At 35.7% G+C, this 72,089-nt stretch overlaps 1 protein-coding gene across 1 annotated transcript; it reads right to left on the bottom strand.

Moving 5' to 3' along the window:
- Positions 1-9,120: 9,120 nt before the first annotated feature.
- LOC139854381 (uncharacterized) lies at positions 9,121-48,921 on the bottom strand. Its single transcript, XM_071843688.1, has 2 exons — positions 48,787-48,921; positions 9,121-11,292 (listed from the first exon to the last, which is right to left on the bottom strand). Exons 1-2 carry the CDS (start codon positions 48,919-48,921, stop codon positions 9,121-9,123), a joined length of 2,307 nt encoding a protein of 768 aa, XP_071699789.1.
- Between the last annotated feature and the right edge of the window lie 23,168 nt (positions 48,922-72,089).

Raw genomic sequence — 72,089 nt, forward strand, 5'->3', positions numbered from 1 at the left:
ACTCCATCATAATAGAGTTTTAAACGATGACCATTCACCTTAGACGTGTTCCCATTCCTGATTAACTCAACATAACCTGTCGGGAACGCATTCTTCACCTCATAAGGTCCAGTCCAACGGGACTTCAACTTTTTGGGGGAAAATTTAAAACGCGAATTGAAAACAAGAATCTTATCCCTCGGAGCAAACTCCTTCTTATCTTTTAAATGGGCATCACGCCAGCATTTCATTTTTTATGAGACCGAACTCTCATATGCATCTAACCTCAACTCATCCAACTCATTTAGTTGCAACATCCGACTTTCACCCGCTTTCTCTAAGTTTATATTACAATTCTTCAACGCCCTATATGCTCGATGTTCCACCTTTACCTGAAGATGGCACACTTTTCCATAAACCAATCGAAACGGTGTGGTCCTTATAGTCGTTTTAAACGTGGTTCGAAAGGCCCACAACGCGCCATCTAATTTGCGTTGCCATATCTTCGGGTTGTCATTCACCGTTTTTTCAAGGATACGCTTTAAAGCACGATTAGTGTTCTCCACTTGCCCGCTCATTTGCGGGTGATAAGTTGTGGAGAATCTATGAGTAATACCATACTTCTTTAACACCTTTTCGAGAAAGTTGTTAGCAAAATGGGTGCCACGATCGGAAATGAGCGCCTTTGGAATTCCAAAGCGCGAGAAGAGATTCTTTAAGAAATTTACCATGACCCGAGCATCGTTCGTGTGTAGAGCTTTAGCCTCTGCCCATTTAGACACATAATCGACTGCTACTAAGATAGATTTGGACTTGTGGGAACTTAGGAAGGGACCCATAAAATCAATTCCCCACACATCGAAACTTCACACACTTGGATGCCGGTTTGTGGCATCTCATCACGTTTGGTAATTGTGCCCATTCTTTCTCATGCATCACAAGTGCGGACAAACGTATGAGCATCCTTAATAATAGAGGGCCAATAAAAGCCCGAGTCAAAGACTTTCATAACGGTATGACTTTGTCCAAAGTGACCACTGGTGGGACCATGATGACAATGCTCAAGAATTTGTTGAGCTTCTTTCCCGTAAACACACCGGCGAATCAGTTGATCCGTACAAACTCAAAAAAGATAAGGGTGATCCTAAAAGTAATATTTCAAATCCGCAAAGAATTTCTTTTTTTTGCTGATAAGAAAACTCCTTCTGAAGAACACACGAGGCTAGATAATTTGTAAAATCCGCAAACCAAGGAGGTTGTGGGTCATTGTCGACCCACATCAAAAACTCATCAGGGAACGTATCTTTCACATCCTACTCATTGACCTTTTCTAAATTAGGATTCTCAAGTCGAGAAAGATGGTCAGCAGCGAGGTTCTCGGCCCCCTTTTTATCGCGAATCTCAATGTTGAATTCTTGTAGGAGAAGAACCCAACGAATGAGACATTTCTTGGTGTGTTGCTTAGCAAAGAGGTACTTAAGGGGCGAGTGGTCGGTATAGACAATGGGGTTAGACAACACCAAATAAGGTCGGAATTTATCAAACACAAAGACAACCGCGAAGAGCTTTTTCTCAGTTGTGGTATAATTAATCTGAGCTCCCGTTAGCATCCTGCTTGCATAGTAAATTGGACGGAAATGATTATCATGGTGTTGTCCTAAGACGTCTCCCAATGCATAATCACTAGCGTCACACATTAGATCGAAAGGAAAACTGAAATCAGGCGATACAATTATAGGAGCTTGTGTGAGCTTGGTTTTCAGGATGGAGAAGGTGTTCTTACAATCGTCATTAAAATCAAATGGAACATCCTTCTCAAAAAGTCGGGTCATGGGGCGAGTGATTTTAGAAAGTCGTTTATAAATCGCCGATAAAACCCCGCATGACCAAGAAAACTACGAATGGCCTTAACACTCGTCGGTTCAGGTAGTTTAGATATGACCTTGATTTTAGCTTGGTCTACCTCAATCCTCGAATGAGATATTTTATGGCCTAGAACGATGCCTTCCTTCACCATGAAATGGCATTTCTCCCAATTCAAGACTAAATTGGCTTTCTCGCATCGAATTAGCATACGTTCAAGATTGGAAAGACATGAATCAAAGGAGTCTCTAAAGACGAAGAAGTTGTCCATAAAGACTTCCATGCACTCCTCGATCATGTCACTACTACAGAACGGGATATTTGGACGTGTGTAAAAGGCCATGTAGACGTGTTGAATGACACGTCTAAATGGCACAGCTCTAATTGATATTGCCAATTACACCGGTTCCTTACACCAGTCTAATAAACTTCTATAGACTGTCGAATCTCAACAAATAGACGTGTTCAACAGAGGTTAGATGGTAGGTAGTTAGATGTGTTCCGTTATCTCAATTAGACGTGGTCCGTTATGTCAGTTAGACGTGTTCCATTACTTCAAATAGACGTGGTCAAAAGCCATTTGGACGTGTTCCGTTAGTGTAATTAGTCGTGTTGTTAGTAAGAACTAGACGTGTTCTTGATGAATTTTAAAACCCAATTAGTCGTGTCCCGTATTAACTTGTGCCCGCCATTTTTTTCCCAAATTTTTTAAATATCAGAATATAATATTAAATTTTTAAATTTTTAAATAGCCGCTAATATCAACTACCATTCAAAATTTCATGCCAAATACAACAGACTATCAATTAGACGTGTTAGCAAATAGACATGTTAGCAATTAGACATGTTTGCAAGTTACCAATTAGACGTGTTAGCTAGGTAAGTTTCTGCTGGCAATTAAAATGTGCTGTAAAAGTGGTTTAACTGAAAAAATTATTACATGATTATAAATAAATGTATAAACATTCTACAGATAGACAAATTAAAATTGTTACACCACACTCAACTATACAATTGACATAATGTATTTGATTTGTACCTATATCTAACAAAATGTAATACAAAATACATCTATCGTCAATATAATTTAAACATAGAAAAAACGAAGGTCTTTGCACCAAATATATATCACGCCCAACTAGCATTCTGCCCATTTTGTAAGCATCCAAGTATGTCATTCTGCTATAAGCCTACATAAACATCCAAATATGACATTAATTAATGCAAACTTGATATGCAAAATGATTCTTGATCAGTGCAAATAGTAATACAAACAGTTAATTTAACTTATAATTATACAACCATTATAACATACCTTGTTGAGATCAAAAAGGACTCCACAAATGCCATCTTTCAAAAATATCGTCTAGATCGATGGTAGATAGGCAACGTTCATCCCACGAAAGCTGTAGATTTCAAATAGATTCCCAATATATACTTTATTATATAATTTATATTAACATATATAATAAAGTATAAGTTTTATTTAAAAATATACAAACAGAAATAATTTAGTAATTTTTCACAATACCAACAACTTACTTCGTCAATACGAAATTCTCTCTTTATACCACCACTTGCGATCGAATACATCCAACTGAGGACATAGTAATCGCACTCCCAACTGCCTAGTTGTTGATTGCACTGCATGACAATTGCAAATGCGTTTAACATGCAAAACGTATACAATAACATTAACATAAACATATGAACCTCAACATTAACATAAGACTATAGATGTTTGTACAAACCTTGACTACTTCCCATTTCAAAGGACCCCTAGACCTATTGAAAATTAGATAAAAATACAAATAATTAACAGTTAATGCAGAATACTGTTATTTAAAATATTATTTAAATAAACAATTAATTAAAATAAACAAAGCCGTCTTACTAATTTATACAATCTACGAGTAGATAATTATTTATCGTCTTCTGTTGTTTCCTATTCAGTGAATCAAGTATAATTCCATTGTTCTCTTTTAGCGATACAAAAAACAACACCCAGTGGCCTCTAGAAAAACAAAAACAACGTTCATTTAGAAGAAAAAATATATATAAGCATTGTTATATATATTAGTAATGATATAATTTGAAGATTTACATACTTCTGAACATATGGTGTGAAGAAATAATCATAAGTGGATTTGAAGGCATTCTTCAAGTAGTCTATCAATTTGCCTTGGGTCGAATAAGGGTTAATTAACCCATATGGTTTGGTAAAGGCTATTCTCATAAAGTTGTGTAGACCCCTAACAAATATGAAGTAAAAGGCCAAATGATGTTACCGTTCAACTTAAACTATGGTCAAACATGTGCATAAGTAAAATATGATACATATGAAAACATGTTACTATCAATGTAACATATATGAATATGAAAAAATGTGCAAAAGATAACATAAATGTACTTACATCATGAAGGAAAATATAATGCTGCAATCCAACTAACCCTTTTTCCAAAATGTCATGATGTCATCAACATCAATCGTAGTTACCAAATTACCTGTTACGCCTGCAAACACACCAGGATGGGTATTAAGTGTACATCCGGATGTAGGATCTTCTATAGTCATCCATCTAGTATACACTTCTTGTACAATTGGTCTGTCGGGTATGGCATTCTCCAATATGATCAGCTGGGTAAGCACATCTTGTTTTTTCTTTTTTTGTAAATATGTTATTGGTTGGTTAGTTGCAACAACCTGAACACCACATCATCAAAATTTTTTTATATATTAATATAATTTTGTAAGTTAAATTATATATGGTGAGTACTTCGTTGAACATATACCTGCTTACTAATAGGAGCAGCAATTATATCCATCTGCTTATTACTTGGAGCAACATTTTTATCATTTTTTTTTGCAATTCACCAGTGTTTGATTTTGTTTCACACTCCTGTTAACAAATATAATATTTACATTAAAAAATAGTTACTAATCACACTAATTTTGTAGTTACTGTTGTATAGTGATTTATCATTTTAGGAAATTCTAAAAATAAGCAATTATGTAGGTACCTTTTTATTTAACAGACGCATTCTCAAGACAGGCCATGGTATGAAAGCCCCTACAGCTTCCTTCAATGTATTAATCTCAAAATCTTTATCTGGTATTGGAAGCAACACATATTCATAGCAAGGCAAGACATGTTTTACTGACACCTTCATGTATCCTGGTAACATACGTTGTCCATGTATTAGGGTATGGTCGGTTCCTACAAAATCCCCCTAGCTCACGGTACAGGTTCTGTACTTTTGGGATTCAGCAACATGATTTTTGTATGCGTCTATAGTGAACATGAATAAGGAAAAATTACAATTACAGTTAAAAGTATAAAGTTATGTATCAGATAGAAGAATAATGAGAAAAATTTTTTTTACAATAATTGAGAGTAAAAACAATAACCTTTATTTGTTGCAATTCAATCACTGATTGTGGTGTCAACCCTGGTATTTTCCCATTACTTTCTTGCACAGTACGATCGAAGGGAGCCATTTTCATAACAGGCCATTGAACATGTAGTCCTACGACATCCTTTAAGATCTCCTTCTTCGAATCTTTTGAAACGCCTTTTAGCGGTATTGGAATTCTCGTGGACATGTAACCCTTAATGATTTTTGTTATTTTAACCTTCATGTAAAAAGGTAACACTTTTTCCCCATCTAATTCTGTATCTTTGTTGGTTGGGTATATCGTACCCAACGCACATACAATATGGTTTATACGATCCGGGTCAAATAAGTAGACTACCACCGGCTCCTAAAAACAACAACAAAACAAGAAATGTATTTATTAGTTTATAATCCAATTTTAAGTGAATGAAAAACTGCCAATTACCTGTGTGGTTTGCAAATTTAACAGCGATTTGTATTTCGCCCGGATCCTCGATTCACGAGACCCTTGATTTTGCATGGCTAGTCCCTCCACATTATGTTGTTTCATCACCCTTTGCTGTTCAACCACTCTTCGCTATTCAACCTGTATCCTTTGTTCCTCCTCTATACGCCTTTCCTCCTCCCTACTCTTTTGTACCTCTATCCGCCTGTCCTCCTCTCTACGCCTTTCCTACGCCCCCGTTTTTCCTCCTCTATCTGCCTTTCATCCTCTCTACGCATTTCCTCAACTCTCATTTGTTCTTCTAGATCTTGATTGTTATCAACTACCTCATCATGCAACATCACTTGTTCATCTACTACTTATGCGTCCATTAGTGGCATCTGTATCTCTGAGTCAGCATGTGAACTGGAATTTTCTTTTGTTTTACGCTCTTCTATACGCTCGTCTATACGCTCGTCTACTATTGCCTTTATATTTTCCACTGTAAATACTTATTCTACCTTTTGTATTTTTCGTTGTAGGCCCGTGCTATAGCCTAGCATGCTACTAAGACCCCTAGTTCTACCTCCATGTTCTTTCCCTACATGTTCTAACAACGCATCCCCACCCGCTTTATCCGTCCTAACCTGAAACAAATAAACAAAACAAGTTTATGTCATACAAGTATTTTAAATACTTAATTATAAGAATATAAATTAATACAAATTAAATTCTAATACAATTTTATCTATACGCGACGAATTTGTCGCGGGAGATTTCGTCTTTACTTCTTTATCTGGCCTCATCCTGCCCAAAACATAATTCCTCGCAGCGGGATTACTGATATCATGGTATATCGTACGCTTGTTAGGATCATTTTTTCCAGCTCCCATTTTTTTCATTGCCACGATATCCAGACCGACCAACACGGGCATAATCATCTTTATTTTGTTTCAACACGTTTTTCCTCCCTTTTTCTCGAAGTTCCTTAACATGTTACATATGATTACAGAACATATCAGGTAAAATAGCACAATCTAAATACAAAACCATTAGACGTTCAATGAATAAAACTAACCCTTTTTGCTTTTGTGTTTTCTCGTTCACAAAACGTTCTCCATTTATCCGGGGTAATGAAAAAATAATCTTCAACTTCTTCATAAGGAAGCAGATTTTCATCCATATACTTGCGTAACTTGTACCTAAATCTCTTAAATGCCCCGGTGCAATGATGAAGTGTTTTTATCTTTGCAAACTCATCTCGGATGAAATGTGTTTCCTGTTGAATTAAACTTAGTTGATACAGAAATAAATAACGAATACATACGCTAAAATTACTAATTAGTTACCTTGATTTCTAACCATAATGCATCTTTCTCCTTTTTAGGTATTAGTTTCCAATCATCTACAAGATAATCAATCCTTCGCCTAGTTATAACACCTATATTAGTGGAAAAAATCTTTTGATTTTCTCCAATGGCTTCCCCGAAATTGTTAAACTCTATCTTAATCGGAACAACTGGTGTTTTTAGTTTGTTAACACCTCTCTTTGTCTTGTTATTCCTTTGTGGTTATTGGACAACAACACCCATATCAATTGCAATGTTATTGTTTTGATTCTGTACACCATACACATTAGTAAATACAAATGTAACATAACTAACATTTTCAATTCTATACAGACACAAAACTCATAATTCATAATTCTGTACAAAACCATAATTCTGTACAGACACAATATTCATAAATCATCATTTCATACAGACACAGTATTCATAATTCATAATTCATAATATAATCACAATACTATAAGCAATTAATACACGTACCATGATAAATGATTGAAGTAGATATTGTCGATTTTATGCAGTTGGTTCGAATTGAAGCAGGAAATAGGTTAATGAAGAATTCGCATGGTTTAATTAAGAATTCAAATATGTTGAAGCATCCGAGTATTGTAGTAAATAATTTAGGGGTTTTCGATCGAAGCTTGGGATATTAGGGTTGAAGTCGTGTTGTTCTATGGCGGTTACGAGAAGAAAGTTGACCTGAGCTGGTTTTTGTGTAATCATGTATTAGATTTGGATTATTTGAATAGATTATAATAATTTGGCGGTCGATGATGAATTATTTAGCGGGCAACAATTACCAATCGTAATTTCAATGTTAATTGGTTTAATTACATGATTAAGAAACAATACTAATATTATTAAAAATAATAATAATAATAGATTTCATTGAAATAATAATAAAAGCTTACTCTATAAAAATAATATCAATAAGTATTAAATATTAACGCAATAAACATTGTGTGTATAAAAAATTTAAAAAATATAAATTCAATAATTAAAAAATACCTACAACTTCATAATAAAAATATCAATAATAAAATTTTATGTATCTTGGACCTCGTCTCCCTCACGGTGGTCTTCTCTGAAATAAATTGTATCATTTTCATTAACTTCATTCATAGGTGCAACACCGACTGAAAAGGGAGATAACTCGTCAAATTGGTCGTATTCTTCCTCATCGACAACATCTTCAACACCAACAATCTGTCATTTTCTGAATTGTACCACGTGCCACCTGCTTTCCTTCGGGTCTTCAATATAAAATACTTGGGTAACTAGTGTTGCTAAAACAAATGGTTCTGTCGGATAACCATTATTGGATAGATTTACTGTCGTAAAACCATCTTCATCAATTTTAACTCCTTTTTGATTATCAGCCTACTTACACCTAAACAAGGGTGCAAAGACCGAACCGCCGTATTCTAATTCCCATATTTCTTCAATGACACCGTAATATGAGTTTTTAGCGATCCTTAATCTTTCTTCACGATTGACAATGGTTACTTCAGTCTAAGAGGCTATGATCGTCACTCCGCTATTTTGTGTCCTACCCTTATCATCTTGTGTTTTGGTGTGAAATGTATACCCATTAATCTCATAGCCTTGATATCTTATCACTTGTCTGGGACCGAATGCTAAAACCTGTACTGTTTTATCAACATGTGGAAGTGTGCTCCTAACTTTATCTTTCAACCATTCTGAAAATTTGTCTTTGTGTTCTTTAGCCAACCATTTTGCATTCCATTGACGGTTCTCCCGTTTCAAGCACGACTCGTGCTCCTGTATGTACGGATCAATAGCTGTAGTGTGTTGTAACACAGTAAAATGTGCGTCATGTATATCGCCAACATTTTTTGGATACCCCAAATCACGCCCAATTGTCCCTTGGCCAGATAGTCTACCTTCATGTCGACTTAATGGAATCCCGACATTTTTGATCCCATCCATATAGTCTGTGTAGAAGTCGATGACCTCTTCGGAAGCATATCCTTCGACGATACTACCTTCTGGTCGATTGTGGTTCCTTACATACCCTTTTAAGATACTCATATATCTTTCGAATGGATACATGTAACGTAAGAAAACTGGACCAGATTCCCTGATTTCTCAGACAATGTGAGAAACCAAGTGAACCATGACATCAAAGAAAGAAGGTGGAAAATACATCTCAAGTTTACAAAGAGTGAGTATAATATCTCTTTGATATTCATTCAATACCTCAGGATCAATCACCTTCGAATGAATCATGTTAAAAAATAAGCATAGTTTTGTTATTGTGTGTCGTATGCGGTCAGGTAAAATTCCACGAATTGCAATAGGAATCATCTGAGTCATTAGTACGTGGCAGTCATGTGACTTCATACCGGATAACTTCAAATCTTTCATCAAAACTAATTTCCTAATATTAGACGAATAACCTGATGGAACCTTAACATCATATAAACATTCGCAAAATTTAGTTTTCTCGTCCTTTGACATGGTGTAACAAGCTGGGGGAAGAAACTTGGTGATCCTTCCTGGTATTGGTTTAGGTGTTAACTCAGGTCTGATATTCATTAGTTCCATGTCCTTTCGAACCTTAATTCCGTCTTTTGTTTTTCCAGGAATGTTCAACAGTAACCCCATCAAACTTTCACAAACATTTTTCTCGATATGCATAACATCTACACAATGTCGGACGCACAAATGCTTCCAATATGGTAATTCCCAAAATATGGATTTTTTTTTCCACATCCCTTTCGGCGGACCATTATCGATTTTTTCCAACACAACTTTTAGCTTCTTAACCATTTTGAAAATAGTTTTTCCATCTGATCGTGGCGGTAGAATGATTTTCTCTACAGTACCATCAAATAAGTCTTTTTTGGAGCGATAAGCGTGATTCACAGCGAGCTCTCTTCTATGTCCCATAAATGCTGGTTTCCTACAATTTTTCAACCATATTGAGTGAGTATTTTTCTCACAAATAGGACATGCCTTTTCCCCTTTCGTAGTATATCCAGACAAATTACCATACGCTGAAAAATTGTTAATGGTGCAAAAAAGCATTGCCCGTAGATGGAAGTACTCTTTCTTGTATGAATCATAGACTTGTACACCGGTATCCCATAGTAACTTTAAGTCATCAATCAACGGCGTCAAATAAACATCAATGTCATTTCCAAGTTGTTTTGGGCCTTGAGTTAAAAGGGATAGCATTATGTGTTTTCGTTTCATACATAGCCAAGATGGAAGGTTGTAAATGCATAACAAAACAGGCCACGTGCTATGACCGCTACTCAAATCTCCGAAAGGATTCATTCCATCTGAACTAAGTCGCAACCTAATATTTCGTATCTCATTCCCAAAGTCTTCAAATTCGTTATCAATAGTTCTCCATTGAACTGAATCGGCCACATGACTTATTTTTTCATCCTTTTTACGCTCTTCCGCATGCCAACATAATAATTTTGCAGTTTTGGCATTCGCAAATAACCTCTTCAATCTTGGTATGATAGGGAAATACCACAATACTCTTGCAGGAGGTCCATTTTCATCACTGTCTTCATCAGTTGGTTTTCCACATTTATACCTAGATATACTACATACCTTACACTCATGAAGGTTTTCATTTTCATTCCTGTATAACATACAATCATTTGGACATGCATGTATTCTTTGTATTTCCAATCCCATCGGGCACATCAATTTCTTGGCATAGTATGTTGAAACCGTCAACTCATTATCTTCGGGGAGCATTTTATGCAACAATTCTAACAAGCTAGTGAAACTTGTGTCACTCCAACCATTGTTTGCTTTTAGATTTAATAGTTTTATCACGGCAGAAAGTTTTGAAAATTTCATACAACCGTTGTATAACGGTTTTTCAGAGTCAACTCTAAGTTGTTCAAATTTCTCATGATACTTTTCGTCAACATTATCCTCAATATCCTCAAACATGGCCTCAAAATTATCGTTATCACTAATGTATGAATCTTCGTCGTTTAATTGATTGGAATCTGAAGAGCCTGGGTTATGTTCGGTTAATGATTCACCGTGATAAGACCAACACGTGTACCCTCTCATAAATCCGTTTATTATAAGATGATTTCTGATATCGGTAGAATCCTTGAAGGACTTCCCATTCATACATTTTTTACAAGGACAAATGATTACATTGCTTCCTTTATTTAATTGATCAGTCTCCGCAATAGTTATAAATTCATCAAGCCGTTTCAGATAGTCGGTGCTAGTCCGTCCTATGTCGTACATCCATTTAGTCCGATCAATCCGATCCATCTGTATAAAAATCAGAAAATTAAAGGATTAATACAAATTAATCAACAACTATGATGTATTTAATTATTATTATAATTTATAAGTATAAGTATATATATATATATATATATATATATATATATATATATATATATATATATATATATATATATATATATATATATATAATAACATAAGTAAAATATAATATCATAATTTATAAGTATTTAATTATTATCATCTGTATTTAATTAATAACATAATTCATCTGTATCAACATCGACATTACTCATCAACATTCTGTACTTGAACCCCAATTCCGAACTTCCAAATCCCAATTACTCATCGATCACCATCGACATTCTTTGAACCCTAATAAATATAACAAGACCCCGTAATTGTTCAATCTGCAACAAAACCCAATCCATTCAATTTGTATAACCTAATTTCTAAATCGTACAACAAGTAAGATGTCTGGTGAGTTCCCCAATCGAATTGTTTGATTTAATTTTTATATGCATGTTCGATTCTAATTCAATTTTGATTTCAATCTTCAGTGTTTTAATTACGTTATCTTCTATTTTAATTTGCAAGAATTCGTTACACTAAAAGAACAGCAAATAAATTGTACAAACGAACTGCTAATATGAATTCTGTAAGTACATTACTTTAATTTTGAATGATGTTCTTGTTCATGTTACTTCTTGTTGTGTTTGTTTTCTGAATTCTTTAAGTATACTAGTTATTGACATAAAAATGATATATAAGTAGATTTAATAAAAGCTTTATGCCCAGCATGTTGTTCTTGTTATGTTACTAGAATTAATAAAACTAGTTTACTTACTGTGGTTCAGGTTATGAATTTTTGTTGGGTTCAATTTTTAACTGTTGTTCAAACTTTGATTTTTCATCGGTCAAGAAAACAAATGTGGTAGGGTTCAAGTGTTCAACCATTATGGACAGTATGTTTTGTGAATTATGTATAGATTCTATAGAGATAAACTAGTTATGTATAGAAAATGATCTGAAAAGTGACAAGTGACAAGCAAAACACATATCAAACTAAAGCACAAACATGATAACTTTAAGATTTAATTATTGTGTTGTTGACTAATGTATTTTTTATGTGCACAGTATAGTGACCCGAACTTTTCCATGTTTATATATATTAAATGAAATTGTTATTTACATGATTAGGTGTTTCCAACATGTTAAGCAATCAAACTTGTTAAGACTTGATTAATTGAAATAGGTTTCATATAGACAATTGACCACCCAAGTTGACCGGTGATTCACGAACGTTAAAACTTGTAAAAACTATATGATGACATATATATGATTATATATATAGTTAACATGATATTATGATAAGTAAGTATCTCATTAGGTATTTTAACAATGAGTTATATACATAAAATTGAGTTTATTGAATTAAGGAACTCGAAACGATATATATAACGATTATCGTTATAAAAACGACTTACTAAATACATATGAATCATATTAAGATATTGATACACTATGTTTAATCATGATAAATGATAAGTAAACATGTCATTAAGTGTATTAACAATGAACTACATATGTAAAAACAAGACTACTAACTTAATGATTTCGAAACGAGACATATATGTAACGATTATCGTTGTAACAACATTTAACTGTATATATATCATACTAAGATATATTAATATATCATAATATCATGATAATGTAATAATTTAACATCTCTTTAGATATAATAAACAATTGGTTAACAACATTTAACAAGATCGTTAACCTAAAGGTTTCAAAACAACATTTATATGTAACTACTAATGATGACTTAACGACTCAGTTAAATTGTATATACATGTAGTGTTTTAATATGTATTCATACACTTTTTAAAGACTTCAAGTACTTATCAAAATACTTCTACTTAACAAAAATGCTTACAATTACATCCTCGTTCAGTTTCATCAACAATTCTTCTCGTATGCACCCGTATTCGTACTCGTACAATACACAGGTTTTAGATGTATGTACGATTGGTATATACACTCTAACGATCAGCTCTTAGCAGCCCATGTGAGTCACCTAACACATGTGGGAACCATCATTTGGCAACTAGCATGAAATATCTCATAAAATTACAAAAATATTAGTAATCATTCATGCCTTATTTACATGTAAACAAAATTACACATACTTTATATCTAATCCATATACCAACGACCAAAAACACCTACAACACTTTCATTCTTCAATTTTCTTCATCTAATTGATCTCTCTCAAGTTCTATCTTCAAGTTCTAAGTGTTCTTCATAAACTCTGTAAGTTCTAGTTTCATAAAATCAAGACTACTTCCAAGTTTGCTAGCTTACTTCCAATCTTGTAAAGTGATCATCCAACCTTAAGAAATCTTTCTTATTTACAGTAAGATATATTTCTAATACAAGGTAATACTCATATTCAAACTTTGATTCAATTTCTATAACTATAACAATCTTATTTCGAGTGGAAATCTTACTTGAACTTGTTTTCGTGTCATGATTCTGCTTCAAGAACTTTCAAGCCATTCAAGGATCCTTTGAAGCTAGATCTATTTTTATCATTTCCAGTAGGTTTATCCACAAAACCTGAGGTAGTAATGATGTTCATAACATCATTCGATTCATATATATAAAACTACCTTATTCGAAGGTTTAAACTGGAAATCACTAGAACTTAGTTTAGTTAATTCTAAACTTGTTCGCAAACAAAAGTTAATCCTTCTAACTTAACTTTTAAAATCAACTAAACACATGTTCTATATATATATGATATGCTAACTTAATGATTTAAAACCGGAAAACACGAAAAACACTGTAAAACCGGACATGCGCCGTCGTAGTAACACCGCGGGCTGTTTTGGGTTTGATAATTAAAAACTATGATAAACTTTGATTTAAAAGTTGTTCTTCTGGGAAAATGATTTTTTTCTTATGAATATGAAACTATATCCAAAAATCATGGTTAAACTCAAAGTGGAAGTATGTTTTTTAAAATGGTCATCAAGACGTCGTTCTTTCGACTGAAATGACTACCTCTTACAAAAACGACTTATAACTTATATTTCTGACTATAAACCTATAATTTTTCTGTTTAGATTCATAAAATAGAGTTCAATATGAAACCATAGAAATTTGATTCACTAAAAACGGATTTAAAACGAAGAAGTTATGGGTAAAACAAGATTGGATATTTTTTGATTGTTGTAGCTACGGGAAATATTGTAACAACTCTATAAAAATTTATATTAATCATATCATAGCTAACTTATATTGTATTATATATGTATTCTAATATATTATGTAATCTTGGCATACCATAGACACGTATGCAAATGTTTTGACATATCATATCGACCCATCTATATATATTATTTGGAACAACCATAGACACTCTATATGCAGTAATATTGGAGTTAGCTATACAGGGTTGAGGTTGATTCCAAAAATATATATACTTTGAGTTGTGATATAGCCTGAGACGTGTATACACTGGGTCGTGGATTGATTCAAGATAATATATCGATTTATTTCTGTACATCTAATTGTGGACAACTAGTTGTAAGTTACTAACGAGGACAGCTGACTTAATAAACTTAAAATAATTATAACGTAATAAAAAATATGTTGTAAATATATTTTGAACATACTTTGATATATATGTACATATTTGTTATAGGTTCGTGAATCGACCAGTGGCCAAGTCTTACTTCCAGACGAACTAAAAATCTGTGAAAGTGAGTTATAGTCCCACTTTTAAAATCTAATATTTTGGGATGAGAATACATGCAGTTTTATAAATGTTTTACGAAATAGACACAAGTAATTGAAACTACATTATATGGGTGAATGATCGAAGCCGAATATGCCCCTTTTGCTTGGTAACCTAAGAATTAGTAAACCGATCTACTAATTAACGCGAATTCTAAAGATAGATCTATTGGGCCTAACGAACCCCATCCAAAGTACCGGATGCTTTAGTACTTCGAATTTGTTTTATCATTTCTGAAGGATTCCCCGGAATGATAGGGGATATTCTTATATGCATCTTGTTAATGTCGGTTACCAGGTGTTCACCATATGAATGATTTTTATCTCTATGTAGGGGATGTATATTGAAATATGAAATCTTGTGGTCTATTATTATGATTTGATAATATATAGGTTAAACCTATAACTCACCAACATTTTTGTTGACGTTTTAAGCATGTTTATTCTCAGGTGATTATTAAGAGCTTCCGCTGTTGCATACTAAAATAAGGACAAGATTTGGAGTCCATGCTTGTATGATATTATGTAAAAAAACTGCATTCAAGAAACTTATTTTTGATGTAATATATTCTTATTGTAAACCATTATGTAATGGTCATGTGTAAACGCTATATTTTAGATTATCATTATTTGATAATCTACGTAATTCTTTTTAAACCTTTATATAAATAAAGGTTATGGTTGTTTTAAAAATGAATGCAGTCTTTAAAAAACGTCTCATATAGAGGTTAAAACCTCTCGACGAAATCAATTAATATGGAATGTTTATAATCAATATGAACGGGACATTTCAGTTGGTATCAGAGTGTTGGTCTTAGAGAACCAGAAAATTGTATTAGTGTGTCTTACCGAGTTTGTTAGGATGCATTAGTGAGTCTGGACTTCGACCGTATTTTCTTCAAAAACGATTGCTTAACATTTTTTTTGCTGGAAACTATATATTATTACCATGTAAATATTATGTGATATATTAATCTCTTAACATGTTTGATATTGTGTGGTAGATGTCTACCTCTAGTACAAATCCCATTGATTCACCTAATAATAATGAACAGTCGAATATATTTTGGGAAGATTCACAAATTCCCGAAGAGGAACCGAAAGAGGAGGAACCGGAAGAAGAGGAACAAGAAGAGGAGGAATCAGAAGAGAAGGAACCAGAAGAAGAAGAGGTTCCGGAGGAAGAAAAATTGATACCTATGGTAAATCGATTAAATAAAAGAAAATCCTCAACCAACGGACCAAAGTTAATAATGGTCAATGGTGTTTCCGTCGAGGAAGCAAAATATTGGGAAGATTACCAATTTTTCAATGAATCGGATCCCGATGAGGATTCCGATGATGTTATAGAAATTTCCTCGACCCAATTTAATAAAGCGAAATAAAATAATAAGGGAAAAGGTATAAAAATAGAGAAACCCGATTCCAACCCCGATGAACTTTATATGTATCGACAACATCCGTATTTCCTAAAATGTAACAACGACCCGGGAACCTCTAAACCACCAGGTTTTTCTAAACCATTATGGAAAACGACGGCTCGTATTAGAGAAAAATTAGGAAAACGAACCAAGTCCGAAGAAGAAGAAACCAGTGATTCATATTAGAGGGTTGTAATCATGTTGTGTATTATATGTATTGTAGTGTGTTTGTACTTTTATGTTCTATATAAAAATTGCTTGTATTGTTTGTTAATTATCTTTTACGAATCTAATCCTTGTCTATTTTACAGTATAAAAATAGAATGGACGTTAAGGGTAGACAACCGAATATTTTAGAAGACCTACCAGAGGATATGATTGAGGAAATCTTGTCTAGAGTCGGTCAGAATTCATCAGCACATTTAGTATGGCGAAATTAACTTGTCAAACATTTGAAAGACTTTTCAGAAATGCCTTAGTTTATAAAAGGCTTTCCTTTGATAGGTGGGGTATATCACATTGGGGAGACCGTAAGTTACGCCGTGTTTTCTTTAAAGCGTTAAATGCGGGGAACCCAAATGCAATTTTATGTTACGGGTTAAGAACCTATTTTGACTCAACATATCCCAACATAGGATTTCCTGAATTAGAAAGAGCTTCTAACATGCAACATAAAGAAGCATGTTATGCTTACGGGTTAGTGATGTTCGCTTCTTACCAAAGTGAGAAAAAGAACATCGGATTGCAACTTTTAAATAAAACCTTCCCACAAGTGACGGATTCAGTAGTTGGGGTGAGAAACAAGGTTTTTAGATTATTACGGGGCTGTTGGACATTACGAAACCCTCGTTCTTTTAACGACATTACAACATGCTGCCTAGCCAATGGTCATAACGGTTATTTTCCACAAGACCAAGGATGGGAAGTCGTCTTAGTAAAACCAGAATGCATGACTTGTTTCTGGACTTATGAATTACGTGTCTTTATTTCCTTTGCTGAACAACTTGCGTATTAACTAGATTTATCTTCAAAACTGTCATGTATCATAGTGTACTATATTTCATGTTATATGTAATATAGCGATGTTGTAAGTTTGAAGAATATTTGTATGTGATATATTATTATAATCAGTTTTTCATATAGAATTGTAGTAGTTGAATTGTATATTAGCTATTAAGTATGAACTTAACGGGTAGGTAGCACCCGAATTTAAACTTATAAAATGCTAATATGAAGAAAAAGCTTTTATAAATGAGTTCATATTATGCTACGAAATACTATTGACTACTCTTAATATTCTGTATGATTAACTCGATTCAGTTGGATATTTTGAAGTGTAACACCCCGTTTTCCCCGTACATGACTTATAGGTGTAAAGTGTGCGTACGACTACTTTACAGATGGTTCAAGGCGTACTCGCATGTTGAAGTTAGTACGCGAGAAAATAAATCAGGGAAAGCAGAGTGTCGCGGCGCGACAAATGGAGCCATGGCGCGGCGTTTCGAAAGAATCCAAATCAAAAGCTTGATATAAAATGATCCTAGACCTAGTTATAGGTCGCGGCGAGACGAATTAGGCCGCGGCGCGGCATACAGTGCGAACTGGCACCGGATTCTTGTAATTTTAAATGAAGTTCAAGGGCATTTTGGCCTTTTCACGTTTGAGCCAGATTTGAGGCTTTAACCTCATCCACTCACTCATTTTCTTTATTTTCTTTTTCCTTTTCTTTCCTATTTTCCTCTCAAAAATTAAAATCCTCAAGTTATTCAAGTGGGATTTTGGAAAGGAAGAAGCGGGTTTTGATCTTCGGCGTAGTTGACAAGTTTATTCTCCTCGTTCTTGGCTACACGCGGATACTAGTGGTAAGCTCTAACTCAGAATTCCATTTTCGTGTTCATCATTCAAATTTGGGGCTTTTGATTGTATAATTCATAGATGGAACCCATTTAGTTGTTAATTGGAGATTAACACCAAGATTCGGGTTTATAAGTGTTAAAGGCGGGTTTTAGGTTGGTTAATGATTTAACTATGTTTAAGACTTGTAAATGGTGTATAATCACTAGTATTAGTGATTATTGATGTTTTGGAGACTTTTAGGGTTCTTGTGGTTGACTAATTTTGACTAGAGTCGAAATTAGGGTTTGTTGATGATTATAACCCGAATGTCGATTCGATGAAGTTTATAAACTTAAAATGGATTAAGTTGAAGTATGAAACCGGGTTAAATACGTTTTGGTATCAAAACTTGTAAATGGGGATATTTTGACCTTATGGGTCAAAATTAGGGTTTATGTGCGATTTTGAGAACGATAAGTGTTTAACACTTGTGTTCGGGTTTAATTGGCATATTAGGACCATTATCACTTGTGTTAGTGATTATTGGTTAGTTTGGGCGCTGTTTGTACTTGGAGGTGCATTTGGGTCGAAATTGCACTAAGTGTCGAATTGGGTTGATTTGTAGATACAATCTAAGTGTGTTGTTGAATTTGTGATAATGGATTTGGTACTTTCCATTGACGAGTTGCGGATTACTTGGAAGCATTCTTCAAGGCGACAAGGTGAGTGTTAATATCCTATGTGCATATGTATGTGTAGGATGGGTGCGGGTCGGGTGAAGTGATTCTCGGCTATAGAGCTCACTTCACATATAGGTGGATTCGATGGACTTTTGTATGAGTCCAATTGGCACGTTTGTGCATTTTGGTTGACCACCTTTGGCGAGGTACACGCTTGTGTGTACGTTATCACATGTGGTTATGATTTGGATGTTATAACCCCAATGGCGAAGGGTTGATATTGTTGTAAAGTGGATGACCCCGATGTGGTGGATTTTATAATCCCGTGACCGTGGGTTTTGATGTTGAGAAGTGAATCGCGTGTAGTTCGGATTCACGATGACTCGTGTAGTTCGGTCATCTTATTGAGGTAGTAATCTCGCGTGGTTTCGGATTACTAAGGCTCGTGTAGTTCGGCAAACCTCGATGTTGTCTTTGAAGATGGTAATCTCGTGTGGTTTTGGATTACTAAGGCTCGTGTAGTTCGGCCAATCTTCATGGTGGAGTTTTGGTATTCGGTAATGGGTTAAGGGGTTAACCTTGTTCGTTTATATATTGTTCTATGTATATTAATGTATTGTTATGTTGTAGCTAACCCTCCGGGTGTAGTTTATTGGCATTGTTCTCATCGTCGTTGGTGAACTTATATTTGTTGATATCTTTAGCTTGTTGCTTAGAGATCATACGGTATGCTTAGTATAGTTGCCTTATACATGGATGCTTCTGTATGCGGTATTTGATATTTGTGTGGCGTGTCCATTTTATACATATATATGTATATAGTATATTATCATTCACTAAGCTTTAGCTTACCCTCTCGTTGTTGCTATTTTTATAGGTTCGCATGCTTGGCGGCTCGGGTAAGCTTGGGAATTAAAGATCTTGGCTAGGTTTCTTAGAAGATCTTGCTTTTGTATTTCGACTAGGATTTGGGTAGCGTAGTCCCAAATCACCATGCTCGGTTTTGGTTGGAAACTAAACTAGTCGGGTCGTGTATGTCCGTTTGGATAATTAATCAATGTATTAAATGTTATAAGGTTTATTAAACCTTCTATTGTTTTAAAGATGTTTATGGAAACACAATTGGGACCTAAAGTGTTATTTTAAAGTGTTTTAAAAGGAAAAAATTTTATGGGCCGGTTTTAATACGGGTTGGGTCGTTACAAGTGGTATCAGAGCATGGTCTAAGGTATTTAGGCGACTTGAGATAGGTGCCTAGACTTAGACTTTTGTGTGTGCTTATTTGTTGCGGGACTTGTAGGTGAACGGGTCGGAACGGGTTATAGTTAGTGCCTTGTCTGTAGGTGGACTAACTAGGATTTTTGGCTTGTGTTGTGATGCTATTCCCTTGCGTGTGTTTATATCGCGTGGAATCGTCGTTGTGTTGGTTATATCATTGAGCGATACGGTCGTTGTACTAACGAGTTGAGACGGCGTGTGTGCGTAATAAGGACTTGCAAACCTTGTTACGGGTGAAAATCGTGTCTAACAATGATGTACGACGAGTGTTGAGCAAGATGGGGCGGTGTTATAAGTGTTGTTTTATACGTTCGTGGACTAATCGTTTTGCATTCTTTAGAATGAAGACGCGAAACGAGATCGAGACGAATGACGAGGAGTTTAACTCTAGAGTTGCGGCCGCCATTACGTAGCAAATGAGTGCATTTCGAGAAGAAACGGATAGGAAGTATTCTGAATTTCGGGGTAGTAGTGAAATGGAGCGTTGTCTTAAGAGCTTCATGAGGACTAAACCCCCGATATATGACGGGAAACCGGATCCTTTGGTAAGCACAACTTGGATCTCGGATGTCGAAGGATGTTTTCGTACTATTGAATTCCCTCTTGAGAAGAAGACGAGACTCGATACTAGTTTATTGCGGGGTAGGGCAAAGGATTGGTTGGATGGTAAGATTGATCTTATCGGTGGTAAACCGTTTATGGAGTTATCGTGGGACGGATTTAAGAAGGAATTCTTCGAGGAGTTCCGGACTTCAGCCGATTTGTCGGAAATGCGTAATGAGTTGCGAAATTTGCAACAGGGTTCTATGGATTTGAATACTCTCAAAACGACCTTTATGGCGAAGGCTCGTTTTTTCCCGGATTATTTGGGGAATGATAATTTGTTGATGCAAGATTTCTATCGAACCTTGAATGATGACATGTAGAATAAGATTAGCCGGGGTCACGCGAAATCGTTTACGGAATTATTCGTCGTGGCTAGAGGTTTCGAGTCGTATACGCGATCAAAGATTGGTGAACCTTCAAGTGAGAGAAGGGTTGTTTCGTATGGTGCTCTGAGTAAGAGGACTAAGGGTACGAGTGTGAGCACGGGTGGTACGCGGATGCGTATACCGGATTCTAGTGCATCTAGATGTTACAATTGTGGCATGAGGGGTCACAAGTCTTGAAATGTTCGGTACCAAAGGGTGATGGTATGGTGTGTTTCAATTGCCAAGAAGAAGGACATCGTAAGTCGGAATGTCCCAAGTTAGCGGGGATGGGTGCGGCAAGAAGACGTTAAGGTACGTTTCATTTTAATAAATATGCCTTTTGATTATTTATTAAGTGCCGTTTGAATTTGAGTTGATTAAATGCCTTGTGTTATTCATATTGTTGTTATGGGTGACATTCCTAATGGAAGTACCCAATGGTGACGTTGATTGTCGGGCGAAGGGCGTAAGACTTGGTGCCACCAAGCATTCCTTTGTATCTGGGAAATGTTTCTACCAAGCCATGGAAATGGGTTTTGGTGTTCGGTTGTTAAGCGCGTGTTCACTTTTGGGTGGAGGTCGATGAACCGTGAGGTTCGAGGAGTGGCTGAAAACCTTGAAATCGAGTGTTTTGAATCTCGATGTATGTTGGTAATGGAGTATATAAGACGCGATATTAGGTGCCTCTTTTATACGTACTAGCATGGTGTTCGACTCCGATTGTGTTGTAGTTACATTGTACTTAGGGTACCGGAGTGAAACCCTTAGGTACATGAGTGACTAGGTGGAAATTGACAAACTAGAGCAATTGGATGATTGCGAGGGTGTGGTTTGTGTAATCGTGGTACACTTTTTGTTCGAAGTGTTTAAGGATTGATTGAAATCCTTCGTGTGCTCAAGGCTGGAGCAAGATATGGTGATGGGTCGTGTGAGCCTAATCGGTTTTAAAGTCTACCTTTGGTAGCATTGTACGGTTGTACGAGTTGTGGATATGGGACGTAGATCCAAGTAGGGGAGTTACACTCCCGCACGAGGATGTTTTAGTGTGAGATTTCGGATGATGCTTTTGGTAGATCCGAAACTTGTGTTGGGACCTATTTTTTGTCGATTTAGGGTAGAGTACAATTTCGGTTAAATTGTACTTATGGTTTGGATTTGAATTATCACCGAGGTGGTAATGTGGTAAATCTCGTTGAGAGATAATGGACGTGTTTGGTGAGCAAGGTGAAATCCTTCGGTTAAGGGAGGTGTGTGTCGGATTCTCTTCTAGAGAATTATTTTTTTGTGCCTATGTTTGATATAGGTGGTTCTTGCTCGAGTGTGTGAATGGTTAGTGGTATCCGTTAGGATTCACTATGGCGTAGCAGAGCGCGATGTTACGCTACTCGTCGTTCGAGGCCAAAAGGGCGTTGATTGATGAAGCATGCCTTTCGGAGTCCGCTGACTTCATCATGGTATTGGTGATTGATGAAGCATGACCTTTAGGGTCCGCTGACTTCATCATGGGAGTATGCGATTGGTGGAGCATGACCTTCGGGGTCCGCTGACTTCATCATGAGCGAGGTGTTATATCGGTGAAGCATGACCGTTGACGGGGTTCGCTGACTTCATCCGGTGTTGAGATTGGTGAAGCATGATCTTCGGGTCCGCTGACTTCATCATGGTAGTGGATCGCTTGTGCTTTCGGATTCACGATGACGCGTCTGGTTTCGGTCATCTTACTGTGGAAGTTAGTCGCGTGTAGTTTCGGATTCACAAATGACTCGTGTGGTTTTGGTCATTGTATTGAGGAGTGAGTCTCGTGTAGTTCGGATCCACAAATGACTCATGTAGTTCGGTCATTCCTCTGGGATAGTGACTCTCGTGTAGTTCGGATTCACTATGGTGCGTGTAGTTCGGCCAATCCAGTTTGTTGTTGTAGTGAAGGTAGTGAGTCGCGTGTAGTTCGGATTCACTAAGGCGCGTGTGTTTTCTGCCAGCCTTCGGGTTGTTTGATCGATTGGTTGTTTTATACACCAATGGTGGGGTCGTAAGGACCATGTTGTGGGAACTATCGGTAGTTTTATACGCCGATGGTGGGGTCGTGAGGACCATGTTGTATGATTAGTGAGGCGATAGCCGTGCTTCGCTCACGTGTTGTTACGGGTGTGACAATAGTCGATATTGTACACCTTGAGATTTGCGTTTCCATAGTCGTTTTGGTCGTATTGCGCACTACAAGGGATGGTTATTGATTAGTGTTATCCGTCAGGATTCGTTTGGTTCGGTATTCATCGCTTCGGGTTGTTGACCTTAAGTTGAGACTTGGTTGTTTTTAGCGCCGTACTCGGTAAGTGTATGCTAAGGAATTGATATCTCGATACAAGATTGGTTGAGTTTTCCCGATGTGAGGGATTGAGTTAGTGCTAGTGCTCGGAATTATGGAAATTGATAAATCGCGGGTGACGATTTAGCTGTTAAGGGTAACTCTTTGAGAAGAATTGTCTAAGGGATCGTTGTAGACTTCGGTTGTTGCGTGTATTGTACGTCTCGGGATGCGATCAAGTGTGTAATTTGTCATTGTATTAACCATCGGGTTAGCGAATTGGTGGTAGAAGTCGGTTTGAAATGCATGTTCGACGACCATTGAGTGTGAGTCCGTTTGGGTTCATGACTAGGATCACGAGGACGTGATCGAATCTAAGTGGGGGAGAGTTGTAACACCCTGTTTTCCCTGTACATGACTTATAGGTGTAAAGTGTGCGTACGACTAGTTTACGGATGGTTCAAGGCGTACTCGCATGTTGAAGTTAGTACGCGAGATAAATGAATCAGGGAAAGCAGAGTGTCACGGCGCGACAAATGGAGCCACGGCGCGGTGTTTCGAAAGAATCCAGATCAGAAGCTTGATATAAAAATGATCCCAGACCTAGTTATAGGTCGCGGCGCGACGAATTAGGCCGCGGCGCGGCATACAGTACGAACTGGCACCGGATTCTTGTAATTTTAAATGAAGTTCAAGGGCATTTTGGTCTTTTCACGTTTGAGCCAGATTTGAGGCTTTAACCTCATCCACTCACTCATTTTCTTTTTTTCTTTTTCCTTTTCTTTCCTATTTTCCTCTCAAAACTTAAAATCCTCAAGTGATTCAAGTGGGATTTTGGAAAGGAAGAAGCGGGTTTTGATCTTTGGCGTAGTTGACAAGTTTGTTGTCCTCGTTCTTGGCTACACGGTGATACTAGTGGTAAGCTCTAACTCCAAATTTCATTTTCGTGTTCATTATTCAAATTTAGGGCTTTTGATTGTATGATTCGTAGATGGAACCCATTTAGTTGTTAATTGGAGATTAACACCAAGATTCCGGTTTATAAGTGTTAAAGGCGGGTTTTGGGTTGGTTAATGATTTAACCATGTTTAAAACTTGTAAATGGTGTATAATCACTAGTATTAGTGATTATTGATGTTTCGTAGACTTTTAGGGTTCTTGTGGTTGACTAATTTTGACTAGAGTCGAAATTAGGTTTAGTTGATGATTATAACCCGAATGTCGATTCGATGAGGTTTATAAACTAAAAATGGATTAAGTTGAAGTATGAAACCGGGTTAAATACGTTTTGGTGTCAAAACTTGTAAATGGGGAGATTTTGACCTTATGGGTCAAAATTAGGGTTTATGGGTGATTTTGAGAACGATAAGAGTTTAACACTTGTGTTCGGATTTAATTGGCATATTAGGACCATTATCACTTGTGTTAGTGATTATTGGTTAGTTTGGGCGTGGTTTGTACTTGGAGGTACATTTGGGTCGAAATTGCACTAAGTGTCGAATTGGGTTGTTTTGTAGATACAATCTAAGTGTGTTGTTGAATTTGTAATAATGGATTAGGTACTTTCCATTGACGAGTTGTGGATTACTTGGAAGCATTCTTCAAGGCGACGAGGTGAGTGTTAATATCCTATGTGCATATGTATGTGTAGGATAGGTGCGGGTCGGGTGAAGTGATTCTCGGCTATAGAGCTCACTTCACATATAGGTGGATTCGATGGACTTTTGTATGAGTCCAATTGGCACGTTTGTGCGTTTTGGTTGACCACCTTTGGCGAGGTACACGCTTGTGTGTACATTATCACACGTGGTTATGATTTGGATGTTATAACCCCAATGGCGAAGGGTTGATATTGTTGTGAAGTGGATGACCCCGATGTGGTAGATTTTATAATCCCGTGACCGTGGGTTTTGATGTTGAGAAGTGAATCGCGTGTAGTTCGGATTCACGATGACTCGTGTAGTTCGGTCATCTTATTGAGGTAGTAATCTCGCGTGGTTTCGGATTACTAAGGCTCGTGTAGTTCGGCCAACCTCGATGTTGTCTTTGAAGATGGTAATCTCGTGTGGTTTCGGATTACTAAGGCTCGTGTAGTTCGGCCAATCTTCATGGTGGAGTTTAGGTATTCGGTAATGGGTTAAGGGGTTAACCTTATTCGTTTATATATTGTTCTATGTATATTAATGTATTGTTGTGTTGTAGCTAACCCTCCGGGTGTAGCTTATTGGCATTGTTCTCATCGTCGTTGGTGAACTTATATTTGTTAATATCTTTAGCTTGTTGCTTAGAGATCGTACGGTATGCTTAGTATAGTTGCCTTATACTTGGATGCTTCGGTATGCGGTATTTGATATTTGTGTGGCGTGTCCATTTTATACATATATATGTATGTAGTATATTATCATTCACTAAGCGTTAGCTTACCCTCTCGTTGTTGCTATTTTTATAGGTTCGCATGCTTGGCGGCTCGGGTAAGCTTGGGAATTAGAGATCTTGGCTAGGTTGCTTAGAAGATCTTGCTTTTGTATTTCGACTAGGATTTGGGTAGCGTAGTCCTAAATCACCATGCTCGGTTTTGGTTGGAAACTAAACTAGTCGGGTCGTGTATGTCCGTTTGGACAATTAATCAATGTATTAAATGTTTTAAGGTTTATTAAACCTTCTATTGTATTAAAGATGTTTATGGAAACACAATTGAGACCTAAAGTGTTATTTAAAGCGTTTTAAAAGGAAAAAATTTTATGGGCCGGTTTTAATACGGGTTGGGTCGTTACATGAAGGAAATGGCACCGACTACTCGACACAACATGAATATGAGCGAAGAGGAATTTCGTACCTTTCTTGCTGCAAACATAGCCGCAGTACAGGCTGCGCTACATACCAACAATAACTCTGAATCTAGCAATGCAGCTAACGGCGCAAGAAATCTTGTAGGATGCTCCTACAAAGAATTCACTGCCTGCAAACCTTTGGAATTTGATGGAACCGAAGGACCAATTGGATTGAAACGGTGGACCGAGAAAGTCGAATCGGTGTTTGCCATAAGTAAGTGTACTGAAGAGGACAAAGTTAAGTACGCTACGCATACCTTCACAGGTACTGTATTAACGTGGTGGAACACCTATCTTGAACAGGTAGGACAAAATGCTGCTTACGCACTACCGTGGTCGGCATTCAAGCAATTGATGAACGAACAGTACCGTCCTAGAAACGAAGTCAATAAACTCAAGGCAGAACTTAGAGAGTTACGAACACAAGGTTTCGATGTTACCACATATGAACGACCATTCACAGAGTTGTGCCTATTGTGTCCGGGAGCATTCGAAGATGAAGAAGAGAAGATCGACGCGTTTGTAAAAGGGTTACCAGTAAGGATTCAAGAAGATGTGAGTTCACACGAGCCCGCTTCTATACAGAAGGCAAGTCGAATGGCTCATAAAATCATAAATCAGATTGAGGGAAGAATTAAAGAGCAGGCGGTCGAAGAAGCCAACATGAAACAACTCAAGAGGAAGTGGGAGGAAAACGGTGACAAGAGTCACCAGTACAACAACAACAACAATTACAAGCACAATCGCAACAACTATCCCAACAACCGCAACAACAATCGCAACAATAACCGCAATCCTAACAATAACTACAACAAACATCCCAACAACAACAACAACTACAACAACTGTTTCAACAATAATAACAATCCCAACAACAACCTCAATAACAACAACGGCAACAAAAACCAAAAACAGCCATGTCATAGGTGTGAAGAAAATCATCAGGGGTTTTGCATGACATTTTGCAACAGGTGTAAAAGAAATGGTCATAGTGCGACAAAGTGTGAGGTCTACGGATCAAAATTTAACAGAACTAAAGGAACAAATAATGTCGGAAAAAGTAATGCTGAAACGAATAGTGTCGGAGCAAGTAATACCAACGCTGTTTGTTATAAATGTGGAAAACTGGGTCACATTATTAGAAATTGCCCGAATAAGGGGAATACTAATGGGCAGGGCCATGGAAGAGTTTTCAATATTAATGCGGCAGAAGCACAGGAAGACCCGGAGCTTGTTACGAGTACGTTTCTTATTGACGATAAATCTGCTTATGTTTTATTTGATTCGGGTGTGGATAGAAGCTATATGAGTAGAGAATTTTGTGCTAAATTAAGTTGCCCATTGACGCCTTTGGTGTGATGACCCGTACAAAACCATCGTGTACGAATCATCAACAACAGGATCATTACAAGGTTAAGTACTATATGCTGTAATAAAAGAAGTTGCATTCACGACAGAAAGATGACATCATAATCGACATCAAATGTTTTACACCAACAGTATGCTTCTACGAATAGCAACCATGAATAAATGTATGTGACCCTTAGGTCATTACAAAACATAGTTTCAAATGTATTAAAGTTTGAATGCAAGATAAACACTTCATGCAGTGATAACACTAGAGCAGCGAGTGTCTACGGCAAGACTAGTACACAGCGGAAGCAACCTTAAGCACCAGAGAAAAACATGCTTAAAAACGTCAACACAAATGTTGGTGAGCTATAGTTTAAGTATAACAGTATGTAAGGTAGGCCATGAGATTTCAGTGCTACAAAGAGTGTTTCAAAACAGTATGATAAAGTATATGTTAATCGTGGGCACTTGGTAACTAACTTAACGTTTATACCCCCTGAAAGTACACTTGGCAAGTGCGTATATTTACGAAGTATTAAACACTCATTAAATGCTAGTGCGACTAGCCCTAGTGGGGATGTCAAACCCTATGGATCCATATCTAAGATTCACGTTCACCTGTTCAAAAACCAATGACTAAACGTTACCCATCTAAAGGGAATGTTTCTGCCGTTATATAACCCACACATATATAAAGTTTAAGTACTCGTGCCTAGTATGTAAAACATAAAATCCGCATGTATTCTCAGTTCCCAAAATAAGTTAAAGTAAAAAGGGAATGCTATAACTCACAATGATAAAGTAGCGGTAAAGTATGACTCGGAAAGTAAGCAAGTAATGAAGGTTGTCCAAACGGGTCCTCAACCTAAGTCAAATAGTAATAAATCAGTAAATCTTCCAAATAGGTTTAAAAGTATGTAAATAAGGTCTTAAGGGTCATCATCATTCATCATTAAACAAAAGGTGTAAAGTAAGTTTCGTTCATGGAAAGAGTTTAAAACAAAGGCTGACTTCGGTCAGTGACCACGGCCTCTACCCTTACTGAAATAAGGTGAGATCAGTGGCCATGGCTCCGTATATGAGTCCTTTAGTTGTGGTAAAAATTCCAGAAGCAAACTCATCTTCATTTGACCGTGGCGACAGTTTAAGTGCGAGTAGGTCAGAATTCTCTGCACAACGTTAAAAGGACATAGTGACGATCGGAGGGCCATAAATCCTAAACCGTAACTCGGATTAAGACGAGTCCTAAATGAAAATTTATCTAATCGAACAGAGATAACTGAAAATCGAGGTTACAGAAGCCCAGGTTGTACGGGTCAGACACAGAAACAGTAAAACAGTAGGTTCCGGTGGTTCTTGGTGCTCGATGCTTATCATGGTTCTCATCCTTGAGGCATATAGCTTCAAGTGTACAACTCGTTGATGTGTTTGCATCATTTTCACCAAGGTTTGACAATCATAACCTAAGTGTAATTCTAAGACATGAAGCACAACTCACTTAAGTGTTGCAAGTGTTTTGATGAACCAAAGTTACATCAAAGTTTTAGATTTAACACATACATGAACTATAAAAGTAATATTGAACTATAAACTTGAAAGTAAACTAACTAAACAAGATCTTAAGATGTAGAACATAGTTCTTAGTTTGATCTTAAAGATCCAAGACTCAAAATTCTAGATCTAACATAAGTGTACAAAGTTATAATTAAAGAAATCTTACTTACATGTTCTTGAACTTTTAAAGTTAACTTTTGTTCAAGATAAATGAGATCAAAGTTAACTAGTAACACTTTGTAGTGACCCGAACTTTTCCATGTTTATATATATTAATTGAGATTGATATTTACATGATTAAATATTTCCAACATGTTAAGCAATCAAACTAGTTAAGACTTGATTAATTGAAATATGTTTCATATAGACAATTGACCAACCAAGTTGACCGGTGATTCACGAACGTTAAAACTTGTAAAAACTATATGATAACATATATATGGATATATATATATAGTTAATATGATACTATGATAAGTAAACATATCATTAAGTATATTAACAATGAACTACATATGTAAAAACAAGACTACTAACTTAATGATTTTTAAACGAGACATATATGTAACGATTATCATTGTAAAGACATTTAATGTATATATATCATATTAAGAGATATTCATATATGACAATATCATGATAATATAATAATTTAAAATCTCATTTGATATTATAAACATTGGGTTAACAACATTTAACAAGATCGTTAACCTAAAGGTTTCAAAACAACACTTACATGTAACGACTAACGATGACTTAACGACTCAGTTAAAATGTATATACATGTAGTGTTTTAATTTGTATTTATACACTTTTGAAAGACTTCAATACACTTATCAAAATACTTCTACTTAACAAAAATGCTTACAATTACATCCTCGTTCAGTTTCATCAACAATTCTACTCGTATGCACCCGTATTCGTACTCGTACAATACAAAGCTTTTAGATGTATGTACTATTGGTATATACACTCCAATGATCAGCTCTTAGCAGCCCATGTGAGTCACCAAACACATGTGGGAACCATCATTTGGCAACTAGCATGAAATATCTCATAAAATTACAAAAATATGAGTAATCATTCATGACTTATTTACATGAAAACAAAATTACATATCCTTTATATCTAATCCATACACCAACGACCAAAAACACCTACAAACACTTTCATTCTTCAATTTTCTTCATCTATTTGATCTCTCTTAAGTTCTATCTTCAAGTTCTAAGTGTTCTTCATATATTCTACAAGTTCTAGTTACATAAAATCAAGAATACTTTCAAGTTTGCTAGCTCACTTCCAATCTTGTAAGGTGATCATCCAACCTCAAGAAATCTTTGTTTCTTACAGTAGGTTATCATTCTAATACAAGGTAATAATCATATTCAAACTTTGGTTCAATTTCTATAACTATAACAATCTTATTTCAAGTGATGATCTTACTTGAACTTGTTTTCGTGTCATGATTCTGCTTCAAGAACTTCGAGCCATCCAAGGATCCGTTGAAGCTAGATCCATTTTTCTCTTTTCCAGTAGGTTTATCCAAGGAACTTAAGGTAGTAATGATGTTCATAACATCATTCGATTCATACATATAAAGCTATCTTATTCGAAGGTTTAAACTTGTAATCACTAGAACATAGTTTAGTTAATTCTAAACTTGTTCGCAAACAAAAGTTAATCCTTCTAACTTGACTTTTAAAATCCACTAAACACATGTTCTATATCTATATAATATGCTAACTTAATGATTTAAAACCTGGAAACACGAAAAACACCGTAAAACCGGATTCACGCCGTCGTAGTAACACCGCGGGCTGTTTTGGGTTAGTTAATTAAAAACTATGATAAACTTTGATTTAAAAGTTGTTATTCTGAGTAAATGATTTTTATTATGAACATGAAACTATATCCAAAATTTATGGTTAAACTCAAAGTGGAAGTATGTTTTCTAAAATGGTCATCTAGACGTCGTTCTTTCGACTGAAATGACTACCTTTACAAAAACGACTTGTAACTTATTTTTCCGACTATAAACCTATACTTTTTTTTTGTTTAGATTTATAAAATAGAGTTCAATATGAAACCATAGCAATTTTATTCACTCAAAACGGATTTAAAATGAAGAAGTTATGGGTAAAACAAGATTGGATAATTTTTCTCATTTTAGCTACGTGAAAATTGGTAACAAATCTATTCCAACCATAACTTAATCAAGTTGTATTGTATATTATGTAATCTTGAGATACCATAGACACATATACAATGTTTCGACCTATCATGTCAACACATCTATATATATTTCGGAACAACCATAGACACTCTATATGTGAATGTTGGAGTTAGCTATACAGGGTTGAGGTTGATTCCAAAATATATATAGTTTGAGTTGTGATCAATACTGAGATACGTATACACTGGGTCGTGGATTGATTCAAGATAATATTTATCGATTTATTTCTGTACATCTAACTGTGGACAACTAGTTGTAGGTTACTAACGAGGACAGCTGACTTAATAAACTTAAAACATCAAAATATATTAAAAGTGTTGTAAATATATTTTGAACATACTTTGATATATATGTATATATTGTTATAGGTTCGTGAATCAACCAGTGGCCAAGTCTTACTTCCCGACGAAGTAAAAATCTGTAAAAGTGAGTTATAGTCCCGCTTTTAAAATCTAATATTTTTGGGATGAGAATACATGCAGGTTTTATAAATGATTTACAAAATAGACACAAGTACGTGAAACTACATTCTATGGTTGAATTATCGAAATCGAATATGCCCCTTTTTATTAAGTCTGGTAATCTAAGAATTAGGGAACAGACACCCTAATTGACGCGAATCCTAAAGATAGATCTATTGGGCCTAACAAACCCCATCCAAAGTACCGGATGCTTTAATACTTCGAAATTTATATCATATCCGAAGGGTGTCCCGGAATGATGGGGATATTCTTATATATGCATCTTGTTAATGTCGGTTACCAGGTGTTCACCATATGAATGATTTTTATCTCTATGTATGGGATGTGTATTGAAATATGAAATCTTGTGGTCTATTATTATGATTTGATATATATAGGTTAAACCTATAACTCACCAACATTTTTGTTGACGTTTTAAGCATGTTTATTCTCAGGTGATTATTAAGAGCTTCCGCTGTCGCATACTTAAATAAGGACGAGATTTGGAGTCCATGCTTGTATGATATTGTGTAAAAACTGCATTCAAGAAACTTATTTTGTTGTAACATATTTGTATTGTAAACCATTATGTAATGGTCGTGTGTAAACAGGATATTTTAGATTATCATTATTTGATAATCTACGTAAAGCTTTTTAAAACTTTTATCTATGAAATAAAGGTTATGGTTTGTTTTAAAATGAATGCAGTCTTTGAAAAACGTCTCATATAGAGGTCAAAACCTCGCAACGAAATCAATTAATATGGAACGTTTTTAATCAATAAGAACTTGACATTTCTGTTGATATCCGAGCGTTGGTCTTAGAGAACCAGAATTTTGCATTAGTGTGTCTTATCGAGTTTGTTAGGATGCATTAGTGAGTCTGGACTTCGACCGTGTTTACTTGAAAAATGATTGCTTAACAAATTTTGTTGGAAACTATATATTTTTAACATGTGAATATTATGTGATATATTAATCTCTTAACGCGTTTGATATTATGTGATAGATGTCTACCTCTAGAACAAGTCCCATTGACTCACCTAATAATAATGAAGAGTCAAATGTAAATTGGAATGATTCGTGGGCTGATTCACAAGTTTCCGAAGAGGAACCGGAAGAAGAGTCGGAACCGGAAGAAGAATCGGAACCGAAAGAAGAATCGGAACCGGATGAAGAAATAGAACCGGTGGGGGAAATAATAAAACGGTTAAGTAAAAGAAAATCCTCAACCAACCGACCAAGGTTAATTATGGTCAATGGTGTTTCCGCCAAGGAAGCAAAATATTGGGAGGATTACCAATTCTCCGATGAATCGGATTCCGACGAGAATTCCGATGATGTTATAGAAATAAGGGAAAGGGCATAAAAATAGAGAAATCTAATTCCAACCCCGATGAACTTTATATGTATCGTCAACCCCCGAAGTCCTTAAGTTGTAACAATGACCCGGGAACCTCTAAACCACCAGGTTTTTCTAAACCAATGTGGAAAATTACGGCTCATATTAGGGGAACATCATATATCCCTAGAAACTTGGCAAAACGAACCAAAACCGAAGAAGAAGAAACAAGCGAGTCGGAATAAGATAGTTGTATTCGTGTGGTGTAATATATGTAATATAGTGTGCTTATGCTTTATGATATATGTAAAAATTGCTTGTATTAATAAGTATTTTTTTTATGAATCTAACTCTTGTCTATTTTACAGTATAAAAACACAAAATGGATAGACAACCCAATATTTTAAGAGACCTACCCGGAGACATGATTGATGAAATCTTGTCTAGAGTCGGTCAGAATTCTTCGGCACAACTATTTAAGGCGAGATCAGTTTGTAAGACATTCGAAGAACGTTCCAAGAGTGCCTTGGTTTATAAAAGGCTTTCGTTCGAAAGATGGGGGATATCACATTGGGAAATCCATAAGTTACGATGTGTTTACTTTGACGCATATATTGCGGGGAACCCAAATGCTATTTTACGCAATGGGTTAAGAAATTATTTTGACTCAATATATCCGAATATTGGACTTCGTGATTTAGAAAAAGCGGATAACATGCAACATAAAGAAGCATGTTATGCTTACGGATTAGTAATGTTCGCTTCTCAGCAAAGTGAGAATAAGAACATCGGCCTACAACTATTAAACAAAATGTTACCACAAGTGACGGAGTCGGTAATTGGGGTAAGAAATGAGGTTTTTAGATTGTTACGGGACTGTTGGACATTACGTAACCCTCGTCCCTTTGACGACGTTACAACACGCTGTCTTATCAACGGCCATAACGGTTATGTTCCACAAGACCAAGGATGGGAAGTAGTCCTAGTAAAACCAGAATGCATGACTTGTTTCTGGACGTATGAATTACGTGTCTTTATTGCCTTTGCTGAACGACTTGTGTACTAGCTAGAATTATCTTCACAACTATCTTGTATCAAAGTTATTGTGTGCTATATTTCATGCTTTATGTAAAATAAGCGGTATTGTAAGTTTGTAAAATATTGTATAAAAGTTTGAACGTGAAATATTATTACAATCAGTTTTTCATATAGAATTGTAGTAGTTGAATTGTATATATTAGCTACTAAGTATGAACTTAATGGGTAGGTACTACCCGAATTTAAACTTATAAAATGCTAATATGAAGAAAAAGCTACTATAATATATGTTGGAATCGAGAAATTAAACTGGTTAGCGAAACATTTAAGATTGATTTGATACCAGTAGAGTTAGGGAGTTTTGATGTGATAATCGGTATGGACTGGTTGAAAGAAGTGAAAGAAGTGAAAGCTTTTTATAAAATGAACTCATTTATAAAAGCTTTTTCTTCATATTAGCGTTTTATAAGTTTAAATTCGGGTAGTACCTACCCGTTAAGTTCATACTTAGTAGCTAATATACAATTCAACTACTACAATTCTATATGAAAAACTGATTATAATAATATTTCGCGTTCAAACTTTTACACAATATTTTACAAACTTACAATACCGCTTATTTTACATATAGCATGAAATATGGCACACAATAAATTTGATACAAGATGGCTGTGTAGATAATTCTAGCTAATACACAAGTCGTTCAGCAAAGGCAATAAAGACACGTAATTCATACGTCCAGAAACAAGTCATGCATTCTGGTTTTACTAGGATTACTTCCCATCCTTGGTCTTGTGGAACATAACCGTTATGGCTATTGATAAGACAGTATGTTGTAACATCGTTAAAGGGACGAGGGTTACGTAATGTCCAACAGTCCCGTAACAATCTAAAAACCTCATTTCTTACCCCAATTACCGACTCCGTCACTTGTGGGAACGTTTTGTTTAATAGTTGTAGCCCGATGTTCTTGTTCTCACTTTGGTGAGAAGCGAACATTACTAATCCGTAATCATAACATGCTTCTTTATGTTTCATGTTAGCCGCTTTTTCTAAATCACGAAGTCCAATATTCGGATATATTGAGTCAAAATAATTTCTTAACCCATTGCGTAAAATAGCATTTGGGTTCCCCGCAATATATGCGTCAAAGTAAACACATCGTAACTTATGGATTTCCCAATGTGATATCCCCCATCTTTCGAACGAAAGCCTTTTATAAACCAAGGTATTCTTGGAACGTTCTTCTAATGTCTTACAAACTGATCTCGCCTTAAATAGTTGTGCCGAAGAATTCTGACCGACTCTAGACAAGATTTCATCAATCATGTCTCCGGGTAGGTCTCTTAAAATAGTGGGTTGTCTATCCATTTTGTGTTTTTATACTGTAAAATAGACAAGAGTTAGATTCATAAAAAAAATACTTATTAATACAAGCAATTTTTATATATATCATAAAGCATAAGCACACTATATTACATATACTACACCACACGAATACAACTATCTTATTCCGACTCGCTTGTTTCTTCTTCTTCGGTTTTGGTTTGTTTTTCCAAGTTTCTAGGGATATATGATGTTCCCCTAATACGAGCCGTCGTTTTCCACATTGGTTTAGAAAAACCTGGTGGTTTAGAGGTTCCCGGGTCATTGTTACAACTTAAGGACTTCGGGGGTTGACGATACATATAAAGTTCATCGGGGTTGGAATTAGATTTCTCTATTTTTATGCCCTTTCCCTTATTATTTTCTTTTGCCTTTTTAAATTTAGTTGGGGTAATTTCTATAACATCATCGGAATTCTCGTCGGAATCCGATTCATCGGAGAATTGGTAATCCTCCCAATATTTTGCTTCCTTGGCGGAAACACCATTGACCATAATTAACCTTTGTCGGTTGGTTGAGGATTTTCTTTTTCTTAACCGTTTTATTATTTTCCCCAACGGTTCTATTTCTTCTTCCGGTTCCAATTCTTCTTCCGGTTCCGATTCTTCTTCCGGTTCCGACTCTTCTTCCGGTTCCTCTTCGGGAGTCCACGAATCATTCCAATTTACATTTGACTCTTCATTATTATTAGGTGAGTCAATGGGACTTGTTCTAGAGGTAGACATCTATCACATAATATCAAACGCGTTAAGAGATTAATATATCACATAATATTCACATGTTAAAAATATATAGTTTCCAACAAAATTTGTTAAGCAATCATTTTTCAAGTAAACACGGTCGAAGTCCAGACTTACTAATGCATCCTAACAAACTCGATAAGACACACTAATGCAAAATTCTGGTTCTCTAAGACCAACGCTCGGATACCAACTGGTATGTCCCGTTATTATTGATTAAAAACGTTCCATATTAATTGATTTCGTTGCGAGGTTTTGACCTCTATATGAGACGTTTTTCAAAGACTGCATTCATTTTTAAAACAAACCATAACCTTTATTTCATAGATAAAGGTTTTAAAAAGCTTTACGTAGATTATCAAATAATGATAATCTAAAATATCCTGTTTACACACGACCATTACATAATGGTTTACAATACAAATATGTTACAACAAAATAAGTTTCTTGAATGCAGTTTTTACTCAATATCATACAAGCATGGACTCCAAATCTCGTCCTTATTTAAGTATGCGATAGCGGAAGCTCTTAATAATCACCTGAGAATAAACATGCTTAAAACGTCAACAAAAATGTTGGTGAGTTATAGGTTTAATCTATATATATCAAATCATAATAATAGACCACAAGATTTCATATTTCAATACACATCCCATACATAGAGATAAAAATCATTCATATGGTGAACACCTGGTAACCGACATTAACAAGATGCATATATAAGAATATCCCCATCATTCCGGGACACCCTTCGGATATGATATAAATTTCGAAGTATTAAAGCATCCGGTACTTTGGATGGGGTTTGTTAGGCCCAATAGATCTATCTTTAGGATTCGCGTCAATTAGGGTGTCTGTTCCCTAATTCTTAGATTACCAGACTTAATAAAAAGGGGCATATTCGATTTCGGTAATTCAACCATAGAATGTAGTTTCACGTACTTGTGTCTATTTTGTAAATCATTTATAAAACCTGCATGTATTCTCATCCCAAAAATATTACATTTTAAAAGCGGGACTATAACTCACTTTCACAGATTTTTACTTCGTCGGGAAGTAAGACTTGGCCACTGGTTGATTCACGAACCTATAACAATATATACATGTATATCAAAGTATGTTCAAAATATATTTACAACACTTTTAATATATTTTGATGTTTTAAGTTTATTAAGTCAGCTGTCCTCGTTAGTAACCTACAACTAGTTGTCCACAGTTAGATGTACAGAAATAAATCGATAAATATTATCTTGAATCAATCCACGACCCAGTGTATACGTATCTCAGTATTGATCACAACTCAAACTATATATATTTTGGAATCAACCTCAACCCTGTATAGCTAACTCCAACATTCACATATAGAGTGTCTATGGTTGTTCCGAAATATATATAGATGTGTCGACATGATAGGTCGAAACATTGTATACGTGTCTATGGTATCTCAAGATTACATAATATACAATACAAGTTGATTAAGTTATGGTTGGAATAGATTTGTTACCAATTTTCACGTAGCTAAAATGAGAAAAATTATCCAATCTTGTTTTACCCATAACTTCTTCATTTTAAATCCGTTTTGAGTGAATAAAATTGCTATGGTTTCATATTGAACTCTATTTTATGAATATAAACAGAAAAAGTATAGGTTTATAGTCGAAAAAATAAGTTACAAGTCGTTTTTGTAAAGGTAGTCATTTCAGTCGAAAGAACGACGTCTAGATGACCATTTTAGAAAACATACTTCCACTTTGAGTTTAACCATAATTTTTGGATATAGTTTCATGTTCATAATAAAAATCATTTACTCAGAATAACAACTTTTAAATCAAAGTTTATCATAGTTTTTAATTAACTAACCCAAAACAGCCCGCGGTTTTACGGTGTTTTTCGTGTTTCCAGGTTTTAAATCATTAAGTTAGCATATCATATAGATATAGAACATGTGTTTAGTTGATTTTAAAAGTCAAGTTAGAAGGATTAACTTTTTTTTGCGAACAAGTTTAGAATTAACTAAACTATGTTCTAGTGATTACAAGTTTAAACCTTCGAATAAGATAGCTTTATATGTATGAATTGAATGATGTTATGAACATCATTACTACCTTAATTTCCTTGGATAAACCTACTGGAAGAGAGAAAAATGGATCTAGCTTCAATCGATCCTTGGATGGCTCGAAGTTCTTGAAGCAGAATCATGACACGAAAACAAGTTCAAGTAAGATCATCACTTGAAATAAGATTGTTATAGTTATAGAAATTGAACCAAAGTTTGAATATGATTATTACCTTGTATTAGAATGATAACCTACTGTAAGAAACAAAGATTTCTTGAGGTTGGATGATCACCTTACAAGATTGGAAGTGAGCTAGCAAACTTGAAAGTATTCTTGATTTTATGAAACTAGAACTTTTGGAATTTATGAAGAACACTTAGAACTTGAAGATAGAACTTGAGAGAGATCAATTAGATGAAGAAAATTGAAGAATGAAAGTGTTTGTAGGTGTTTTTGGTCGTTGGTGTATGGATTAGATATAAAGGATATGTAATTTTGTTTTCATGTAAATAAGTCATGAATGATTACTCATATTTTTGTAATTTTATGAGATATTTCATGCTAGTTGCCAAATGATGGTTCCCACATGTGTTAGGTGACTCACATGGGCTGCTAAGAGCTGATCATTGGAGTGTATATACCAATAGTACATACGTCTAAAAGCTGTGTATTGTACGAGTACGAATACGGGTGCATACGAGTAGAATTGTTGATGAAACTGAACGAGGATGTAATTGTAAGCATTTTTGTTAAGTAGAAGTATTTTGATAAGTGTATTGAAGTCTTTCAAAAGTGTATAAATACATATTAAAACACTACATGTATATACATTTTAACTGAGTTGTTAAGTCATCGTTAGTCGTTACATGTAAGTGTTGTTTTGAAACCTTTAGGTTAACGATCTTGTTAAATGTTGTTAACCCAATGTTTATAATATCAAATGAGATTTTAAATTATTATATTATCATGATATTATCATGTATGAATATCTCTTAATATGATATATATACATTAAATGTCTTTACAACGATAATCGTTACATATATGTCTCGTTTAAAAATCATTAAGTTAGTAGTCTTGTTTTTACATATGTAGTTCATTGTTAATATACTTAATGATATGTTTACTTATCATAGTATCATGTTAACTATATATATATCCATATATATGTCATCATATAGTTTTTACAAGTTTTAACGTTCGTGAATCACCGGTCAACTTGGGTGGTCAATTGTCTATATGAAACATATTTCAATTAATCAAGTCTTAACAAGTTTGATTGCTTAACATGTTGGAAACATTTAATCATGTAAATATCAATCTCAATTAATATATATAAACATGGAAAAGTTCGGGTCACTACAAATAACATTTAACAAGATCGTTAACCTAAAGGGTTCAAAACAACACTTACATGTAACGACTAACGATGACTTAACGACTCAGTTAAAATGTATATACATGTAGTGTTTTAATATGTATTTATACACTTTTGAAAGACTTCAATACACTTATAAAAATACTTCTACTAACAAAAATGCTTACAATTACATCCTCGTTCAGTTTCATCAACAATTCTACTCGTATGCACCCGTATTCGTACTCGTACAATACACAGCTTTTAGATGTATGTACTATTCGTATATACACTCCAATGATCAGCTCTTAGTAGCCCATGTGAGTCACCTAACACATGTGGGAACCATCATTTGGCAAGTAGTATGAAATATCTCATAAAATTACAAAAATATGAGTAATCATTCATGACTTATTTACATGAAAACAAAATTACATATCCTTTATATCTAATCCATACACCAACGACCAAAAACACCTACAAACACTTTCATTCTTCAATTTTCTTCATCTAATTGATCTCTCTCAAGTTCTATCTTCAAGTTCTAAGTGTTCTTCATATATTCTACAAGTTCTAGTTACATAAAATCAAGAATACTTTCAAGTTTGCTAGCTCACTTCCAATCTTGTAAGGTGATCATCCAACCTCAAGAAATCTTTGTTTCTTACAGTAGGTTATCATTCTAATACAAGGTAATAATCATATTCAAACTTTGGTTCAATTTCTATAACTATAACAATCTTATTTCAAGTGATGATCTTACTTGAACTTGTTTTCGTGTCATGATTCTGCTTCAAGAACTTCGAGCCATCCAAGGATCCGTTGAAGCTAGATCCATTTTTCTCTTTTCCAGTAGGTTTATCCAAGGAACTTAAGGTAGTAATGATGTTCATAACATCATTCAATTCATACATATAAAGCTATCTTATTCGAAGGTTTAAACTTGTAATCACTAGAACATAGTTTAGTTAATTCTAAACTAGTTCGCAAACAAAAGTTAATCCTTCTAACTTGACTTTTAAAGTCAACTAAACACATGTTCTATATCTATATGATATGCTAACTTAATGATTTAAAACCTGGAAACACGAAAAACATCGTAAAACCGGATTCACGACGTCGTAGTAACACCGCGGGCTGTTTTGGGTTAGTTAATTAAAAACTATGATAAACTTTGATTTAAAAGTTGTTATTCTGAGAAAATGATTTTTATTATGAACATGAAACTATATCCAAAAATTATGGTTAAACTCAAAGTGGAAGTATGTTTTCTAAAATGGTCATCTAGACGTCGTTCTTTCGACTGAAATGACTACCTTTACAAAAATGACTTGTAACTTATTTTTTCGACTATAAACCTATACTTTTTTCTGTTTAGATTCATAAAATAGAGTTCAATATGAAACCATAGCAATTTGATTCACTCAAAACGGATTTAAAATGAAGAAGTTATGGGTAAAACAAGATTGGATAATTTTTCTCATTTTAGCTACGTGAAAATTGGTAACAAATCTATTCCAATCATAACTTAATCAACTTGTATTGTATATTATGTAATCTTGAGATACCATAGACACGTATACAATGTTTTGACCTATCATGTCGACACATCTATATATATTTCGGAACAACCATAGACACTCTATATGTGAATGTTGGAGTTAGCTATACAGGGTTGAGGTTGATTCCAAAATATATATAGTTTGAGTTGTGATCAATACTGAGATACATATACAATGGGTCGTGGATTGATTCAAGATAATATTTATCGATTTATTTCTGTACATCTAACTGTGGACAACTAGTTGTAGGTTACTAACGAGGACAGCTGACTTAATAAACTTAAAACATCAAAATATATTAAAAGTGTTGTAAATATATTTTTAACATACTTTGATATATAGTCCCACTTTTAAAATCTAATATTTTTGGGGTGAGAATACATGCAGGTTTTATAAATGATTTACAAAATAGACACAAGTACGTGAAACTACATTCTATGGTTGAATTATCGAAATTGAATATGCCCCTTTTTATTAAGTTTGGTAATCTAAGAATTAGGGAACAGACACCCTAATTGACGCGAATCCTAAAGATAGATCTATTGGGCCTAACACACCCCATCCAAAGTACCGGATGCTTTAGTACTTCGAAATTTATATCATATCCGAAGGGTGTCCCGAAATGATGGGGATATTCTTATATATGCATCTTGTTAATGTCGGTTACCAGGTGTTCACCATATGAATGATTTTTATCTCTATGTATGGGATGTGTATTGAAATATGAAATCTTGTGGTCTATTATTATGATTTGATATATATAGGTTAAACATATAACTCACCAACATTTTTGTTGACGTTTTAAGCATATTTATTCTCAGGTGATTATTAAGAGCTTCTGCTGTCGCATACTTAAATAAGGACGAGATTTGGAGTCCATGCTTGTATGATATTGTGTAAAAACTGCATTCAAGAAACTTATTTTGTTGTAACATATTTGTATTGTAAACCATTATGTAATGGTCGTGTGTAAACAGAATATTTTAGATTATCATTATTTGATAATCTACGTAAAGCTTTTTAAACCTTTATTGATGAAATAAAGGTTATGGTTTGTTTTAAAATGAATGCAGTCTTTGAAAAACGTCTCATATAGAGGTCAAAACCTCGCAACGAAATCAATTAATATGGAATGTTTTTAATCAATAAGAACGGGACATTTCACACTTGACCAATTTTAACCAAAAAACATGAATTTAAAGTGCATAATATAAGGAAATAAACTAAGTAAACTAGTAACTAGTTCATGGGTTGTTCATACTTTAAAGATTCAAACCAAAGTTTGATCTTTAAGAATGAACTTACAAGTAATGATTCTACAACCATGAACTTAAAATATTTTAACATATTAAGTGTAGAACATAAACTAGAAAGTTTATGTTCTTGTGTGTTCTTGTAAATACAAGATAAATGAAGAACAAACTAACAAGTTTGGTTCTTGAAAACTAGTAAGTAAATAATAACAAGTAACAAAGTAACAACAACTAACAAGTATCAAACAACAAACAAAGAACAAAAGATGATGATGATATGTATGTTGGGTTTCGGTTTTTACAAGAAAAGAAGAAGAAAAAAGTTGCTCAAGTTACTTACAATCTTTTAGAGAAAAAGAGAGAAAGATGAGAGAACTTTGAGAGAAAAAAATGCAAGTATGTGTGTGTGTGAGAAAGTGAAGAGTAATGCAAGTAAATGTAGTGGTAAAAAAAAATTAAAACTCCTCTAATGGCCATGTAGGCTGACGGCTTGGGAGGGATCAAGAGGGAGGAGATTACACACTAGTCACTTGTATGTAAAAGCTTCAAAAGTTGGTTATTATGGGGTGTTTGCATGGGAAGAAGTTGTAACAAGATTCCATGAGTAACAAACTAACTAGTTAACCATTAAATGAAATACTTACATGATTTAGTGGGCTAACTAATTCTTTTAAGATGTAGGGTGGGCTTATAAGCCCAAAATCATGAGTCCATAACATTAATCAAGCCCAAGTTCAAGTAATTCACAAGTGATCCAATTAAAGCCCAAGTAACTAACTAATCACCATAGTTAATTAAAATAATTAATAAAATCAATTATGAATGTAAATAATACTCTAAAAATATTATTCGTGAAAGTTTCGTATGTCACAAAAACGTTTTGGGCATTTAAAGTCAAGTACGGGTAATCATGGTAACAAGTAAATGTAATAACATACATTCAAAAATTCACAAGTATTAATAATAACAATTATTAATAAATAAACATTGGAAAAATCCAGGGTCGTTACATTACCCACCTGTTAAAGAAAATTTCATCCCGAAATTTAAGCTGAGGTAGATGGAGGAGTCGGGAAAAGGTGAGGATACTTCTGCATCAATTGATCCTCTCGCTCCCAGGTAAACTCAGGTCCTCGTTTGGCATTCCATCGTACTCGGACGATCGGAATCTTGTTGCGTTTCAAAGTTTTGATCTCACGATCCATAATTTCAACAGGTTCTTCCATAAAGTGGAGTTTGTCATCAATTGTAAGTTTCTCAAGTGGTATGATAAGTTCGGGTGCAGCAAGACACTTCTTCAAGTTCGACACGTGGAAGGTAGGATGAACTGAGCTCAATTGTGCTGGTAGGTCTAAACGGTAAGCAACGGGTCCAACACGTTCCAGGATTTCAAAAGGACTAATGTATCGTGGGTTTAACTTTCCACGTTTTCCAAAACGGATCACACCTTTCCAAGGTGCAACCTTTAACATTACACGGTCACCCACGTTGAATTCAAAGTCCTTACATTTAAGATCGGCATAACTCTTTTGACTATCGCGGGCAGTCTTAAGTCTAGCTTGAATCTGAGCAATCTTCTCCGTTGTTTCATGGACTACCTTGGGTCCGGTGATTTGCTTTTCGCCTACTTCGGCCCAACAAATAGGAGATCGGCACTTACGGCCATACAATGCTTCAAAAGGTGCGGCATTAATGCTTGAGTGATAACTGTTGTTGTACGAGAATTCGGCTAACGGCAAATTCCTTTCCCAAGCCTTTCCAAAATCAATGACACATGCACGCAACATGTCTTCCAATATCTAAATCGTTCATTCACTTTTCCCATCGGTCTGTGGGTGATAAGCAGTACTCATGTCAAGACGAGTTCCCATGGCTTCTTACAAAGAACGCCAAAATCTAGAAGCAAAACGGGGATCGCGATCGGAGATGATCGATAAAGGCACACCGTGACGAGATACAACCTCTTTGATGTATAATTGAGCAAGTCTCTCCATCGTATCTGTTTCCTTCATAGCCAAGAAGTGTGCAGATTTGGTAAACCATAAGGTCTCTGATGCTCGGCTTTAACCTTCGAGCAAGTCAAACACTTACCAACATAAATCGCAATGTCCTTCTTAAGATTCAGCCACCAATACTGTTCTTTAAGGTCATGGTACATTTTGCCCGCTACGGGATGAATCGAATATCTCAATTTGTGTGCTTCATCAAGTATAAGGTTCCGTAGATCTCTGTAAAGAGGTACCCAAATTCTTCCGGCATAACATCGGAGTCCAGACTCCTTAACCTCGAATCGAGAGACAAGTATGTTCAAATGTTCATGAGATATATTCTCCTCCTTGAGAGCCTCATCTTGGGCTACTCTGATCTGACTGTTGAGATTCGAATGGATGGTAATGTTCAGAGCCCTAACACGAAGAGGTGTCATCCTCTCCTTTCGGCTTAAAGCGTCGGCTACAACATTGGTCTTGCCAGGATGATAACGAAGTTCACAATCGTAGTTGTTGAGCGTCTCGATCCATCGACACTGTCTCATATTCAGTTGCTTCTGATCAAAGATGTGCTGGAGACTCTTGTGATCGGTGAAGATAGTGCTCTTAGTTCCATAAAGATAGTGTCTCCACAATTTGAGCGCAAAGACAACGGCTCCAAGTTCAAGATCGTGAGTAGTGTAGTTCCACTCGTGAATCTTCAATTGGCGGGAGGCATAGGCAATGACTTTTGATCATTGCATCAGTACACAACCAAAACCACTCTTCGATGCATCACAATAAACAACAAATCATCACTGCCCTCAGGAAGTGATAGGATAGGTGCGGTGGTTAACTTCTTCTTCAAAGTTTGAAATGCTGATTCGTGTGCGGGTTCCCAAATGAACTTCTTGCCCTTGTGAGTCAGCGCGGTCAAAGGACGCGCAATCAGATAAAATCCTTCAATAAACCTTCGGTAGTAACCGGCGAGACCTAAAAATTGGCTAATATGAGTCGGAGTAGTGGGGGTCTCCCACTTGCTGATAGCTTCAATCTTGGCGGGATCAACTTTGATACCCTGGTCGCTCACAACATGACCCAGAAATTGGACTTCCTTCAACCAAAATTCACACTTGGAGAATTTCGAATAAAGTTGCTCCTGCCTCAAGAGTTCAAGTACTAGCAGGAGGTGTTGCTCATGCTCTTCTTCACTCTTAGAGTAAATGAGGATATCATCTATGAAGACGATAACGAACTTATCCAAGTACGGCTTGCAGATACGATTCATGAGGTCCATGAACATGGCAGGTGCATTTGTCAAACCGAATGGCATCACGAGAAACTCATAATGACCATAACGGGTCCTGAATGCAGTTTTCATCACATCACTTTCCTTCACCCTCAACTGGTCATAACCGGATCTCAAATCGATCTTTGAGTAAACTCTCGATCCTTGTAGTTGATCAAAAAGATCTTCAATTCTAGGAAGAGGATACCGATTCTTGATCGTCAATTTGTTGAGTTCACGGTAGTCGATACACATACGGAAGGATCCATCCTTCTTCTTTACAAACAGAACAGGTGCGCCCCAAGGCGAGAAACTTGGTTGGATAAATCCACAGTCAAGTAGTTCTTGTAGTTGACTCTGTAATTCTTGCATCTCGGAAGGTGCGAGTCTATAAGGTGCGCGAGCTACAGGTGCAGCTCCTGGTACTAAATCAATCTAAAACTCTACTGCTCTCGGCGGCGGTAATCCAGGAAATTCTTCAGGGAAGACATTGGAAAATTCGTTCACAATTCGAACGTCGTTCACGCTCTTCACCTCAGTTTCTACTGTTTTCACATGCGCTAGGACAGCAAAACATCCCTTCTTCATGATCTTTTACGCTTTCACGCAACTAATGAGGTTCAGCTTCGAGGTACATCTCTCTCCGTAGATGATCAGTGGCTCACCGTCTCCTTGTGGTATACGAAGAGCTTTATCTCCACAGATAATATCGGCCTTTATCTTGGTCAACCAATCCATACCGACGAACACGTCAAAAGTTCCCAATTTGATGAGTATCAAATCAATTTCGAAATCTACACCAGCTATGTTGATAATAGCTCCTCGACTAATATGGTCCACTTTCTCAAGTTTTCCATTGGCGACCTCGACAAGCATACTCTCTTCTAACGGGACTAACGACCAATTAATCTTATCGTAAAAGTGTGTACATACATAACTTCTATCGGCACCAGTATCAAATAGGACAGAAGCTAAAAGATTGTTGATAGTGAATATACCTGTCACCAAGTCGGGGTTTTCTCGAGCATCCCTTGCACTAACGTTGAAAGCTCTACCACGGGGTGGTCCACCATCTTTTCGCTTGTTTGGACACGCATTTCTGAAATGGCCCGTCTGTCCGCATTCATAGCACTTTTTTCGGTCCATTGGGGTTCGCCTTCACATTCAAAGTGGTGACCTTACAGTCCTTACTGATGTGCCCAGTCCGTTGGCACTTTTCACAAACAACGTTACAATACCCAGTATGGTGCTTGTAGCACCGCTTGCATTGTGGTAAGGTTCCTTTGTAGTTCGGGTTTGAGTTGATGTTCGGATTGGGGTTTTCACCGTTGTTGTTTCCCCTGAAACCCTCATGTCGTTTCGTCGGGTTCTGTTCATAGGTCCGTCCCCTGTTGTTGTTGTTATTGTTGTGGTTATCCCATTTGCGTTTCTCGCTACTACCCGCTTCAGACTTAGTTTTCTCCGGTTCATCGATGGTGATTTGATTCATTAAAGTATGCGCCATGCGCATCGCTTCCGGGATATTTGGTGGCTTGGACGAGGTGACATTTACCTTGATGGACTTAGGGAGTCCCCAGAAGTATCTCTCCATATGCTTGAATTCTGGGGTGACCATTGTCGGACACATCAGGGCTGGTTCCAAATATCTCCTGTTGTAACCATCAAGGTCGTTCCCAACGGCCTTTAACTGCATGAATTCCATTTCCATCTTTTGTATCTCGGTTCTCGGAGAATACTCCTCAATCATGGCACACTTAAATTCTTCCCATGGCGTAGCATACGCCTCATCAATGCCTTGTGCCTGTGCCATTGTGTTCCACCACGTGAGCGCGTCGTCAGACAGCGTGCAAGAAGCAAATTTGGTTTTGCTGTCCTCCGAACAGTTGCTAACTCGGAATACTGATTCTAGCTTTTCGAACCACATAGTGAGACCAACCGGTCCCTCAGTGTCGCTGAAGTTATGTGGTTTACAGCTCTGGAATTCCTTGTAAGTACACCCATTTCGAATGGGCTGAATAACCGGTGGTGGTGGCGGTGGCGGTGGAGCTTGGGGTTGCATTTCCGCAATGGCTGCGGCTACCCTTTCGGCAATCATCTCTTCGATTTGGGCAGTGGTAGGTGTTGATCGTCCGTTGTCCATGGTGTTCTAAACAAAAATTTTGACTCAAGTCAAAATCCAGTATGCAAATAGTAATAATACAGTATATGGTAACCAACATGGAATCAAAACATTACATGTTATTAAATAAATCATCTAGGTACAAATACCACAGAATCATCGTACAGTAATGTAAATAGAACGTCGTGCAAGAATTAAATAACGCAAAGTTCCATTCATTAATAATAATAAGTTTCATACATCTGAATAAGTCCGTACAATACATAAGTGAAACATAAAACTACAACTAGATTACATAATGAAATCTAAATACAAAAGCCCTACGGTGAAGGTGGGTGAAGGATGTCCATAGCATGAGCCATCTGGTCCTCTAGCTCAGCAACTCGAGCTCGGAGGATCTCCACCTCCCTTGTCAATTCCTCGACAGTGGGAGATGGTGGGGCAGGTGGTGCTGGCGGTGCAGGTGGTGCCGATGTAGATGGTCCGGCTCCAGAAATAGTCAGTACGTAACGGGGTGCCTTACGCACGAGTGGGTCGGCAGGATACGGCACAAGCCGCTTATGGGCAGTAACCCTACGACGCCGACCAAATGCGTCAGTGAATGCTCGTCCTCCGTTGATCCCCGGAAGGATGGTACCGTCGAAGCGATACCACTTCTTTAGAGAGGTGGAGGGTGGTTGAACAGGTGCATCGGGGTCCTCCTCGTCGGAGTCATCATCACTAGAGCCGTCGATTGAAGAATCATCGGATGAAGAATCATCTGAATCATGCGGTGGTGGCTGCACTGGTGGCTGAATTGGCTCTCCTCGAGCGGCCATCATCTATCTGTACCTACTGGGTCCGATCGAAATGAGACGTCCATCAAGGGCGCGTCGGCACCAATGGCGATACCGGTTACGGAACGGACCTTCCCCGAACTCCGCGGGAATCACAATCTCACCGGAGCGGGGCTGTGATCCTGAGGGTCCGGGGGCAGATGGAGCTGGAATCTCCGAAGGGTCCTGGGCTCTGCTAGAAGTAACCACTAGGGTAGGTGCCTGGCTACTAGTCCCGGAAGATGAAGCGTCGGGGTCACTCGTGGGTAGCGGGATCGGTGTGTCGGCAGCAGTAGCAGGTGGGGTGGCTGACGAGTCTGAACTGCCCAAAATGATAGCAGGTGGAGTATCCGACATCTGAACAAGGAAAAATAAATTTTCCATGTCAGTAAGTCATAAAGCAAGCACGTATTAGGCCAACAGTCTAAATCATGTGTAACAGTAAGTAGCATGGCAATAACGACAAGTATCATGCAATTGAAAGCAGATAATAGCATACGGTAGTGAAATCATGTAGTAGCATATGGCATGTAGCAGTAAAAGTAAGTAGCAGCATGTAGTAAGTTCAGCGGAAACAAGTAAACTAGCAAGTTGTAGATTAGTCCTATTAGTGAATCCTACTCGGGTCGGTCTTAGACTCACTAATGCAACCTAATTCCCTACAACCAATGCTCTGATACCAAATGTGATGCCCCGTACAAAACCATCGTGTACGAATCATCAACAGGATCATTACATGGTTAAGTACTATATGCTGTAATAAAAGAAGTTGCATTCACGATAGAAAGATGACGTCATAATCGACATCAAATGTTTTACACCAATAGTATGCTTCTACGAATAGCAAGCATGAATAAATGTATGTGACCCTTAGGTCGTTACAAAACATAGTTTCAAATGTATTAAAGTTTGAATGCAAGATAAACAGTTCATGCGGTGATAACACTAGAGCAGCGGGTGTCTACGGCAAGACTAGCACACAGCGGAAGCAACCTTAAGCACCTGAGAAAAACATGCTTAAAAACGTCAACACAAATGTTGGTGAGCTATAGTTTAAGTATAACAGTGTGTAAGGTAGGCCACGAGATTTCAGTGCTACAAAGAGCATTTCAAAACAGTATGATAAAGTATATGTTAACCGTGGGCACTTGGTAACTAACTTAACGTTTATACCCCCTGAAAGTACACTTGGAAAGTGCGTACGTTTACGAAGTATTAAACACTCATTAAATGCTAGCGCGACTAGCCTGAGTGGGGATGTCAAACCCTATGGATCCATATCTAAGATTCACGTTCACCGGTTCAAAAACCAATGACTAAACGTTACCGAGCTAAAGGGAATGTTTCTGCCGTTATATAACCCACACATATATAAATTTTAAGTACTCGTGCCTAGTATGTAAAAAATAAAATCCGCATGTATTCTCAGTTCTCAAAATAAGTTAAAGTAAAAAGGGAATGCTATAACTCACAATGCTAAAGTAGCGGTAAAGTATGACTCGGAAAGTAAGCAAGTAATGAAGGTTGTCCAAACGGGTCCTCAACCTAAGTCAGTATATCTTCCGAATAGGTTTAAAAGTATGTAAATAAGGTCTTAGGGTCATCATCATTCATCATTAAACAAAAGGTGTAAAGTAAGTTTCGTTCATGGAAAGAGTTTAAAACAAAGGCTGACTTCGGTCAGTCACCACGGCCTCTACCCTTACTTAAATAAGGTGAGACAAGTGGCCATGGCTCCGTATACGAGTCCTTTAGTTGTGGTAAAAATTCCAGAATCAAACTCGTCTTCGTGTGACCGTGGCGACGGTTTAAGTGTGAGTAGGTCAGACTTTTCTGCACAACGTTAAAAGGACATAGTGACGATCGGAGGGCCATAAATCCTAAACCGTAACTCGGATTAAGACGAGTCCTAAATGAAAAGTTATCTACTCGAACAGAGCTAACTGAAAATCCAGGTCACAGAAGCCCAGGTCATACTGGTCAGACACAGAAATAGTAAAACAGTAGGGTCAGTAGGTTCCGGTGGTTCTTGGTGCTCGATGCTTATCATGGTTCTCATCCTTGATGCATATAGCTTCAAGTGTACAACTCGTTGATGTGTTTGCATCATTTTCACCAAGGTTTGACCATCATAACCCAAGTGTAAGTCTAAGACATGAAGCACAACTCACTTAAGTGTTGCAAGTGTTTTGATGAACCAAAGTTACATCAAAGTCTTAGATTTAACACATACATGAACTATAAAAGTAATATTGAACTATAAACTTGAAAGTAAACTAACTAAACAAGATCTTAAGATGTAGAACATAGTTCTTAGTTTGATCTTGAAGATCCAAGACTCAAAAGTCTAGATCTAACATAAGTGTACAAAGTTATAATTAAAAAAAGCTTACTTACATGTTCTTGAACTTTTAAAGTTAACTTTTGTTCAAGATAAATGAGATCAAAGTTAACTAGTAACACTTGACCAATTTTAACCAACAAACATGAATCTAAAGTGCATAATATAAGGAAATAAACTAAGTAAACTAGTAACTAGTTAATGGGTTGTTCATACTTTAAAGTTTCAAACCAAAGTTTGATCTTTAAGAATGTAAACTTTAAGTTTACAAATATGACTTAAAAGTAATGATTCTACAATCATGAACTTAAAATCTTTTAACATATTAAGTGTAGAACATAAACTAGAAAGTTTATGTTCTTGTGTGTTCTTGTAAATACAAGATAAATGAAGAACAAACTAACAAGTTTGGTTCTTGAAAACTAGTAAGTAAATAATAACAAGTAACAAAGTAACAACAACTAACAAGTATCAAACAACAAACAAAGAACAAAAGATGATGATGATATGTATGTTGGGTTTCGATTTTTACAAGAAAAGAAGAAGAAAAAAGTTGCTCAAGTTACTTACAATCTTTTAGAGAAAAAGAGAGAAAGATGGGAGAACTTTGAGAGAAAAAAAAATGCAAGTATGTGTGTGTGTGAGAAAGTGAAGAGTAATGCAAGTAAATGTAGTGGTAAAAAAAAATTAAAACTCCTCTAATGGCCATGTAGGCCGACGGCTAGGGAGGGATCAAGAGGGAGGAGATTACACACTAGTCACTTGTATGTAAAAGCTTCAAAAGTTGGTTATTATGGGGTGTTTGCATGGGAAGAAGTTGTAACAAGATTCCATGAGTAACAAACTAATTAGTTAACCCTTAAATGAAATACTTACATGAGTTAGTGGGCTAACTAATTCTTTTAAGATGTAGGGTGGGCTTATAAGCCCAAAATCATGAGTCCATAACATTAATCAAGCCCAAGTTCAAGTAATTCACAAGTAATCCAATTAAAGCCCAAGTAACTAACTAATCACCATAGTTAATTAAAATGATTAATAAAATCAATCATGAATGTAAATAATACTCTAAAAATATTATTCGTGAAAGTTTCGTGCGTCACAAAGACGTTTTGGGCATTTAAAGTCAAGTACGGGCAATCATGGTAACAAGTAAATGTAATAACATGCATTCAAAAATTCACAAGTATTAATAATAACAATTATTAATAAATAAACGTTGGAAAAATCCAGGGTCGTTACATTTGGATAGTAAATTTTTACTCGAATTAGCAAACGGTAAATTAATTTCAGCAGATAATATATGTCGGGAGAGAGAAATTAAACTGGGGGATGAAACGTTTAAAATTGATTTAATACCAGTCGAGTTAGGGAGTTTTAATGTAATAATTGGCATGGACTGGTTGAAAAAGGTGAGAGCAGAGGTCGTTTGTTACAAAAATGCGATTCGCATTATGCATGAAAAAGGAAAACCTTTAATGGTGTACGGAGAAAAGAACAACGCGAAATTAAATCTTATTAGTAGTTTGAAGGGGCAAAAACTAATAAGAAAAGGTTGTTACGTCATTCTAGCACACATCGAGGAAGTTAAACCTGAATAAAAGAACATCAGTGATGTTCCCGTCGCAAAAGAATTTCCCGAAGTATTTCCGAAAGAATTACCGGGATTACTGAAATGTCCCGTTCTTATTGATTAAAAACGTTCCATATTAATTGATTTCGTTGCGAGGTTTTGACCTCTATATGAGACGTTTTTCAAAGACTGCATTCATTTTTAAACAAACCATAACCTTTATTTCATCAATAAAGGTTTAAAAAGCTTTACGTAGATTATCAAATAATGATAATCTAAAATATCCTGTTTACACACGACCATTACATAATGGTTTACAATACAAATATGTTACAACAAAATAAGTTTCTTGAATGCAGTTTTTACACAATATCATACAAGCATGGACTCCAAATCTTGTCCTTATTTAAGTATGCGACAGTGGAAGCTCTTAATAATCACCTGAGAATAAACATGCTTAAAACGTCAACAAAAATGTTGGTGAGTTATAGGTTTAACCTATATATATCAAATCGTAACAATAGACCACAAGATTTCATATTTCAATACACATCCCATACATAGAGATAAAAATCATTCATATGGTGAACACCTGGTAACCGACAATAACAAGATGCATATATAAGAATATCCCCATCATTCCGGGACACCCTTCGGATATGATATAAATTTCGAAGTACTAAAGCATCCGGTACTTTGGATGGGGTTTGTTAGGCCCAATAGATCTATCTTTAGGATTCGCGTCAATTAGGGTGTCTGTTCCCTAATTCTTAGATTACCAGACTTAATAAAAAGGGGCATATTCGATTTCGATAATTCAACCAGAGAATGTAGTTTCACGTACTTGTGTCTATTTTGTAAATCATTTATAAAACCTGCATGTATTCTCATCCCAAAAATATTAGATTTTAAAAGTGGGACTATAACTCACTTTCACAGATTTTTACTTCGTCGGGAAGTAAGACTTGGCCACTGGTTGATTCACGAACCTATAACAATATATACATATATATCAAAGTATGTTCAAAATATATTTACAACACTTTTAATATATTTTGATGTTTTAAGTTTATTAAGTCAGCTGTCCTCGTTAGTAACCTACAACTAGTTGTCCACAATTAGATGTACAGAAATAAATCGATAAATATTATCTTGAATCAATCCACGACCCAGTGTATATGTATCTCAGTATTGATCACAACTCAAACTATATATATTTTGGAATCAACCTCAACCCTGTATAGCTAACTCCAACATTCACATATAGAGTGTCTATGGTTGTTCCAAAATATATATAGATGTGTCGACATGATAGGTCGAAACATTGTATACGTGTCTATGGTATCTCAAGATTACATAATATATAATACAAGTTGATTAAGTTATGGTTGGAATAGATTTGTTACCAATTTTCACGTAGCTAAAATGAGAAAAATTATCCAATCTTGTTTTACCCATAACTTCTTCATTTTAAATCCGTTTTGAGTGAATCAAATTGCTATGGTTTCATATTGAACTCTATTTTATGAATCTAAACAAAAAAAGTATAGGTTTCTAGTCGGAAAAATAAGTTACAAGTCGTTTTTGTAAAGGTAGTCATTTCAGTCGAAAGAACGACGTCTAGATGACCATTTTAGAAAACATACTTCCACTTTGAGTTTAACCATAATTTTTGGATATAGTTTCATGTTCATAATAAAAATCATTTTCTCAAAATAACAACTTTTAAATCAAAGTTTATCATAGTTTTTAATTAACTAACCCAAAACAGCCCGCGGTGTTACTACGACGGCGTAAATCCGGTTTTACGGTGTTTTTCGTGTTTCCAGGTTTTAAATCATTAAGTTAGCATATCAAATAGATATAGAACATGTGTTTAGTTGATTTTAAAAGTCAAGTTAGAAGGATTAACTTTTGTTTGCGAACAAGTTTAGAGTTAACTAAACTATGTTCTAGTGATTACAAGTTTAAACCTTCGAATAAGATAGCTTTATATGTATGAATCGAATGATGTTATGAACATCATTACTACCTTAAGTTCCTTGGATGAACCTACTGGAAAAGAGAAAAATGGATCTAGCTTCAATGGATCCTTGGATGGCTCAAAGTTCTTGAAGCAAAATCATGACACGAAAACAAGTTCAAGTAAGATCATCACTTGAAATAAGATTGTTATAGTTATAGAAATTGAACCAAAGTTTGAATATGATTATTACCTTGTATTAGAATGATAACCTACTGTAAGAAACAAAGATTTCTTGAGGTTGGATGATCACCTTACAAGATTGGAAGTGAGCTAGCAAACTTGAAAGTATTCTTGATTTTATGAAACTAGAACTTTTGGAATTTATGAAGAACACTTAGAACTTGAAGATAGAACTTGAGAGAGTTCAATTAGATGAAGAAAATTGAAGAATGAAAGTGTTTGTAGGTGTTTTTGGTCGTTGGTGTATGGATTAGATATAAAGGATATGTAATTTTGTTTTCATGTAAATAAGTCATGAATGATTACTCATATTTTTGTAATCTTATGAGATATTTCATGCTAGTTGCCAAATGATGGTTCCCACATGTGTTAGGTGACTCACATGGGCTGCTAAGAGCTGATCATTGGAGTGTATATACCAATAGTACATACATCTAAAAGCTGTGTATTGTACGAGTACGAATACGGGTGCATACGAGTAGAATTGTTGATGAAACTGAACGAGAATGTAATTGTAAGCATTTTTGTTAAGTAGAAGTATTTTGATAAGTGTATTGAAGTCTTTCAAAAGTGTATAAATACATATTAAAACACTACATGTATATACATTTTAACTGAGTCGTTAAGTCATCGTTAGTCGTTACATGTAAGTGTTGTTTTGAAACCTTTAGGTTAACGATCTTGTTAAATGTTGTTAACCCAATGTTTATAATATCAAAAGAGATTTTAAATTATTATATTATCATGATATTATGATGTACGAATATCTCTTAATATGATATATATACATTAAATGTCGTTACAACGATAAACGTTACATATATGTCTCGTTTCAAAATCATTAAGTTAGTAGTCTTGTTTTTACATATGTAGTTCATTGTTAATATAATTAATGATATGTTTACTTATCATAATATCATGTTAACTATATATATAACCATATATATGTCATCATATAGTTTTTTTTACAAGTTTTAACGTTCGTGAATCACCGGTCAACTTGGGTGGTCAATTGTCTATATGAAACCTATTTCAATTAATCAAGTCTTAACAAGTTTGATTGCTTAACATGTTGGAAACATTTAATCATGTAAACATCAATCTCAATTAATATATATAAACATGGAAAAGTTCGGGTCACTACAGTACCTACCCGTTAAATAAATTTCGTCCCGAAATTTTAAGCTGTTGAAGGTGTTGACGAATCTTCTGGAAATAGATGCGGGTATTTCTTCTTCATCTGATCTTCACACTCCCAGGTGAACTCGGGTCCTCTACGAGCATTCCATCGAACCTTAACAATTGGTATCTTGTTTTGCTTAAGTCTTTTAACCTCACGATCCATTATTTCGACGGGTTCTTCGATGAATTGGAGTTTTTCGTTGATTTGGATTTCATCTAACGGAATAGTGAGATCTTCTTTAGCAAAACATTTCTTCAAATTCGAGACGTGGAAAGTGTTATGTACAGCCGCGAGTTGTTGAGGTAACTCAAGTCGGTAAGCTACTGGTCCGACACGATCAATAATCTTGAATGGTCCAATATACCTTGGATTTAATTTCCCTCGTTTACCAAATCGAACAACGCCTTTCCAAGGTGAAACTTTAAGCATGACCATCTCTCCAATTTCAAATTCTATATCTTTTCTTTTAATGTCAGCGTAGCTCTTTTGTCGACTTTGGGCGGTTTTCAACCGTTGTTGAATTTGGATGATCTTCTCGGTAGTTTCTTGTATAATCTCCGGACCCGTAATCTGTCTATCCCCCACCTCACTCCAACAAATCGGAGACCTGCACTTTCTACCATAAAGTGCTTCAAACGGCGCCATCTCAATGCTTGAATGGTAGCTGTTGTTGTAGGAAAATTCTGCTAACGGTAGATGTCGATCCCAACTGTTTCCGAAATCAATAACACATGCTCGTAGCATGTCTTCAAGCGTTTGTATCATCCTTTCGCTCTGCCCATCAGTTTGTGGATGATAGGCAGTACTCATGTCTAGACGAGTTCCTAATGCTTGCTGTAATGTCTGCCAGAATCTTGAAATAAATCTGCCATCCCTATCAGAGATAATAGAGATTGGTATTCCATGTCTGGAGACGACTTCCTTCAAATACAGTCGTGCTAACTTCTCCATCTTGTCATCTTCTCTTATTGGTAGGAAGTGTGCTGATTTGGTGAGACGATCAACTATTACCCAAATAGTATCAAAACCACTTGCAGTCCTTGGCAATTTAGTGATGAAATCCATGGTAATGTTTTCCCATTTCCATTCCGGGATTTCGGGTTGTTGAAGTAGACCTGATGGTTTCTGATGCTCAGCTTTGACCTTAGAACACGTCAAACATTCTCCTACGTATTTAGCAACATCGGCTTTCATACCCGGCCACCAAAAATGTTTCTTGAGATCCTTGTACATCTTCCCCGTTCCAGGATGTATTGAGTATCTGGTTTTATGAGCTTCTCTAAGTACCATTTCTCTCATATCTCCAAATTTTGGTACCCAAATCCTTTCAGCCCTATACCGGGTTCTGTCTTCCCGAATATTAAGATGCTTCTCCGATCCTTTGGGTATTTCATCCTTTAAATTTCCCTCTTTTAAAACTCCTTGTTGCGCCTCCTTTATTTGAGTAGTAATGTTATTATGAATCATTATATTCATAGATTTTACTCGAATGGGTTCTCTATCCTTCCTGCTCAAGGCATCGGCTACCACATTTGCCTTCCCCGGGTGGTAACGAATCTCAAAATCGTAATCATTCAATAATTCAATCCACCTACGCTGCCTCATATTCAGTTGTTTCTGATTAAATATGTGTTGAAGACTTTTGTGGTCGGTATATATAATACTTTTGACCCCATATAAGTAGTGCCTCCAAGTCTTTAATGCAAAAACAACCGCGCCTAATTCCAAATCATGCGTCGTATAATTTTGTTCGTGAATCTTCAATTGTCTAGACGCATAAGCAATCACCTTCGTTCGTTGCATTAATACACAACCGAGACCTTGCTTTGATGCATCACAATAAATCACAAAATCATCATTCCCTTCAGGCAATGACAATATAGGTGCCGTAGTTAGCTTTTTCTTCAATAACTGAAACGCTTTCTCTTGTTCATCATTCCATTCAAATTTCTTCCCTTTATGCGTTAATGCAGTCAAGGGTTTTACTATTCTGGAAAAGTCTTGGATGAACCTTCTGTAGTAACCAGCTAGTCCTAAAAACTGGCGTATGTGTTTCGGAGTTTTCGGGGTTTCCCACTTTTCAACAGTTTCTATCTTTGCCGGATCCACCTTAATACCTTCTTTGTTCACTATGTGACCGAGGAATTGAACTTCTTCCAACCAAAATGCACACTTTGAAAACTTAGCGTACAATTCTTCCTTCCTCAATACTTCTAACACCTTTCTCAAATGTTCACCGTGTTCTTGGTTATTCTTTGAGTAAATAAGTATGTCATCAATGAAAACAATGACAAACTTGTCAAGGTATGGTCCACACACTCGGTTCATAAGGTCCATGAACACAGCTGGTGCATTAGTTAAACCAAACGGCATGACCATAAACTCGTAATGACCGTAACGTGTTCTGAAAGCAGTCTTTGGAATATCATCTTCTTTCACCCGCATTTGATGATACCCGGAACGTAAGTCAATCTTTGAATAAACAGACGAGCCTTGTAGTTGATCAAATAAGTCGTCGATTCTTGGTAGTGGGTAGCGGTTCTTGATGGTAAGTTTGTTCAACTCTCGGTAGTCGATACACAACCTGAATGTACCATCTTTCTTCTTGACAAACAAAACAGGAGCTCCCCACGGTGATGTGCTTGGTCGAATGAAACCACGCTCTAAAAGTTCTTGTAATTGGCTTTGCAGTTCTTTCATCTCGCTGGGTGCGAGTCTGTAAGGAGCACGAGCTATTGGTGCAGCTCCTGGTACAAGATCTATTTGAAATTCAACGGATCGATGTGGGGGTAATCCCGGTAATTCTTTCAGAAATACATCGAGAAATTCTTTTGCAATGGGAACATCATTGATGCTCTTTTCTTCAGTTTGTACTTTCTCGACGTGTGCTAGAACAGCATAGCAACCTTTTCTTATTAGTTTTTGTGCCTTCAAATTACTAATAAGATGTAGCTTCGTGTTGCCCTTTTCTCCGTACACCATTAAGGGTTTTCCTTTTTCTCGTATAATGCGAATTGCATTTTTGTAACAAACGATCTCCGCTTTCACTTCTTTCAACCAGTCCATACCGATTATCACATCAAAACTCCCTAACTCTACTGGTATCAAATCAATCTTAAATGTTTCGCTAACCAGTTTAATTTCTCGATTCCGACATATATTATCTGCTGAAATTAATTTACCATTTGCTAATTCGAGTAAAAATTTACTATCCAAAGGCGTCAATGGACAACTTAATTTAGCACAAAAATCTCTACTCATATAGCTTCTATCCGCACCCGAATCAAATAAAACGTAAGCAGATTTATTGTCAATAAGAAACGTACCCGTAACAAGCTCCGGGTCTTCCTGTGCCTCTACCGCATTAATATTGAAAACTCTTCCACGGCCTTGTCCATTCGTGTTCTCCTGGTTCGGGCAATTTCTAATAATGTGGCCTGGTTTTCCACATTTATAACAAACTACATTGGCATAACTTGCTCCGACACTACTTGCTCCGCCATTACTCGTTCCGACACCATTTGTTCCTTTCGTTCTATTAACCCCTGGTCCGTAGACCTCACACTTCGCCGCACTATGACCATTTCTTTTACACTTGTTGCAAAATTTGGTGCAGAACCCCGAGTGATTCTTTTCACACCTTTGGCATAGTTGCTTCTGATTGTTGTTGTTGTTGCGGTTATTATTGTTGTTGGGATGATTGTTGTAGTTGCTGTTGTTGTTGTTGTTGTTGTTGTTGTTAGGCCGTGTGTTGTAGTTGCGATTGATGTTGCGATTGTTGGGATAATTGTTGCGATTATTGTTGTAATTGTTTTTGTTGTTGTATTGGTGATTCTTATCACCGTTTTCCTCCCACTTTCTTTTGACTTGCTTCACATTGGCCTCTTCAGCAGTCTGTTCTTTAATTCTTTCTTCAATCTGGTTCACTAGTTTGTGAGCCATTCTACATGCCTGTTGTATGGAGGCGGGCTCGTGTGAACTTATATCTTCTTGGATTCTTTCCGGTAATCCTTTCACAAACGCGTCGATCTTCTCTTCCTCATCTTCGAATGCTCCCGGACACAATAGGCACAATTCTGTGAATCGTCTTTCGTACGTGGTAATATCAAATCCTTGGGTTCGTAACCCTCTAAGTTCTGTCTTGAGCTTATTGACCTCGGTTCTGGGACGGTACTTCTCGTTCATCAAGTGCTTGAATGCTGACCACGGTAGTGCGTACGCATCATCTTGTCCCACTTGCTCTAGATAGGTATTCCACCATGTTAACGCAGAACCTGTGAAGGTATGCGTAGCGTACTTCACTTTGTCCTCTTCAGTACACTTACTTATGGCAAACACCGATTCAACCTTCTCGGTCCACCGTTTCAATCCGATCGGTCCTTCGGTTCCATCAAATTCCAAAGGTTTGCAGGCAGTGAATTCTTTGTAGGTGCATCCTACACGATTTCCTGTACTGCTAGATCCAAGGTTATTGTTGGTATGTAGCGCAGCCTGTACTGCGGCTATGTTTGAAGCTAGAAAAGTACGGAATTCCTCTTCATTCATATTCACGGTGTGTCGAGTAGTCGGTGCCATTTCCTTCAAAATAGTTAAATGGAACAAGTTAATCATACAGAATATTAAGAGTAGTTAATAGTATTTCGTAGCATAATATGAACTCATTTATAAAAGCTTTTTCTTCATATTAGCGTTTTATAAGTTTAAATTCGGGTAGTACCTACCCGTTAAGTTCATACTTAGTAGCTAATATACAATTCAACTACTACAATTCTATATGAAAAACTGATTATAATAATATTTCGCGTTCAAACTTTTATACAATATTTTACAAACTTACAATACCGCTTATTTTACATAAAGCATGAAATATAGCACACAATAACTTTGATACAAGATAGTTGTGAAGACAATTCTAGCTAGTACACAAGTCGTTCAGCAAAGGCAATAAAAACACGTAATTCATACGTCCAGAAACAAGTCATGCATTCTGGTTTTACTAGGACTACTTCCCATCCTTGGTCTTGTGCAACATAACCGTTATGGCCGTTGATAAGACAGCGTGTTGTAACGTCATCAAAGGGACGAGGGTTACGTAATGTCCAACAGTCCCGTAATAATCTAAAAACCTCATTTCTTACCCCAATTACCGACTCCGTCACTTGTGGAAACGTTTTGTTTAATAGTTGTAGCCCGATGTTCTTGTTCTCACTTTGGTGAGAAGCGAACATTACTAATCCGTAAGCATAACATGCTTCTTTATGTTGCATGTTAGCCGCTTTTTCTAAATCACGAAGTCCAATATTCGTATATATTGAGTCACAATAATTTCTTAACCCGTTGCGTAAAATAGCATTTGGGTTCCCCGCAATATATGCGTCAAAGTAAACACATCGTAACTTATGGGTTTCCCAATGTGATATCCCCCATCTTTCAAACGAAAGTCTCTTATAAACCAAGACATTCTTGGAACGTTCTTCGAATGTCTTACAAACTGATCTCGCCTTAAATAGTTGTGCCGAAGAATTCTGGCCGACTCTAGACAAGATTTCATCAATCATGTCTCCGGGTAGGTCTCTTAAAATATTGGGTTGTCTATCCATTTTGTGTTTTTAAACTGTAAAATAGACAAGAGTTAGATTCATAAAAAAAATACTTATTAATACAAGCAATTTTTACATATATCATAAAGCATAAGAACACTATATTCCATATATTACACCACACGAATACAACTATCTTATTCCGACTCGCTCGTTTCTTCTTCTTCGGTTTTGGTTCGTTTTGCCAAGTTTCTAGGGATATATGATGTTCCCCTAATACGAGCCGTCGTTGTCCACATTGGTTTAGAAAAACCTGGTGGTTTAGAGGTTCCCGGGTCATTGTTACAACTTAAGGACTTCGGGGGTTGACGATACATATAAAGTTCATCGGGGTTGGAATTAGATTTCTCTATTTTTATGCCCTTTCCCTTATTATTTTCTTTTGCCTTTTTAAATTCAGTTGGGGTAATTTCTATAACATCATCGGAATTCTCGTCGGAATCCGATTCATCGGAGAATTGGTAATCCTCCCAATATTTTGCTTCCTTGGCGGAAACACCATTGACCATAATTAACTTTGGTCGGTTGGTTGAGGATTTTCTTTTACTTAACCGTTTTATTATTTCCCCCACCGGTTCTATTTCTTCATCCGGTTCCGATTCTTCTTCCGGTTCCGATTCTTCTTCCGGTTCCGACTCTTCTTCCGGTTCCTCTTCGGGAACTTGTGAATCAGTCCACAAATCATTCCAATTTACATTTGACTCTTCATTATTATTAGGTGAGTCAATGGGACTTGTTCTAGAGGTAGACATCTATCACATAATATCAAACACGTTAAGAGATTAATATATCACATAATATTCATATGTTAAAAATATATAGTTTCCAACAAAAATGTTAAGCAATCATTTTTAAAGAAAACACGGTCGAAGTCCAGACTCACTAATGCATCCTAACAAACTCGATAAGACACACTAATGCAAATTTTCTGGTTCTCTAAGACCAACGCTCGGATACCAACTGAAATGTCCCGTTCTTATTGATTAAAAACGTTCCATATTAATTGATTTCGTTGCGAGGTTTTGACCTCTATATGAGACGTTTTTCAAAGACTGCATTCATTTTTAAACAAACCATAACCTTTATTTCATCAATAAAGGTTTAAAAAGCTTTACGTAGATTATCAAATAATGATAATCTAAAATATCCTGTTTACACACGACCATTACATAATGGTTTACAATACAAATATGTTACAACAAAATAAGTTTCTTGAATGCAGTTTTTACACAATATCATACAAGCATGGACTCCAAATCTTGTCCTTATTTAAGTATGCGACAGTGGAAGCTCTTAATAATCACCTGAGAATAAACATGCTTAAAACGTCAACAAAAATGTTGGTGAGTTATAGGTTTAACCTATATATATCAAATCGTAACAATAGACCACAAGATTTCATATTTCAATACACATCCCATACATAGAGATAAAAATCATTCATATGGTGAACACCTGGTAACCGACAATAACAAGATGCATATATAAGAATATCCCCATCATTCCGGGACACCCTTCGGATATGATATAAATTTCGAAGTACTAAAGCATCCGGTACTTTGGATGGGGTTTGTTAGGCCCAATAGATCTATCTTTAGGATTCGCGTCAATTAGGGTGTCTGTTCCCTAATTCTTAGATTACCAGACTTAATAAAAAGGGGCATATTCGATTTCGATAATTCAACCAGAGAATGTAGTTTCACGTACTTGTGTCTATTTTGTAAATCATTTATAAAACCTGCATGTATTCTCATCCCAAAAATATTAGATTTTAAAAGTGGGACTATAACTCACTTTCACAGATTTTTACTTCGTCGGGAAGTAAGACTTGGCCACTGGTTGATTCACGAACCTATAACAATATATACATATATATCAAAGTATGTTCAAAATATATTTACAACACTTTTAATATATTTTGATGTTTTAAGTTTATTAAGTCAGCTGTCCTCGTTAGTAACCTACAACTAGTTGTCCACAATTAGATGTACAGAAATAAATCGATAAATATTATCTTGAATCAATCCACGACCCAGTGTATACGTATCTCAGTATTGATCACAACTCAAACTATATATATTTTGGAATCAACCTCAACCCTGTATAGCTAACTCCAACATTCACATATAGAGTGTCTATGGTTGTTCCAAAATATATATAGATGTGTCGACATGATAGGTCGAAACATTGTATACGTGTCTATGGTATCTCAAGATTACATAATATATAATACAAGTTGATTAAGTTATGGTTGGAATAGATTTGTTACCAATTTTCACGTAGCTAAAATGAGAAAAATTATCCAATCTTGTTTTACCCATAACTTCTTCATTTTAAATCCGTTTTGAGTGAATCAAATTGCTATGGTTTCATATTGAACTCTATTTTATGAATCTAAACAAAAAAAGTATAGGTTTCTAGTCGGAAAAATAAGTTACAAGTCGTTTTTGTAAAGGTAGTCATTTCAGTCGAAAGAACGACGTCTAGATGACCATTTTAGAAAACATACTTCCACTTTGAGTTTAACCATAATTTTTGGATATAGTTTCATGTTCATAATAAAAATCATTTTCTCAAAATAACAACTTTTAAATCAAAGTTTATCATAGTTTTTAATTAACTAACCCAAAACAGCCCGCGGTGTTACTACGACGGCGTAAATCCGGTTTTACGGTGTTTTTCGTGTTTCCAGGTTTTAAATCATTAAGTTAGCATATCAAATATATATAGAACATGTGTTTAGTTGATTTTAAAAGTCAAGTTAGAAGGATTAACTTTTGTTTGCGAACAAGTTTAGAGTTAACTAAACTATGTTCTAGTGATTACAAGTTTAAACCTTCGAATAAGATAGCTTTATATGTATGAATCGAATGATGTTATGAACATCATTACTACCTTAAGTTCCTTGGATGAACCTACTGGAAAAGAGAAAAATGGATCTAGCTTCAATGGATCCTTGGATGGCTCAAAGTTCTTGAAGCAAAATCATGACACGAAAACAAGTTCAAGTAAGATCATCACTTGAAATAAGATTGTTATAGTTATAGAAATTGAACCAAAGTTTGAATATGATTATTACCTTGTATTATAATGATAACCTACTGTAAGAAACAAAGATTTCTTGAGGTTGGATGATCACCTTACAAGATTGGAAGTGAGCTAGCAAACTTGAAAGTATTCTTGATTTTATGAAACTAGAACTTTTGGAATTTATGAAGAACACTTAGAACTTGAAGATAGAACTTGAGAGAGTTCAATTAGATGAAGAAAATTGAAGAATGAAAGTGTTTGTAGGTGTTTTTGGTCATTGGTGTATGGATTAGATATAAAGGATATGTAATTTTGTTTTCATGTAAATAAGTCATGAATGATTACTCATATTTTTGTAATCTTATGAGATATTTCATGCTAGTTGCCAAATGATGGTTCCCACATGTGTTAGGTGACTCACATGGGCTGCTAAGAGCTGATAATTGGAGTGTATATACCAATAGTACATACATCTAAAAGCTGTGTATTGTACGAGTACGAATACGGGTGCATACGAGTAGAATTGTTGATGAAACTGAACGAGAATGTAATTGTAAGCATTTTTGTTAAGTAGAAGTATTTTGATAAGTGTATTGAAGTCTTTCAAAAGTGTATAAATACATATTAAAACACTACATGTATATACATTTTAACTGAGTCGTTAAGTCATCGTTAGTCGTTACATGTAAGTGTTGTTTTGAAACCTTTAGGTTAACGATCTTGTTAAATGTTGTTAACCCAATGTTTATAATATCAAAAGAGATTTTAAATTATTATATTATCATGATATTATGATGTACGAATATCTCTTAATATGATATATATACATTAAATGTCGTTACAACGATAAACGTTACATATATGTCTCGTTTCAAAATCATTAAGTTAGTAGTCTTGTTTTTACATATGTAGTTCATTGTTAATATAATTAATGATATGTTTACTTATCATAATATCATGTTAACTATATATATAACCATATATATGTCATCATATAGTTTTTTTTACAAGTTTTAACGTTCGTGAATCACCGGTCAACTTGGGTGGTCAATTGTCTATATGAAACCTATTTCAATTAATCAAGTCTTAACAAGTTTGATTGCTTAACATGTTGGAAACATTTAATCATGTAAACATCAATCTCAATTAATATATATAAACATGGAAAAGTTCGGGTCACTACAATTACCCCCACATCGATCCGTTGAATTTCAAATAGACCTTGTACCAGGAGCAGTACTAATAGCTCATGCTCCATACAGACTCGCACCCAGCGAAATGAAAGAATTACAAAGTCAGTTACAGGAACTTTTAGAGCGTGGTTTCATTCGACCAAGCACATCACCATGGGGAGCTCCTGTTTTGTTTGTCAAGAAGAAAGATGGTACATTCAGATTGTGTATCGACAACCGAGAGTTGAACAAACTTACCATCAAGAACCGCTACCCACTATCGAGAATTGACGACTTATTTGATAAACTACAAGGCTCGTCTGTTTATTCGAAGATCGATTTACGTTCTGGATATCATCAAATGCGGGTGAAGGAGGATGATATTCCAAAGACTTCTTTTAGGACGCGTTACGGTCATTACGAGTTTATGGTTATGCCGTTTGGATTGACTAACGCACTAGCTGTGTTCATGGACCTCTTGAACTGAGTGTGTGGGCCATATCTTGACAAGTTTGTCATTGTTTTCATCGATGACATACTTATTTACTCGAAGAATGATCAAGAGCACGAAGAACATTTGAGAAAAGTGCTAGAGTTGCTGAGAAAAGAAAAACTGTACGCTAAGTTTTCAAAGTGTGCATTTTGGTTGGAAGAAGTTCAATTCCTCGGTCACATAGTGAACAAAGAAGGTATTCAGGTGGATCCAGCAAAGATTGAAACCGTTGAAAAGTGGGAAACCCCGAAAACTCCGAAACACATACACCAGTTTTTAGGACTAGCTGGTTATTACAAAAGGTTCATCCAAGACTTTTCCAGAATAGCAAAACCCTTGACTGCATTAACGCATAAAGGGAAGAAATTTGAATGGAATGATGAACAAGAGAAAGCGTTTCAGTTATTGAATAAAAAGCTAACTACGGCACCTATATTGTCATTGCCTGAAGGGAATGATGATTTTGTGATATATTGTGACGCCTCAAAGCAAGGTCTCGGTTGTGTATTAATGCAACGAACGAAAGTAATTGGTTATGCTTCTAGACAATTGAAGATTCACGAACAGAATTATACGACGCATGATTTGGAATTAGGCGCGGTTGTTTTTGCATTAAAGACTTGGAGGCACTACTTATATGGGGTCAAAGTATTATATATACCGACCACAAAAGTCTTCAACACATATTTAATCAGAAACAACTGAACATGAGGTAGCGTAGATGGATTAAATTGTTGAATGATTACAACTTTGAGATTCGTTACCACCCAGGAAAGGCAAATGTGGTAGCAGACGCCTTGAGCAGAAAGGACAGAGAACCCATTCGTGTAAAATCTATGAATATAATGATTCACACTAACCTTACTACTCAAATAAAGGAGGCGCCACAATGAGTTTTAAAAAAAGGAAACTTAAAGGATGAAATACCCAAAGGATAAGAGAAGCATCTTAATATTCGAGAAGACGAAACCCGGTATAGGGCTGAAAGAATTTGGGTACCAAAATTTGGAGATATGAGAGAAATGGAACTTAGAGAAGCTCATAAAACCAGATACTCAATACATCCTGGAACAGGGAAGATGTACAAGGATCTCAAGAAACATTTTTGGTGGCCAGGTATGAAAGCCGATGTTGCTAAATACGTAGGGGAATGTTTGACATGTTCTAAGGTCAAAGCGGAGCATCAGAAACCATCAGGTCTACTTCAACAACCCGAAATCCCGGAATGGAAATGGGAAAACATTACCATGGATTTCATCACTAAATTGTGAAGGACTGCAAGTGGTTTTGATACTATTTAGGTAAAAGTTGATCGTCTCACCAAATCAGCACACTTCCTGCTAATAAGAGAAGATGACAAGATGGAGAAGTTAGCACGACTGTATTTGAAGGAAGTCATCTCCAGACATGGAATACCAATCTCTATTATCTCTGCTAAGGATGGCAAATTTATTTCAAGATTCTGGTAGACATTACAGCAAGCATTAGGAACTCGTCTAGACATGAGTACTACCTATCATCCACAAACTGATGGGCAGAGCGAAAGGACGATACAAACGCTTGAAGACATGCTACGAGCATGTGTTATTGATTTCGGAAATAGTTGGGATCGACATCTACCGTTAGCAGAATTTTCCTACAACAACAGCTACCATTAAAGCATTGAGATGGCACCGTTTGAAGCACTTTATGGTAGAAAGTGCAGGTCTCCGATTTGTTGGAGTGAAGTGGGGGATAGACAGATTACGAGTCCGGAGATAATACAAGAAACTACCGAGAAGATCATTCAAATTCAACAACGGTTGAAAACTGCCCAAAGTTGACAAAAGAGCTAAGCCGACATTAAAAGAAAAGATATAGAATTTGAAATTGGAGAGATGGTCATGCTTAAGGTTGCACCTTGAAAAGGTGTTGTTCGATTTGGTAAATGAGGGAAATTAAATCCTAGGTATATTGGACCATTCAAGATTATTGATCTTGTCGGACCAGTAGCTTACCGACTTGAGTTACCTCAACAACTTGCTGCTGTACATAACACTTTCTATGTCTCGAATTTGAAGAAATGTTTTGCTAAAGAAGAACTCACTATTCCATTAGAAGAAATCCAAATCAACGAAAAACTTTAATTCATCGAAGAACCCGTCGAAATAATGGATCGTGAGGTTAAAAGACTTAAACAAAACAAGATACCAATTGTTAAGGTTCGATGGAATGCTCATAGAGGACCCGAGTTCACCTGGGAATGAGAAGATCAGATGAAGAAGAAATACCCGCACTTATTTCCAGAAGATACGTCAACACCTCCAACTGCTTAAAATTTCGGGACGAAATTTATTTAACGGGTAGGTACTGTAGTGACCCGAACTTTTACATGTTTATATATATTAAATGAAATTGTTATTTATATGATTAAGTGTTTCCAACATGTTAAGCAATCAAACTTGTTAAGACTTGATTAATTGAAATAGGTTTCATATAGACAATTGACCACCCAAGTTGACCAATGATTCACGAACATTAAAACTTGTAAAAACTAGATGATGACATATATATGACTATATATATAGTTAACATGATATTATGATAAGTAAGTATCTCATTAGGTATTTTAACAATGAGTTATATACATAAAATTGAGTTTATTGAATTAAGGAACTCGAAACGATATATATAACGATTATCGTTATAACAACGTCTTACTAAATACATATGAATCATATTAAGATATTGATACACTATGTTTAATCATGATAAATGATAAGTAAACATGTCATTAAGTGTATTAACAATGAACTACATATGTAAAAACAAGACTACTAACTTAATGATTTCGAAACGAGACATATATGTAACGATTATCATTGTAACAACATTTAACCATATATATATCATACTAAGATATATTAATATATCATAATATCATGTTTAATAAGATCGTTAACCTAAATGTTTCAAAACAACATTTACATGTAACGACTAACGATGACTTAACGACTTAGTTAAAATGTATTTACATGTAGTGTTTTAATATGTATTCATACACTTTTGAAAGACTTCAAGACACTTATAAAAATACTTCTACTTAACAAAAATTCTTACAATTACATCCTCGTTCAGTTTCATCAACAATTCTACTCGTATGCACCCGTATTCGTACTCGTACAATACACAGCTTTTAGATGTATGTATGATTGGTATATACACTCTAATGATCAGCTCTTAGCAGCCCATGTGAGTCACCTAACACATGTGGGAACCATCATTTGGCAACTAGCATGAAATATCTCATAAAATTACAAAAATATGAGTAATCATTCATGACTTATTTACATGTAAATAAAATTACACATCCTTTATATCTAATCCATATACCAACGACCAAAAACACCTACAAACACTTTCATTCTTCAATTTTATTCATCTAATTGATCTTTCTCAAGTTCTATCTTCAAGTTCTAAGTGTTCTTCATAAATTCTATAAGTTCTAGTTTCATAAAATCAAGAATACTTCCAAGTTTGCTAGCTTACTTCCAATCTTGTAAAGTGTTCATGCAACCTCAAAAAATCTTTCTTATTTACAGTAAGATATCTTTCTAATACAAGGTAATACTTATATTCAAAATTTAATTCAATTTCTATAACTATAACAATCTTATTTCGAGTGGAAATCTTACTTGAACTTGTTTTCGTGTCATGATTCTGCTTAAAGAACTTTAAAGCCATCCAAGGATCCTTTGAATCTAGATCTATTTTTCTTATTTTCAGTAGGTTTATCCACAAAATCTGAGGTAGTAATGATGTTCATAACTGATGGAATTCAACATAACAACATGTTTATAATGTCAACATAATCACAAATCCATTTTCTGATAGTAAAGCAAGCGGAAGCACGATGATTAATAAAACAAGTTTATATGTTAAACCATTTTTAGATGAATTCCATATAGTTATCAAGTTATGAAATGATGCTTACATATAACAACAAAGGAAGTAAGATATATATATACCTCCTCAAGCTAGTTGAGGGTTGTTTTCAAGCAAGCAAGATGATGATGAAGATGATTGAATGATAGCTTCTAACTTGAAGCCTCAAGTGTGTAATACCCCAAGCTTTTGAACCAACACCACCAAGGATTAGTTAGGATTTATTTTTAACACTTGAATGAGGTTGGAAAAAAAAATAATCCCTCTTTCTCCCTTGAAAAGCCCACGGCCAGGCAGAAAAAAAGAGAGGAAAATGCAGTTTTTTTATCCTCTTGGATGTGTATGTGCAAGCATGTGTTGTGAACTCCAAATCTAAAGACATATGCACTTGAATATGGAGAAAAGTGGTCAAGGAGTGAGTCTTGGGCATGCAAAAACCTCCCTCCCAATGCCACTTCCAAGATTTTAAATAAAATGGTTTTAATAGATTTTATAAAATACATTTTATAAAACTTCTATTTTATTTATTATGTGTACATCATTTATAAAACCAATTTTATAAAATGTAACATAATTAATTAATTATTTAACCTATAAATAATTAAATCCATATCATATAAATTATTCCATAATTTATATATATACATCAAGTAATATAATTTAAGAAAACCATTTTTCTAAAATTCAAGTGTTACGTATTTAATCAACAATTCAATCGCTAAAATCAAATACGAATAAGGTGTTGGTAAGCTTGTTATTGGGTATGACCCGACTTGGATCAAAACATATTAGTCACGTTAATTTAATATGTCTCTCAGGCATACGAAAAACCTTCAATCTCCCACTTGCACGAGAAACATAAGAAATTAATGCAAGTGATGGATACCACCTAACGACCGTCCATCACCCCAATATGTTATGACTTTGTGCCACTCAATAACATCATCCCTTTTGAGTTCCATCTCGAATATGAATAGGTGAATCTTTCATTATATCCTTTTATCCTAGATGTCATTTTAAATCCAAGAAACACAGAGCGATCACTCCCTTCTAGATTTAACTTTATTAGGCCTTAGACATCTGACTCTCAACGAATAAGAGGGACAAATTCCATCTTGACTACATATGTCCTAAATATATACCTTGCATTATACCTGAGCTCTTCCTTATGAACTACCATATTTCAGAATAGCGAAGGAAAGAATCAAGACACAATACTTGGTAAATATCCGAACCCAATATGTATCTCAGGTCAGAGGATACAATGATATTCGCCTTTACTCAAGATTACATGTGATCAACCAAAAAGGCTCCATTTAGTAAGTCTTGAGAGCGGGTCTTCCAATATTTGTGTCCTACAAATATCTATGAACCTTGGTTGCAACCTTGCCACACATTCATCCCGTGAATGTATACCAATCTAAGTTCATAATAGTCTAAACCTCACACTTGTTCCCACAAATGTGATCGACTACGGAATTTAGAATAATTACTTATTCATGGATAAAATATTTAAAATAGGAACATGACTCAAAATAAATTAATACCATAATTATATTAATGAGTTTGAACAATTTCATTTTGTTACAATACTTAAAACAGATCATGACCAATCACTAGAATATCGAAGCCCTAATGCACAAACATGT

This window comes from Rutidosis leptorrhynchoides, chromosome 6 (assembly GCF_046630445.1).
Source record: "Rutidosis leptorrhynchoides isolate AG116_Rl617_1_P2 chromosome 6, CSIRO_AGI_Rlap_v1, whole genome shotgun sequence".
Lineage (NCBI taxonomy): Eukaryota > Viridiplantae > Streptophyta > Magnoliopsida > Asterales > Asteraceae > Rutidosis > Rutidosis leptorrhynchoides.

Bases quoted from the DNA above. Each gene is read 5' to 3' on its own strand.
- LOC139854381 (XM_071843688.1), bottom strand. From the start codon at position 48,921: ATGGCCGCTCGAGGAGAGCCAATTCAGCCACCAGTGCAGCCACCACCG. The intron at 11,293-48,786 runs GTTCAACCACCC...ATTTTTATACAG, and splicing joins AGGAGGACCCCGATGCACCT to ATGGATCGGATTGATCGGAC.